At 35.4% G+C, this 72,089-nt stretch overlaps 5 protein-coding genes across 6 annotated transcripts in view; 2 read left to right on the forward strand and 3 right to left on the reverse strand.

Annotated features, from left to right (window-relative positions):
• Positions 1 to 20,213: 20,213 nt before the first annotated feature.
• Positions 20,214 to 33,166, forward strand: LOC146160218 (uncharacterized). The gene is made up of 18 exons (XM_083384902.1): positions 20,214 to 20,314; positions 20,937 to 21,095; positions 21,186 to 21,275; positions 21,738 to 21,887; positions 23,238 to 23,363; positions 25,023 to 25,142; positions 26,280 to 26,396; positions 26,577 to 26,690; positions 26,917 to 27,033; positions 28,340 to 28,453; positions 28,614 to 28,727; positions 29,582 to 29,698; positions 29,967 to 30,080; positions 30,691 to 30,807; positions 31,137 to 31,250; positions 31,729 to 31,884; positions 32,053 to 32,172; positions 32,867 to 33,166. The coding sequence occupies exons 1-18, from the start codon at positions 20,239 to 20,241 to the stop codon at positions 32,881 to 32,883; spliced, it is 2,052 nt and encodes a 683-aa protein (XP_083241028.1). The 5' UTR covers positions 20,214 to 20,238; the 3' UTR covers positions 32,884 to 33,166.
• Positions 33,167 to 36,819: 3,653 nt separating this feature from the next.
• On the reverse strand, positions 36,820 to 41,756 carry LOC146160219 (organic cation transporter-like protein). The gene is made up of 12 exons (XM_083384699.1): positions 41,532 to 41,756; positions 41,014 to 41,076; positions 40,701 to 40,800; positions 40,540 to 40,643; positions 40,238 to 40,392; positions 39,778 to 39,947; positions 39,413 to 39,538; positions 39,224 to 39,315; positions 39,004 to 39,138; positions 38,843 to 38,931; positions 38,679 to 38,781; positions 36,820 to 37,559 (listed from the first exon to the last, which is right to left on the reverse strand). Exons 1-12 carry the CDS (start codon positions 41,678 to 41,680, stop codon positions 37,301 to 37,303), a joined length of 1,545 nt encoding a protein of 514 aa, XP_083240825.1. The 5' UTR covers positions 41,681 to 41,756; the 3' UTR covers positions 36,820 to 37,300.
• Positions 41,757 to 42,157: 401 nt separating this feature from the next.
• On the reverse strand, positions 42,158 to 49,299 carry LOC146160220 (uncharacterized). 2 transcript variants are annotated; one of them, XM_083385369.1, is made up of 10 exons: positions 48,975 to 49,299; positions 48,642 to 48,764; positions 48,123 to 48,243; positions 46,854 to 46,928; positions 46,623 to 46,726; positions 45,778 to 45,883; positions 44,925 to 45,067; positions 44,463 to 44,593; positions 43,863 to 43,981; positions 42,158 to 42,722 (listed from the first exon to the last, which is right to left on the reverse strand). In XM_083385369.1, the coding sequence occupies exons 1-10, from the start codon at positions 49,209 to 49,211 to the stop codon at positions 42,343 to 42,345; spliced, it is 1,539 nt and encodes a 512-aa protein (XP_083241495.1). In that variant the 5' UTR covers positions 49,212 to 49,299; the 3' UTR covers positions 42,158 to 42,342. The 2 variants fall into 2 exon arrangements, with proteins under 2 accessions (XP_083241495.1, XP_083241494.1); XM_083385368.1 differs by having other exon boundaries at positions 44,457 to 44,593.
• A 5,404-nt stretch (positions 49,300 to 54,703) lies between these two features.
• LOC146160221 (uncharacterized) lies at positions 54,704 to 57,248 on the reverse strand. The gene is made up of 2 exons (XM_083385592.1): positions 56,874 to 57,248; positions 54,704 to 55,763 (listed from the first exon to the last, which is right to left on the reverse strand). The coding sequence occupies exons 1-2, from the start codon at positions 57,167 to 57,169 to the stop codon at positions 55,319 to 55,321; spliced, it is 741 nt and encodes a 246-aa protein (XP_083241718.1). The 5' UTR covers positions 57,170 to 57,248; the 3' UTR covers positions 54,704 to 55,318.
• An 11,045-nt stretch (positions 57,249 to 68,293) lies between these two features.
• LOC146160222 (organic cation transporter protein-like) overlaps positions 68,294 to 72,089 on the forward strand; it is a 12,684-nt gene continuing 8,888 nt past the window's right edge. Inside the window, exons 1-5 of the mRNA XM_083384903.1 lie at positions 68,294 to 68,439; positions 69,305 to 69,394; positions 69,863 to 69,992; positions 70,299 to 70,402; positions 71,321 to 71,475. Of these exons, the coding sequence (XP_083241029.1) occupies positions 68,294 to 68,439; positions 69,305 to 69,394; positions 69,863 to 69,992; positions 70,299 to 70,402; positions 71,321 to 71,475 (625 nt within the window). The remainder of the gene's footprint in view (positions 68,440 to 69,304; positions 69,395 to 69,862; positions 69,993 to 70,298; positions 70,403 to 71,320; positions 71,476 to 72,089) is intronic.

Below are 72,089 nucleotides of genomic sequence, written 5' to 3' on the forward strand. Positions count from 1 at the left end.
ATGGTGAACCATTGAACAAATAGGTAAACATATCAAAAAAATCAATTTGACATAAATCCATTGACCTGTTTGTGTCGTCACAATTTCTCCTTAAACAGGTAACATTTTACATTTGACAGACTGGCAGGGTAGAATATTGTAATTAAAACAGTATTTCAATAAAACCTTTTTAAAGGCTGCATGTACCTTGACATCTAACAAAGCAAACACATCTGGCTAGACGCACTTAATGGGCTACCACCTTTAAACTTAAGTCGGAATAAGGTATAATTTATAAGAAGACACTAACTCCCCTAATAATTCCAACACCAACAATTTCTAATCCCACCCTTAATCACCAAACAAGTACAAATAATAAGGTGTCAAAATAGCCGAGCCCAAAAGTGATGCAGATGTCGGACCGGAATTGTCCAGTGCAATCTTTCTTGCAGTATCACGGTTGTTTAGTATTTTCAGAATACAGGTACAACAATGGCTAACTAGCCTAAATGCAATATATTTGTCAAATAAAGGTGAAAAAACGCCCCACCCCCCTTTTTGATACAAGGCTCTTATTAATTCAAATCATAACTCTTACGCAGAGCCCAATGTTTTTCATAAAAAGGTACTTTTTAAATATTATTCGTATATTTGCCGTCAAACAAGTCCTTGTTTCAGGTTTGCATTTTTTTCACTTTAATACGTTGATGCACCAGTTGTTACATATAGCAGGGGTGGCTAATTTATTTTTGATTACAATCGACTGAATTTTTTTTGTCACGATCCACCAGTTCGGTTAATGAAGTACAGGAACAAACGTGGCAATGGACCTTTTTGTGTGACAAATCTTTTACTGTAAACAAATTTATATTTCCACTTATTCAATCACGTGGGCCGTAATTTGAAGTAGAGTTTAATTTGCACTTAAACGAAAAGCATTTTGCGTTATTTACTCACTACTTCGTAATACGAGAAACTGTTCTTAGGCTAAATTCTTATCCAGCGACAAATTTCAATTGTTATATTATAAAACTGAATTAGGCTTGTCCAATTTTAATATTAGAAATTAATTTGTATAAAGTTTTTATAATTATAAAATTTCTACCTATACGATACAATATGACGGTGGAATAAATTCGCACAAACAGTACTTCGTTAAATTAGTAAAACTATTTACTTTACTTAAAAAACTGGGTCGAAAAAACTTTTAATGATGACTTTATATGAATCGGCTGTTTCCTTGAACTGTTTGGTTCAATTTGAAACAATATACATTCGATCGAACAAAAAAAGTCAGTTTTGTAGAATTACGTTTGCCAACTATCATTTAAGAGATCGCAATTCTACGGATGGGAGCCCTTTGTCTAAAAAATCCCTCTGCTGTGTTTTTAACCTTCGTTTGCCTTGCAAGTATAATTACAGAGGCCAAGTAAGCCAATAGTTTAATTCGGAAAATCGTACATCAAGAAGGGCACGAGCATTTGTAGGCGTGTAGTCGCATAATTTACATTGCGACACAATCAGCGCACAACAAGGGTAATTACGAACACGTGACTATAGAGCACGCCGCTCAGGGGCCGCGGGCAACCTCTTGAAGTAGAACCGCGTAATCACTTCATGACACCCTCATAAACAATAAAAAGTTCGAAAGAAGCACAAAATAAATATAGTTGGTATATCTTGTTTATTTCATAATCGGAAATGTGACACTTCCGATGCAATGAACATGTTGCGAAACGGGGAATAGCAAAAAAAGACTTTATCGAATCATTAAAAGTACCTTACCTAAACTACACCGAAAAGCCATTTTAGACTCACTGAATTTGTCGATCAATGATGTAAGCAGGGCAGGCTAGAAAAAAAACTAGCCCGCAGAAAAAAAACTTGACATTGTGTTAGTACAAGCAACTTCACATTAAAGGGGATATATTATTGAATGAAAGATACACACGACACACATATGTGCGTATTAACAAATGCGTTCTAGCCCTTCTGAAGCTGCTTTTTGACCAACGATTATGGCTTACGTATAATGCGTACACAGAAAGCCATTGCAGACTCAACGAACCTGTCGTTCATGATGCAAGCTAGAAACACAAGGAGCCTCCAGTAAGGTTCGAACTCACGACCTCCGGTCATACCGGGACCGTCGCTCTACCAACTGAGCTACACAGGCTCAGATAGGAGCAAGTTATTCGGACTAGATTACAGTTTTTAACAAACTTATGTGTGTGTGTGTGCAACTGTGCATCTTATATTAAACTTACCTAACTTCGTCGAAAAAAAATGGAATAAAGGGACGTTATATTGTGAATAGCTCCAACTCACAAATGTTTTGTTTAATTTAAGGCGGTTATATTAGAGCAAAATACTGAGTACAGAAGTAGCTGTCTGTCCCAAGAACTCAAAAAGAGATAAAAATGTTTGCATTTGCGTAGGTTAGGCGAAACATTGTTTGAGGGGCATATCTGAATCTGCCAAGTAGCAAAAGTATACGCTTGTCCTACATACGCGTCTTCGTAAAAAACTACTGCGGAACCCTAAAAGCTGTGTCGCTAAATCGTAAAAAATAGGAAAGTTTTATAGAAAATAAACCGCGGGCAAATCGGCGATGGGTTAATGATCTGTTTTTTAAATCCCTGATTTGCATTCTACAACTTATGCACACGAAGTAATTTAAATAAAATCCTAAGTTAGGCATAATCTTTTACTGCTGCGGCGGTCATTTTGTTGGTTGCGTCTGAAGTTATTCAATTAACCCAAAAATATGACAAAAACCCACTTTCCAGTAAATCAATGGAGGTAAACTATTTTTTTGTATTACTATTATTATATTAATTTTTTGAGTTTATCAATAAATAAACCTATTTTTAACTTAATTACCACTGATATAAAAATCTTTAACTTACCTTTCCGAATCCACACCACTTGCAAACAGTTCTATAAAATCCATATTATTCAACACCAAACCAGATAACATAAGTTGATCATCGGGTTAGTTAGCAAGTATAGTTACTGCAACGGCAAGTGAGGCAATAAAAAAGGAAATATTATCTCTTTAAACCAAGTGCTCTACAACTTGGTTCTCGCTAACACATAGAATCGGAGTTTGGGCGTAACTTTTCTTGAGTGCTTTAAGCAGTGCTGCTTTCATATGGTGAGCCATCGAAAGATAAACGTCACAAACAACATAAATAATTGTTATTGGCAAGTTGATTTTATTTAGTACCTTATTTCTTTATAACTACCAAAAGAACCCAGTGATTGTTGGATGGGTTTTTCCAAGGAATGAAAATCAATATTTTGCCTGTTAAAGAACGTTGCACCACAGTCGCTCCAAAGACCCCTGTGACTGCATTATTGGGGCAAACATGGATAAAGCATAAATAATAGGCATATCGTCTGTCCTCTTTTAGCAGGATTTGTCCTCTTTTCTCAAGAAAAATAAATGGTCGTCCGAGAACGCTCAAAAATGTCCAAATGTCCTCTTTTTCGCATTTTTAGTTGGTTGCTTATAGTTTTAACAATACTCTAAGCGAGACGTTGTATTTATTTCCTAAAAATACTGTAGCCATAAGGCATTCTGAATTTTTGGTTTGAAACATGTTTTTCAACAAATTGCAGCCCAATTTTAAAAAGCTAGACTTATCGAAGAATTTAGTTTCATTTGTTTCACTATACCTAATTTTACAGGAATAATGGCTTGGGGACGAATTAAGTAGAAATGTAAATGAAAAGTAATTTATTGTTATATGCTCCGCTGCGTTTTGTTCTAAACCTTTTTATAGTTTGTCCATTCATGAAAATTTATTGGGCAACAGAATTTTTATGCAACGAAAATGGGCCACCAAAGAAAAAAGTTTGAGAACCACTGGTCTATAGCATCAGTTCTTAACCTGGGGGACGCGGCCCCCTAGGGGGGCTTCAAGCAATTCTTGGCGGGGCGCTAGCTCTAAATTAATATTTAATTTTTTGCAATGATTTTAATGGTTTCGTTGGGTGGTACACCACTCCTACAGCGCTGTAGGCCTACAAACTCTGTTTTTGCCAACGCTCCGCGCGAATCTTTTTGTTTTCTACTTATGTTAACTTTTTTTAGCACAAAGCCTCTTTGAGTGTGATTGCATGTTTTCATATCATTGAAGGTATAACGGCCCTATTTAATTACAATTTTGCTAACTTATAGATAAACCATAAAATTCATCCACCGTTCGAACTATTTTTTATCCATGTTTTGTATAATTGAATAACAGGCTAGCAACAGGGGGACCCCCCGAACATCTCATATACTCTCTCCCTAAATTTTTAGGCATTATTTTGGTCCTTTTAGACCAGCGGTTCTTAACCGGGTGGGCGCGCCCCTTAGGGGGGGCACAAGCTCCACTTCAAAATTTAAATTTTGCAGTGGTTTTAATGGTTTCGTTTGGGATGGACACCACTACTACAGATGAACAAACTCTGTTTTTTTGCCAACTTTACCATTGGAACTGCAAAAAATTTTCGCTCTTTTTCTACCTTGTCGACTTTTTTTAGGGTAAAGTCTCTTTGAGTGCCATTGGATATTTTATGTCTTAGTAATACACATATTATAGAATCCATATTAATTACACTTTTGCTGACTTAAAGATAAACGATAAAAGTTATCCGTTTTTCGAAGTATATTTTATCCATTTTTATATAATATGATAACAGGCTAGCAACAGAGAGGCTCGTACTTTTTTGCGCAAATCAATAATGTTTTTGCAATATTGCCGTAATGTGTGTCATCACATCTTTTGAAACACGATAACGCAAAGTTCAATTTTTGCGCTTACATTTTTATTTGCGCACGACATCGCTGCCTTAGCCTACAACTGTGGACTAAATGCCCTGCACGAGCAATTTATTGTGTGTCCAATGCTAAAAGCCGCCCGAATTTACAGTTAAGCGCCAATTAAACCCAACTTTTTTCGAGCTTCGCGGGACCGACGTTAAACTTCATTATTTTCAAGATGTCTCAGTGATATTTAATTAAAAATGCCGAATTTGCTTTTCGTGAGGGGACGCAAGAGAGGGGGGACGCAAGGCATAGGAAAATTACCAAGGGGGAGCGGCTGAAAAAAGAACCACTGGTCTATAACATACAGGTGGTTCTCAGCAGATGCTTTCATTTTTCTTTATTATTCTTCAAATTTAGATAACATTAAAGCAAAATAAGCTATACATAAAAATGCTGAAGAGGAAAACTCTGTTTACTGATGAGCTATGCCAGAAGTATCTTGTTTCAGAAAAGGACTTGTTAATTTTGAAGCTGAATGCAATACTTGTGAATATGGCACGTTTTCTTAAATGTAACAATTCTACTTTCGTTTTACTTGCAGGCAAGAAAATGTCCTCTTTTTGGGTGCTGAAAATGTGGTAGCCCTAATATATAATGTCTGAATATTGCTTTTTGAGCAACCACAAAAAGCTATTCACAACCTCTCATAAGCCTATAACCTCTCATAAGCCAGCCTACATTTGGTCAAATGGAGGCAAAATAGTATGCTCAGAATGGTCAACACTTGGTTTAATTACTTTTTGTTGCACCAATGTAACTGAATGAGGCCCATTCCTATGGAGTGTTTCATTAGGCGTCAAGTTAAACTTCATCAGAGTTGATATTGCTGGCGTAAGGATTTGTATATGCATAATCTATTTTCATTAGACTGTTGCTGTGGCACTGGAATTTGTCTAACATCTGGCTGTAATGAAGTCACACTGTAAAGGAGCTTCATTGTATTTGCATAGCTACCATGACGTTGAGAATATGGGTTGGATTTAGGATGTTTTCGGGGAAGCTTATTAAAGGTTGGGGCATAAGGAATATTAAAAGATACATTCTGAATATCCGAGAAAAGATTTGAAATATTTTTTAATATTGACTTTGCAGAGGCAGATGGGCCTGGTTCGTAATCATCTTCTACATCAAGAGAGACCTGCATGCTTTTATGTTGGGATTAAGTGGAGTAGGACTAAACTTCATAGGCAAGACATCATATTTGTCCACCGATGTTCTGGATGGAACCAGCTTGGAAACAACCTCAATATCAAGGGTGGAGAGAGCTGAATATAGGTACCACTCGGGTAAATTCAGCTAAGTTATGTCGCTGCAGTTATTATATATATATTCGAGTGCGCGTTGCATATACATACTAAATATGCACGCGTTACCATACATTGCACTAGCATATGCACGCAAGTCTGTAAAGTATTGAGAGATGTTTTTGTACTTTCACGGCTGCCAGCTTAGCTCGTAAACGTGCTGTTTTGTTGAAGCGATTATTTTTTGATCTCGACTCGCGCTTTTTGCTTGATCTTCGGGCGATGGTTTTCAGGTGCTCAGCCCACAAGCAGTGTTCAGCCGGGAGTTCAACCCCACATCTGAGAACTGCTGGTTAGTGGCGCTAACCACTCCAACGCGCCCCTGCAGTTATTAAACACAGTAAACATATGCTTGCATGGCAAAAATTTGCAACGGTAATCCGGACAGCTACAAGCCTGTACAAGTCTTCACTTTCCACATAAAAGTTACAATCAACATGGGTGATGGCATACTTATCGATGAACAGTGAAGATCGCAGTCGTTCCATGCAATGCTGCACAAATTTCCTTGCTCGGTTATGCAGAAATGCTGGAACATCTTCGCTATACCAACGGTAGTTTTCTGATGAAAACAGGTTTTCTTAATAATAAATTGAAATAGTTTTTGTTATATTTTATTATTTTGCTGGCTTCTATAATATCTATATAACCAGAAAATCACAACATATATATATATATATATATATATATAATTATTTATTAGGCAATTATTTTTTGACAAAAAAATGAGAAATTTTGACCTATAAATTTAAAATTTTGCCCAACAAATATTTTTTTTTGACAAAATTTTGACCTAGCAGGAATACATTGAGTTAAAAAACGCCTTTTCGTATAAAGTACTGCATTAGCGTTTGGGCGTCGTTAGTCACTTGTGTTTAAATGCATATATAGTTGATATTTTTGGCATATCAATCAGACAAAAACTATAAAAATGCCAAATAAAAACAATGAAAAAAATTGTTGAGTAATCAGTTCAGCTAAAATACAAGGTAAAAATAATTTTCAAAAATTAATAAAACATGATGTGAGATTGTCACAAATTAGTATCTAAGCGTGTAACTTTTCCTTATGCGTTAAACTTTGCCATGTTGTTTACGTTTAGCTTACGTGTTACGTCATAATGCCCCAAAAGTGGCGTGATGTTTACCGGTTAAAACCAGTGTTTCTACATTAAACGTGGCTGTGAAAACATGTGTTTTTGAGTGCTTCAGAAATCTAACTGCAGGGTAACACTTCTGGGTATTCAGACTGGAAAAAACGTCGAAGTATTTCTCTAAATAACGCGCACAATATTAGTGTTCGTGACAGAGATTATCTAAATAGTAAATTGGATAATTGTAAATCACCACCGAGAGAACACACAGCAAATACTGCACAAAATAGTTGTCCAAATCTGAGATAAAAAACTATCTAAAGCAAAATAGATGTTCGATGATCCTAACGCGTTTATAAATCGTATATTGCTCTAATGCAAATGTAATACAGTTAAAAAGTTTTTGGATCAGATGTAAAACTAAATTTTGAAAAAAATTTAACTAAACGACAATTTTAAACAGCGTATCACAGATTTGTTAATATTTTGTAATTGTGATGATTTTAGGCGGTTTGTAAACGATTTTGACTTGAAATAATTTAACAAACAAATTGACCAAACGTGTAAATTTTGACAAAATTTTATATTTTTTGACAAGTCAAAAAATAATCGACCTAATAATTATTAATGTATATGTTACGACTTTACTAGTAATTCTAGAAAATTACCTAGGCCTCCTGTAAAGTCGCTGTGAGTTCTTATTTTCGGGCAATAAATAACCTACCAAAGAGAACTTATATTAAAGACCACAACAAGAAAACCCAATGTACAGATGTATTGGTTGCAAGAGTAGAATATTACCCCACCACAAACAATAATGACACTTAGACACACACAATTACTTACAAAAGCGACAGACAGAGCAAAATGAAGCTTAAGGTTTTACTCGCTAATTTCACAAGGCTACACCCAGACGTCTATCCTCGCTGTAGGCGGTGAGCCGCTCGTAATATACGCTAAAACGAAACTCCTTTTCACGGGAACCGACGCGCTCCCGGAAACCCCAGGCCTGCCTTACAGGGCGGCCGTTTCGTGGAAAGATAACATTGGGCGGACCTTTTAGTGAGAAGTTAAACCGCGCCGGAAAACAAGCGATAAATAATCGTGAGATTTGCAGAAATGTTTGGAGACAGGAAAAAACATGTCTAAAGTCCAATTAACGGCGAACACCACAGCGCACAAGAATATTACGTTAATATACAATTATACATGTCTCGAAATGCGAAAACCTAATTCCTAGCCCTACATTTAAGAACAAAGGCGCAAAATTAATAATGAATGTTAGAATTTACAGTCGGCGTAATTAGCAACCGGTGATAATTTTGTAGTGCTAATTAAGCACGTAACAGTATATATTACCTTTTTAAAGTCTCGGGTAGAAAATCTTTGTGTGAAACACCAACTAAACCAGAAAGGGACTAATTGTCAATGCGAAACCGCATGTGGCACTCCCTGAGAACCCTGTTTTGCCGTTCAACACCATTGTTGCTACAGATCAAAACTTGCAGACTGCCGACTCTGTACAACAACACCGATCTTTACAAAAACAACAAACATCGATTTCACCTTTACTGTAGATAGATGTTTTATTGTATGTTTGTAGATTTTAATACAGTATATATGAAGGGTGATGAAAGGCCTCAAGGTCGACATGTCAGCCTATCTTTTAACTCACTTTTTTCTGAAAATCATATGTTGGTAAAATATTTTTGAAACTTGGTATTGTTTTTTAGGGTGTTCAAGGCTTCAGCCAAACCTTCTTCACTTGCTGCTTTTGCGACTTCCCTCATGAGAGCAAGGTCGGGCTTCCGATCTATGGTCAGCAATGCCATTGTCACAATTTCTTGACCAGCGCTCCCATGCCTGTTCGCGATGAAAGTCGCAAATTTAAAAGCGACAATCTATAATTACAATTTAAGAAAAACAATTTTACATTTTTTGAATTGCAAATATTTTTTTAAATAATGTTAGGCTAATCAATCCTTACAGACTCTTAACTTACTTGGAAAAACCTTTTCTATAGCAGTGTTTCTGCATCAGATTTACCGGTCATAAAGAGCGTTGGACTCCAATTCTCAGACCATTTTTTGAGGATGGAAAGAGCCTCTTCAATGTCAGAAAATGAAACTGCCAAACACACTGTTAGCCAACATGGTAGTTAATATTAAAGAAATAAGGTAAAACTAAAAAATCAACTTGCCAATGAACAATTGTTTAGGTTGTTTATGACGTAACAATATCCCCTATTAAACGAATAGGTTTTACTTTTAAGGTACGGAAACAGTACTCTCACTTTTAAGGATTTAGTTCAAAATTGGAACTTTTAGCCCTTTTTAGGGACAAATCTGGGGATTTTGATGATCTAGGGATTTTTGGGGGATTTTTCGCCAATTTTTGGCAAATCGTACTGTATGATTTGTTAACTAGTAAATGTTAACCGAATTGCAATTTTGAAAAAAAAACAGGTTCAGAATATGCTAACCTAGTACTTGTTTCTCTTCATTTCGAAGTTTATTTAAAATTTTAAAGAGTAACTGAAACTGCTTACACTATTTAAAACCTGGCATGAATTTGTTGATTGCTGCGTTATTGTACATTGTGCATTATTGGCTACTAATTTAGTCAATTTTTCTTACTGTGGTCAGTTGAAAGATATAGTTTTAATTAAAATGGCATCAGGTGAAGTACGTCAACACATTGCTGCTTAAATGAGTAGCTGGACATAATGAACAATAGTAGGCTAGATCAGGGTGGTCCAAACTCCAAACCTAATTTTAGTGAGGTACGCAAGGTTTCCACGAATATTCTACGCTTATGAAATGCAGTCGTCTCAATCAGTGCTTCTTAAACTTTTTTAGTTTCGTTCACCCCTAGCATTAAATATCACTGAGACAACTTGAAAATAGAGAAGTTTGTTGTTGGTCGCGCGAAGCGCAAAAAAAATGGATTTAATTGGTTGAATTGGCGCTAAACTGTAAAATCAGGAGGCTTTTCGCAAAACATTTCGTCCCCCTGTTGCTAGCCATCAATTATATAAAATATGAATAAAACTTTTATCGTTTATCTATAAGTTAGAAAAATTATAATTAAATAGGGCCGTTATACCTCCGATGTTATGAAAACATGCAATGGCACTCAAAGAGACTTTGTCAAATTTGCAGTTTTAAGGGTAAAGTTGGCAAAAACAGAGTTTGTACAGCGCTGTAGGAGTGGTGTACAACCAAAACGATAACGATACCATTAGAATCCTAACAAAAAATTTAAATATTAACTTAGAGCTTGCCCCCCCCCCTACGAATTGCTTGGAGCCCCCTAGAAACTTTTTTTAAACCAGCAATTCAGCATCTTTCATGGCTTAAGTATTTTTTGGCCTGAAAGTGAAAGTTCTAAAAGTATTAGCAACTAACTCGAAATGCGAAAAAAGAGGACATTTGGACATTTTTGAGCGTCCTCGGAGGACCATTCAGTTTTCTTAAAAAAAGGGGACAAATCCTCCTAAAACAAGACATATGGTAGGTCTAACTAACTTATACACTCAGACCAACTTAACTATTACAATAAGCAAAAAAACACCAAAAAACAACAGTTCAGTATTCGATTTACTTCAGAAAGTTGTTTACTAGTGACTATAGGATGCTCCTGAACTTTCGTTCACCCTTATTCACCCCTGCAAAAATTTTATTCACCCTGGGGTGAACCATTCACCACTTTAAGAAACACTGATCTAAATTACAAGTTTTGTCAAATGCGCAAATAGCAGCAAGTTTTTGGAGGGGATATTTGTATCTGACGATGCTTCGTGACGTCATTCTAACAATTTCATGCCCGGACCAAACGAAAATCGTTGATCCGCCTCTGGTACGCATGTAGTCTACTTTATGTGGACCGCAAAATATATGCAAGAAATATTGTGGCCCGCGATGCTGTCAACCTTCGACCGCCCTGGGCTACACAATGCAGTTATTTAAAAAAATGGAATTATCTAAAGCTCACTTTTATCATGTAAACAAGGTTAATTTGTTTGTCACTAGCCATCTTTTAGCTAATGTAATAATTAGGACCCGCACAAGTCAATAAAGTTAAAAATTTTTAAGGAGCTCGTTTTTCCACGAATCAAAGAATAAAGTTGTTTTCAGCACCTAGGGGACTGTTTGTAAGAAGTTTATAGGTTAAAGTAAAGTTAAAATTTACAATAAAGTCAAAATTTTCTAATAAAGTCAAAATTTGTCAAATTATTGCTCTTGACAAAGTTTTTTGTGTTTTTTGAAAGTTATTTTCGTAAAAATCGTCATGAAAGCATTGTAAATCAGGAACTGCGACACAATTAAACCATATTCACCCATAAAAGAGGGAAATATGTAACACGGAAATATGTTTGGATCTTAGGAATAGCCTACTGACATTCTGTAATACAATAATGCATAGGGCTAAATCTAACGCCATTTAGCAGGCTAAATCTAACGCCAGAAAAAACGACGCACTTTTTAAATCCATAAAACACTTTGAATTTTCGACAAAATATTACGTTTGGGTCCAAAATCGACAAAATGTTATGTTTGGGTAACTGGCATCAATTCAAGGAAGAACTGTAGCCTCTACAAATAAGCAATTTCGTTAGGTTAAAATAAAGTTAAAATTTGATAAAAATAAAGTTAAAAAAAAAAAAAAAAAATTTGACATAGCTTTAGGGATTTACTGGTTTTCATTTGTGAGAGCCCTGTACGGAAAGTGTACATGGTAAGTTAGATTAGAAAATATTTTAATAAAACCTCTTTACAGAATACCTTGATAGCGAAAAAAGCAAACTGAAATAACGAACCTTCTTTTGACAATTTCATGAATTACAATTTCATATAAAAACAATTATTTCATTTTGTTGCACAAACATGACTGCTTAAGGTGATAAGTGGCGTAACAAGAAAAAATAGGACCTGTATACCCATATTGCTTTGCAAAGCATCTGCAAGCCAAAACCCATTTATAAACGATTTGGATGTATTAAATCCTGGTTATAGTGTCCCACAATTTTGACACCCCCTAAAATTAAAATTCATTCCGAATTTACACGTTTTTCTTGGTTGCTGCTATCTTTTTGTCGGTTTGTGTCACAAGATTCAGTGAATCCAAAATTATTAGGAAAATCCACTTGCCAAATCACCAAAGTAAAACTATTTTTGCGTTGTCTCTGCTTAAGGAAAGTAATGGATAAACAGATTTTTTACTAAAGAACAAAAAACTTAAAAAGCTTTACTATACCTTTCCGATTTATGAAAAACTTAGTATTTATTCAGCACAAAACCAGATAAGTTGATCGAGTTATTCCACCGCAAATGAGGCACTAAAAAACGGAAATATCATCTCTTTAATCCTGACATGTGCTCCACAACTTGGTTCTTGCTGAAATTCAAATAGCATCGAAAGATATACGTAACTTTTTAGCTAAGTGCTGCTTTCATATGGTGAACTATTGAACAAATAGGTAAAACTAGAAAATAAATCAACTTGCAAAGAAACCATTGTTTGAGTTGTTTGTGACGTTACAATACATGTTTGAACGGGTAAGATTTTACTTTTGATATAGCCCACTTGAAATGCATCCATACAGGCGCGGATTTCATATGATGAAACGTTGAACAAGGTAAAAAAAATTATCTTAATTACCTTGGTGTGGTTTAGTTTTAGGCCCGCGACACCAATACATACTCTAATGTAGGTTTATGTATAAAAACATATTAAACCCACATTTATTTTGTTCAGTACATCGCCTTGTATCTTTTACTGCCTCTTTGTTCGTTTCTTGTCATCATCCATATTTGCGAATTTTATAACTATGCATTATGCCAATTTTTATTTGGTTCATAACGATTTTTATTCTTAAAGAAAAATGTATTGTGTAATTATGACTATGACGTAGAATGGTACGTTGGGGAACACACGATAAGACCTAAAAAGCAACAATACCTAAAGCAGAAAAATCTATAAAACGATAGTACTAAGACCAACGACATAATACAGCCAAATACGCAGTAATATCCAGTACAGCATAAGATCAAAATCGTCTGAATAAGACCTAAATCTGTCGGAATAAAGCCTAAATTCATCGGAATAAGTCCTAAATTCATCGGAAAAAAGCCTAAATTCATCGTCATAAGGCATGAATTCGTCGTAAAAAGGCCTAAATTCATCGAATAAGGCCTAAATTAAACGGAATATGGGTTAAATTCATCGAATAAGACCTAAATTCAACGGAATATGGGTTAAATTCATCGGAATGAGGCCTAAATTCATCTAAAAAAGGCCTAATTCCAAATGCAACAAGGCCTAATTCTAAATGCATTAGAATAAGTCCCAAATTCATCGGAAAGGGCCTAAATGGCCAAAATAACGCACGAACCTGTCGGTAGAGGGTATGGGAAGATCAGGGGTCATCTGTCTGTCATCGGCCGTTTGGGAGACTACGTTTGGACGCCCTAGTCTGACCGGCGCCGTCAGGGCGCCGCTGTTTCGGCAACGGATTTTTGGTCCTATTTGGGGTTATTGGTGGGTAATGTATGGGGTTAGAAAATGGGTTAGTGTTGAAATTATCAGGGGAGTTAGTGATGTACTTAAAGGTGGGGTTTGGGTTTAGCTAAAGTGTTATTTGGGCCTTATTCTGGCCTTTTCTGTCTTATTCCGACGGATTTAGGATTTATTCCGATCTAGGTACTAAAAGCATTAGGTATTAGTCCTATTTTGGCCTTATTCCGAATTGCATTTTATTCTTAGGTTGGTGTTGTTGTTATCTCGTTCTTATGGCTGGAGTCCGTACGTTGGCCGCTGTGAAAGTAACTTGCAAAACAATGAGAAATATTTTTTTTTTATTTTCACGTTTCTTCGAATTGTTTGGAAAATGTATTGTTAAGTGGGGAAATGTATTGTTACAGAGAATTAAATTGCATATAAATGTTGTTAAATTGATAAGGGTTGCAAAACGGTTGTTCGGTGATCGAATATGCACGGTTCCCATTTGTATTAGACAAGGCCATTAGACTTGAATCAGCAACTCCGTCAGTTGCAAATTCTGTGGTAGTATTATTGGTGTATTTTATCTTTTATGGTAGATATGGAAGTTTTTTGTGTGCTGAATGCGTAAGTTATCCTCTAAAATACAAGGTTTTTTCAAATTAAACCAAATACAGTCATTTCTTTTGCACCACGCGCGATTTGACAGAATTTTATTTGCGTATTTGTACAAGAGTTCTCTGAAAACACTGCAAATGTTTTTACGATTAATTGTTTTATTACTTATTAACATTATGACATATTATGACATACCTTTAGGACATCTTCGCTTAAATTTTACCGGCCCATTAGCAAATATCCTCGATTTTTTTATGTCACTAGTTTATGCCCCACGAAAATGTAGCAACGTATATAACAATCGCCTTGCTTGAACCATTGGACACAATAAAGTGATTAGGAAACTGCTTGATATTATGGCACTTATTAGGAGAGTTTGGCAAACAGATGTGTTGTGTGGTCATATGCCTTAACACCTGTTTTACGATAAAATGGAATGTTACAAAGATCTTTACTTAAACATAATTTTTTTAACTATATATAAATTGGCTTAAATTACATTTGTAGAAATTTTATACGTGTTAATCCAGGGGTGGGCCATTGTTTTTTACCCCGTGCCTGCATGAGAAACATGAAAAAAGAAAAAAAAGACATGAAATACACGCAATATAACGTCATACTAAGACGCTGTAAAACAAGTAACCTAAAGACCTGTTATTACGTCGGGAGTTTTGAGCAAATGTGCAACTGAAGTCATCGGAAGAAAAGGCGAAAAGGCATCTTGTGAAAAAATCGCGGCTATTTTGTTTAAAATGCAAACTTTAATTTAAAATTAGAGGAGGACGTGACGCTTTGAACACAGACAAAATTTATGTACATTCCTTGAAATGTAGGCATTTATCAAGTTTTTTTACCCAACAGCTCAGAGGTAAACCAAATTAGGTTAACAAAATGTTAATCGGTGTTTCAGAGGTTGTAAAACAGTGTTATACTAATGTACATTCATATTTCTAAAACAGAATACTTTCGATCCAAGCGCGTAAATTCCATTTACAAGTATTAGGCTATAACTTTGACAATTTTTTGTTGGAAAGAGTGCCACAGTGCAGAGGGGGAGTTTTTTCTGTAAAGATCAAAAAAACACGTGAAACTTACAGACTAAAAACGGAGTTTGGCGGGGATAGAGTGAATATATATGATTCAACCAAAAAATGTAGAAAGTCGCCCTGGTTTGCATTTTAAGAAAAATGAGCCACGATCAGATTAAAATGCTTGGCGGACCGTATTAAGCTTTTAAACTTGTTTGAGGTTCAATTAAAAATCTCTTTATTCATTGGTATTTTAAGAAGGTTCAACATTAATGTAGTTTATCTAATTTAAATTTAGATTATTAGAGTTGCTTCGGAAGCAAGCCGACAAAAAAGCAATAGTCAAGAATAATGCCTAAACTTTGATTATATTTAAATTTTGGCTCGTGTCAAAGTTATGGGACACCAGGATTTAAATCACCCAGATTATTAAGATATCGGCTCTAATGGTAAATAAGATGTTTTCATAGTAAGTTTGATATTTTTTTTCATTCGTTGGCAAGGCATTATATCAGGGAGTCGAACCGAAACCGAACCGGAACTTTATGAACCGGTTTTGGGTCAATTTTTTCCGAACCGTAACCGAACCTGAACCGGTTTTTATAAGATTTTAAGGAGCTGAACCGGAACTGAACCGAATATTTTGAAAGTACCTGAACCTTAACCGAATCCGAACCTGTAAACAAAAGCGGTTCGCTCCTGCATGACGTCACAACTTCTATTTTACAGAGTCAAGTTACGCCATGTTCGAAATTGAATGAAAAAATATGAATATTGAATGAAAAAATCGTTTATTTTTTAATTTTTTAGATATTTCAATAATGAGTTGCTGTATTTTCAATAAGTCACGTAACTTAGATTAAATGACTTACAATTCAAAGATTATTCTTTACATTTATCGACCCACATTTTGAGATTTAACGCAAATTATATTGTATCTGAACCGGAGCTGAACCGGAACGTTTAAATTCCTCCGAACCGAAACCGGAACTGAACCGGATTCCGAAAATATCCTTGAACCCGAACCGAACCTGAACCGGAAAAGTCAAACGGTTCGAGTCCCTGCATTATATTAACAACTTTAATAGTATAACTTTTTAGTTTCCAATGGATTTTGTAAATTTAAAACACAAAGAATACAGGTACCTGCTTTGACGGAAAATCTAAACGATTTGGCAAGTCAACCAATTAATGAAACAGTTGCGTTCTATTTCTTCTATACTTTCCTGCAAATATCATGGAAAAAAACATCGAAAAATTCCTAAATTCTAATTCTGCTATTTCCAGCATTAACTATAGATTTACTCACAACCTATAATAATTTACACAGGCTAATTTAAACAATATACTTTAAATTTATGGTAATTTGTGTTTTCGAAATTTACTCCTAATAGTTGTTTCACTTAAGTCTTAAGAAGTTTTTCCTTTGAACTATATTTTGTGATTTTGTCAAACAAATTCGGTCCAATTATATTGCTTCACGTGTAACTTTCAAAGATCTCGATGCGATCAGCATACAACAGTAATAGGTTATTCTTGTCTGCTCGGATTAAAGATGACGAAATATCACGTTTGTTCACGTAGTTCACTATTATCATACGGAACCCGCTCTTTCGAAAAACATTTCGAAACTATGCCTTGGTACTACACGGCCGGAAAATGGTTCTTGCCGTTTCGGTTTTGTTATTCCTGAAAAGTTGTAAACTGAATCCAATTATAGTGAGTACACCTCTTAAAACAAACATTTTCTAATTTAGCACTTTAAAAAACAATATGTTGTTTAAATCAATGGATTTTCTAGGTCAAAATTTCTTATTTTTAAGTTAAAAAATATTCGCCCTAGTAATTATTTTTGCTAAAAGACATTTTAACGAAAACAATATAATATGTAGTCGTAAAAAAGAGCAGAAAGCACACAGAGAATTGTGACGTAATTGTAAGGGAGAAGTTAACTACTGCCCTAAGGTTATGCTAACGTGCATGCATCTTTTAGATTTTGAAGTGGGTTCTGGTATACATAACTTAAACAAAATAAAATAATATTCGCAAAAAGCCCAAAATTTTTTTCGTTTGCATTATTAAAATTGACCCAAAATATTTTTTTATAAAAAGGGATCAAATGCGTTATTGTGGTAGAAATGTTTTGATTTAATAACTGGCCCACAAAAGTTAGTTCATTGGGGCTAACAAATAGAGTATCCAGGAAACTTTTGGCCCGGGGGCCTGCAGTTGGACCACGCTGATGTAGTGCATGGCATAGATAAGTAATAGCACGTTTAATTGCGTATACTTTTTAAATCCGTGCGGACTTGCTTGCATTTGCGTGATCTTAGTCTATTTGTTGTCAAGTTTAGCGAAAACAACAATGGGCTTAGTTGAGTTATGCGCATAATAGTTAAAGTGACTGAAGGCGTAAAATAGTTTATTGAAAGGCCAATGCAGGGGTTGTCGAATTTTCCAGGTCGCGAGTCGCAATTTTAAATCAGTGGTTAAATAAAGAGTCTTACAGAGAGGTGAATTTCTGCCACGTACATGGAGTAGCCTTTTTATTAAAATTTTTGTCTAGTAACTTTCGTTATCAGATCATAAATTCCGCAATATGGCAATCTCATTTGGACTTGTTGTGGCGGGCCAAAATAATATTCTAACGAACTCGTTATTACATTAGGAGTTGTGCGCAAATATGCAATTTAAGTCGAATTTTAATAAAAGAAAAAGTTGCGACTATAGGCTATTTGGTTAAAATGCAAGCTTTAATTTAGACAGAAAGCAGGACGTCACGCATTGAGCACAGATAAAAAATGTACATTGCTTGACATCGGCGTTTATCAAGTTGTGGGCCACCTTGACACTAAAAGGAAATATAAAATACGCAAATCTTTCGCACTAAAAACTTGCAAAGTTTTTGTTTCTTTTGAGGCTTTAAGTTACCGATTTGTTATTTGCGGTACAATGGCCATATTGCAAAGGCGGTATAAATCGGAAGAAACACACAACATGGCATTAAATAAATTAGGTTGACCATATGTGAAACGGTATGTTTCATAGTTTAGAAAACGGTCGGTATTTCGTTGTAGGCTAAATTTGTTAAACGTTCGTTGGAGAGAAGGCCACAGTGCAGAGAACGATTTTTGTTTTTGAAAATGCAAAAAAAATCGCGTGTAACTTACAAGAAAGACAGAAGAGATTAGTGCGAAGCGCGAAAACAATTTTTATCTGTCCCGCGGGCTGTAGCCTATATGTGGCCAGGTCTGCATAATACATAAATAAGAATAACACCAACGTCGGAATAAAACACAGTTCGGACTAAGTCTAAAAAAGCACTAATACATAATAGTCTTAATAACGTCTAAATCAGAATGAGTCCAAAACTATAGTCGGAATAAGACCTAAAATCCAAATTATCAGAAGAAGGTCTATGCAGCATTTTACATAACCCCAACCTCCACCCCTGAGTACATCACTAACTCCCTTAATATTTTAACCCTAATGAAATTTCTAACCCCTACCATTACCCCCAACTAACCCCAAACAGGTTTAGAATATCAGGTGCCAAAACAGCGACGCTTTTACGGCGCCAGTCAAACTAAGACGTACAAACGTCGATACCAAAACGACCGATGCCAGACCGACACCCCCCGATCGTTCTATACCCTCTACAGTTCTAGGCGTTGTTTTTGCAACTTAGGCCTTTTTTGGCGAATTTAGAATGTACTGACAGGTTTAGGTCTTATTCAGACGATTTATGTCTCATTCTGTCATAGATATTACTGTGTATTTAACTTCATTAGGTGTGGTCCTAATACTTCATTAGGTGTGGTCCTAATACTTCATTAGGTGTGGTCCTAATACTTCATTAGGTGTGGTCCTAATAATACCAAAGTTTGTAGATTAATGTGCTTTAGATATTGTTGCGTGTTCCCTTTTATGTGTCCAATGCGCCACCATTGAAAAGTTTAGCCAGTTTTAAACCAAATAAGCGCGTTTAAACGCATTGTACGATTAGACTGGATTTCAGCTGTATATTTTCGCACTAGTTCGCTTAGTAACAGTGTATTTAAGATGAGTTTATGACGTTATGTGTTATGAAGTATCTATAGTATACTATAAGAACATTCCCCAAGTATTGTCATTCAACTTTAGTATACGGTCCGCGTAATTGTTTTTTACTTGTTGCGGGCCTACGTACCGTTTTGAGTTGTGCAGGTCTGCTACATATTTCCTGAAAATACAAATAAACTTTGCAGGCGCTACACCGAAAACAGAAAATTAGCAGGCGTTTACCGAAAACAACTATATTCCTCTAATTTTGATTTAGGCTACTTCTGACTTTAGAACACTTTGCAACATTTTAACCGAAATATCTACAAATAGCATAAAACTTTAATTTTTACTGTCAAGGAAATGTCATAGCTTCGTGAAGTGACGCTTATTGTTATTTTAAATTGCGCCTGGTTTTCTTAAAGTTTACCAGTCATCTGCGCTCAATAGAGAACAATAATAGCGCACTATCGAAACTATTTCGAATCGTTCGCGTCACAATTTCAAACCTTCTTCCGGGTAATAAGCCTTATCAGCATAAACTTTCAAATCCTAAGCAACCGATGTTGTTGTCAATCGATTTGCAACCCTTTACTCGTTTTTTTTCTGTTTATCAAAGATTAGCAGGTAAAACGCCTTTGCTTGTTAGTGTGATTTTAACTGGAATTTAACTTTAAAAGACAAGAATGCACGAAAGGGAGCAAAACTCCGTAACGACATTTGCTATTGCTGTACAGCTGTATAACAGGTTGTCAATTTTAGATATATTTAGTTCCATTATTAGAGCTATTTTATTAAACAAATTCTGCTCAGCCATCCTTGGTTTAAAAATTATTTATTGCAAAGTTATATGACATGGCGCTAACTCATGTTTATGCTTGGTTCTTTTCGGTTGTGCTCGTTGGAGGAGGTTCTGCCCTAACACAACAAGGTTAGATCGATACATTAGTTTTTGGTAAATACCTCTACAATATATATCAGGGTTATAATACTGGGTTTGGGTCAGGGGCGGTGATATTTGCAAATTTTTTTTGTTTCTACTATGTCTTATTTTGTGGCAAATTGCTTAGCCGTAGGCGACGTGCGTCTCATCCCACCGCGTAAAATGAAAGTGTGGGTAACATAAGCTATAAACAAATACATTTTTACGCTGTCTTCATTTATACTTTGTCCTGATGAACCACGGTTGTGCGAAAGCTTGTCGATCGTTAATTTATGACGTAACTTGTGACGTGAAGTTTAATTTTGTAAAAGAATTGCTGCCAGAAAGGCGTCCCGGTAAACTTATTTTTGTATAGGTACTTCGCATCGGTAAAAAACGTTTCATTTTTACCAGCCCATGCCCCATTTCACTTTCTCGTCGAAAGTATCTAAACGAAGATTCCAGTTGACTATTCGTGCACTACATCGTCTTATAACCTCGATTACACTTAAGTAACTTGTTTTAGTCATCACTTTTTGGTGTCATCTTTGAAAAGCTTTATGCGTTTTAATACGAAATTTATAGTACTTTCATCCCTGGTTAAAGGTCAATATACATTTCCTTTATTCAGCCACTTGTGACACCGATTTCTCTGAGTTGACCTACTCGGTTTCTCTCCTGGTTTGTCCGCGGAACTGCTGGAGGCAGCAATCCAAACTGCGTGAAATAGATGATTATTATTTCAGCGGACCTATTTGCTTGGCCGCCATAAGGGCAGAGATCATTGACAGTAAGTGAGAACGCGATTTATGATGAATAAGTGTGTTTCATGAATAGGAATGTCACAAAGGCGTTGCAATTAATTTATTTTTTGTTTAAGACGACGGAGGCGTCGTGCCTGTGTACAGGACAAACGCTCCCAAGATGGGGTTATCGACTTCAGCTGGCAGCGATGTCTACAAATTTAGAAGTAAGGAAGTTTGTGTTTACACAAATAAAAATAATCGAAAATTTTAACGTTGTCTCGCACATTTTTATCTCCGTTTTTCTTTGTGTCATTTTATTTTGCGTCATGTTGGCAATGTGTGTCAGTCCCTGACGAAGGCTTGCCGTATAGTAAGCAGAAACGTTGGTTGAAGAAATATACGCGAGAAGAACCTATTTTAAATACAAATAACCGTTTTGCTTTTAACACCAATAAACCATTAACTCACTGTTTTAAATGCTGTGTCTTGACTTTAAGCTTTGTGACAAAATAGTTTTTTGACGACGTATCTGATTTCAACTTACATTGATTTTTAGGTTTTTCCTATTCTATATGTTTAGTTTTGGCTATTGTTCGAATAAAGTGAGCTTAGTAATTTCACCAGTTAATTTATTTTCCCTTCAAGTCACCAACAAAAATAACTTAAGTTGTTAAATAATCTTGCAGTCACTTGCGCGACGAACGGGAACGCCCAGCAAGCAGTAAACAACGTTTGGTGCCCTTCGAATTGCGGAAGTCAGTTGGTTCGAGGAAGCGCTATTTACCACCAAGAGTCGTCGGTCTGCGCCGCTGCAATGCACGCCGGAATGTTAACGAGTTAGTGTGCATACACAATTGTGCGCGCGTTTAGAAATGTGTGTTTTTGTTTGGGGGGATTTTGGTATTTGCAAAATTGGCGGAAACCTATATTAATAGTGTTTTATTACCTAAAAGTCTAAACAGCCAATATTTTTATACATTAATTTTTGTAAACATGTGTCTATCTATAAAGTTAGTACATAGGTAAACAATACGACCCGCTTGCTTGATCTGGACCATTTTACTGTTAAACCTGGCCCGCCAACCATTCTACACTTTTAATACGAATGTGCCTTTTACATTTATATGTTTTGTTGAATACTTTCAGTTTCAATTAAGATGCTTAATAGCATTTTTCTGGTCCAGTCTATTGATTTTTTCTTATATACGCATTGTTCAACTTACCCAGTAAATCAGCATTGAGCCTGGTGACTGGTGTTGATAGTAACCTAACCCCATTAGCTTGGTTAGAAGCTTAACAAAATACAGATTTCCGGGTTTAAGTTGTGGTAGGCTATATATGTGTAATTGAGTTCCGAAACGGGTAAAACAATTAACCGAAAGTTGATGCCGAGACGAAAGAGTATAGAAAACTAATGAGGCTTGATCATATTCTATATTTCTTTGTGTCAGCAAAATATTGCTGTCTTAGATGAATACAGGATTGACTTTTTAACAAATCCTTCCCAATTCTTTTCATCAAACCGTAGGACAAACCTATAATACGTGCGCTTTCTCATTCATCCCATCCGCTTGCCATATTACAAAAAAAAACCTATTATAGAGCAGTGTCTCAAGCCTTTTTTTACCTCATGGCGCAACTGTAGACCTTCAAAAAAAAAAAAAAAAGTGACGCACCTGGCGAGCGCGGAACTGTTTGCGTAGATTTCGGAACAAGCTTTGTGCCCGCGAAACGAAATTGTGAACAATAATGGAAACACAATGCAAACTCCCAAAAATTAACATGTCTGGTATTTATTTCGTGAATTTGCTTGGATTTTTTTTACTCCTTAAGCTCATAATTGCATATCTTAAAGAACTGTAGAATCAATAAGCTAAGCCGAAATAGAAAGCAAAAAACATATGTGCACCGGTCTGCTAGTGTTGCACGTTCATAAAAATGGCAATATATCAATTAATATATTTTTTTTGAAAAACAGTATATATCTTTAAAGAAAACATTCATAGGGCGTCAAATGTGGAATAAACAATCCTATAGTTGCGCCATTCAGGAAGCGGCATTACAAGCGGCCTTGTAATTAGAATTCAAACGCCTTCTTACTTTTGAAAATGTATGACAAACAAAAAGAAAATAATTTGTAGAAATATGATTTTATTTTTGTTTACACCCTTCATTTGGTTGTATAGGCGCCGGTGGTGCCGTGACCTTCTACCGATTGTACGACGTGAAAATCCACTTCACAGGAGAAACAATGAATGGAGTGACGAGTCTGGACGGCACGAAACCATCAGACAAAGCCTTTACTTTTCGTTGTAGGAATAAGTTTTTCCAGTTTTATTCCCTTGTAGCGTATACTGCCTAACTGGCAAAATTTATTTTAGGTGACATTTAGACACATTTATGAATGAAAACTGTGTATTATTCTTTGCCTTTGTCCAGTTTATTTAAAAAAATTCAGCATAAGATCCCGAAGGAAAGTAATAATAGAAATGTAGTTTACATCTATATTTTCTACATTTACTCTTTGGTTGCTCTTCGTAACACTTATAAGTTATAACATTATTTGCATTAGTTTTTCGTTGGGCATCTGGGGACAATAACATAGGATTGTAAATCTAGGTAAGTGGTTTTCAACCTATTTCATACCCCGACCCATTTCAACAATCCAAGGTAGCTAACAGCCGCCTTTCAAAAAGTCTAAAAGCTGCCAAACAGGAGGGTAATCACAAAATGCTCGCTAACGTTTTACGGAATTAATAAAGTCATTTATTCGCTCCTTTGTTTTGACTTTGGTAAAACGAGAAGTATATATTTTTTGCTCGTTGAAAACAAAGCAAAAAATACTGCTCGTTAGCCCTTGGTAAACTTGATTCTGCATGAAATAAGCTATAAAAATGTTCTTAATCATGTGAAATAGGATGTCTAGCGTATGTTAAGCTACAGTCGCTTTTGAAATTTACTCAGGCTAGCTATAGCAACCGCAGTAAGCTGCCTATGATTGATACCGGGAACTTAATCGTAATCCTATACACTGTTCAAATATTTGTCTATCTCGCAACTTGCTTCCTGACTACTTACTGTCAACAGCATTCACTAATATCATTACATTTAATTTGTTTATGGTAATTAGATAGCATTCTCGTTATATTGATATTTTAAATATTTTTTTGATATTTAATTGTCGTCTTTGCGACCCCTAGAGAAAAAGCAAACGACCCACCCGGGGGTCGCGACCCCCAGGTTGAAAACCACTTATCTAGGTGATAAAAAATCTAAAACTTTTTTTTTTTTGTTAATCCATCACCGAAATGATGCGAGAAACTCTTCCAAACTGTCAAAGGTTTAAAAAACACGAATTGAAAAACGAATGATGTTGTAGGCGCACATAAACGCAAGCTCTCAGCAGCGCGTAGTTTAATCGAGTGACATAAAATTCGTTGCAACACAATGAATGAGGCACAACGAGACGCAAGACGCGTTTTGCGAATGCAATAAAGTAAGCAAACGAGACGCTACAATATTAAATAAACAACACTCTACAAAATTCTAAATGGGTAAACTGTAATGTCTTGTTTTAGTAACATATTAATGTCTTGTGCTTTTAGTTTACATATATGTGGCAACTGCGAAGTTGCAATTTACCGTCAACAGCAATTTTATTGATGACGCCTTCAAGACAACTTTGACTAATCGATTTGGTCCAATTGGCTTTTTGTTATGTTTAGCATATTCTTTAACATGAAACTTTTGAGCGTCTATCGGCATTTTGATTTTGCAGATCACAACAAATTTAAATAACGTTACTTTTCGGGGTGTTTCCGGCACCTTTCTCGTCAACAATCGTCGAAAAACCTTTCGTTGCTATTGGTTAGACTTTTTTCACTTAGTATACTGGCCTCAAAGCCCCAAAGAACGAAAATGTAGGATTAATAGAACAATACAAAATTAAGTTTTAAACACAATATTTTAAGATGTGGACGAGTGTCAATTATCTGGTGATCTTTGTCAAAACAATTCGACCTGCGTTGACTTAAAAGCCGGGTACATTTGCAGCTGCACGCCTGGGTACAATGGGAGGAGATGCAAAACAGGTAAAAACATTTGCAAAAACGCTTCATGTAATAAGTAGGACAAGTTTTTTATAACCTAAAACAATATGACTATTTGACTATATTTTTTAGCAATAAATGTAGGATAGTAATCTATGCAGTTAGCATGCAAGTTTTTACCATTCCATTTTGACCAATATAATTTTTTTACTTTTGTTTTGCTTCAAAAGCATTCCAAAAATTAAAATGTCTAATGCACTAAAACAATAGTGACTTAAGTCTAACTTTATGTACTATACGAATTTGTTCACTGCAAATTTTTTGTTTGGACGAAGCTTAATTTAAAATATGAAAGATGGCTTCACAGATTGTGAAGTAGACTCTGGTATTATAACAAATTTGCACACAGTGTTGGCGACGAATAAAAAGAATAAATCTATTAAGTTCTGATCTGGGAAAGTCTCATTTTTTAAATCTTAGCACTGGCTGACCGTATAGACTGTATGACTCGGGTTTGACTGACTGAATAACTTAGATTGGACGACCCAATTATATTCACTAAACGCTTTATAAGTGAACAAAACGTAAGAATGGCGTGTATATATTTGAATTTAATAACTATGAGCCTTTTTTTCTATTTTTGTCACAATTTTTACAAATTTAGGAGAAATCTTGCTCGGAACCTATCTCAATAAATCTAACTATATAAAACCAATGCTTTATGGGTTGACGAAAACTTTTGTAACGCGTTATTAGCCTTCAGAAAAGAAAGAGTATGTTTCTTACGATGCTTTGCAATATCCAGCATCCTCTTACTGCCTTCCTCATCTACAAATTATCCCATTTTAGGGGCTACAGGAGCTGCTGGACCTATACATCTCTGTAGTACGAGGGTTAAATCTTTTTAAAATAAAATAAAAATAGGGAGTTTTATCACTTTAACTAACATGACTTTTTATTAGCAGTTTTAAACACTTTCCTAATTAACACACTGCTTTTAAAATTTAGACACTTTGAAAGTTTTAAGAAAAACTTAAACTGTAGTATAGCGTTAAAGGAGGGTCCAGCTCTCTTAAATTGCTCGAGGTATTGGTGTTTAATCAACTCCTTTAATTTGTTGTCTTTGTGCGACTAAAAATGCAATAGGCGACCGTGGAACATTACATTTCTTACTTCCAGATATTGATGAATGCCTTACAACAGCGCCATGTCTTAACGGGGGAACTTGCAGTAATAACATTGGGAGCTACTCTTGCTCGTGTGCTGTTGGATATACGGGCAAGGACTGCCAAACAGGTGAAAACTGTTGAATAATTGCAAGCACCAACGGGTAGAAAAGTACGAATGGTCAATATATCATATAGCTTTACATACCAGTAGAAACTTTTGGGTATATGAGTGTTGTCATAGTTGCCATTTCACTGATAGTAACACCTAACATTGAAGACAGTTTTTAACAGAATATATTTCAAACAGATATAAACGATTGTTTTCCCAATCCATGTCTGAACGGTGGAGCTTGCTCTAATATAGTTGGAAGTTATTCATGCGCATGCGCAACAGGGTTTTCTGGTGGCCAATGTGAAGCAGGTAAACACCTTTATCACATCAAACTAAATTTTACTAGTTTAAATTGCCCATAAAGAACTTTTTGACAGATTCACTTGTATGCTTAAAAAGTTTTAAAAATGAAATCCGCATAAGTAAAATATTTTATTTAATTGGTGTAACTAAGAACTTGCCAAATTTGTTGCCGTTATGCGATCACAATGCACAAAGCCATGGAAAACTAAAACTGCTTTTTGTTTGCTGCAAGATATTAATGAATGTCTGACATCAGCGACCTGTCTTAATGGGGGAACTTGCATCAATAATGTTGGAAGCTACTCTTGCTCGTGTGCTGTCGGATATACGGGCAATGACTGCCAAACAGGTGAAAACTGTTCAATAATTGCAAGCAGTAACAGTAAGAATACCACCAGTGGCCACGGTGTTAAAATGCAGTATATATTTGTTTATAACAGGGGCGGGCAACATACGGCTCGCGGGCCGGACCTGGGATGGGATTTTGAAAGGCCCGCAGGCAGTTTCTGGTCTTACATGATAATGTGGCCGCGGAACAGTCTGCCGCAATCCCCCACTACTTGCTTATTCCGTCAAATAATAGTAGTTGCTAGTTATTCTTTAGTTCTTTGTTCTGGGTTAAAATTAGAGGCCACAAGATCGAAAATAGCCATAAGATCGAAATAGGAAAACATCAGTTATAATAATGTCTATCGGAAAAAGTCATAAACCCGTTGTAATAAGACCGAAATGACCAGAAATCATAAAACATTTTGCCTTACCGCAAACCCCACCCCTAAGTACATCACTAACCCTGATAACTTCAACCCTAACCCATTTTCTAACCCCACCCATTGCCCACCAATAACCCCACACAGGGCCAGAAATCAGGTGCCAAATCAGAGGCGCCATAATGGCGCCCTTCAAACTAGGGCGCCCAAACGTCGACACCAAAACGACCGATGCCATACCCAAGGCTCCTCCCATATCCTCTTCCTACAGTTTCTGGCGTTATTGTGACCTTTTAGGCCTTATTGCGAAGAATTTATGACTTATTCCGACAGATTTATATCTTTTATTCAGACGATTAAGTTCTTATTCTGTCTTGGGTGTTGCTGCGTATTTCGCTTTGCTATGTCTTTGGTGTTATACTATGGTGTTGTTGATTTTTCTGCTTTAAGTATTGTTGCTTTGTTCCCAAATTAGATTTACAATCAATCTTTTCCCTTCGATTTTCCTAAAAAACGTAAAGTTGCGAATTTAACAAGGATTTGATGCCCAAGTACTTTTTCACCGAAGTCGGCAAGAAAGCAGTATGTTTGATGTGCAATGAAAGTATTGCCGTGTTTAAAGAGTACAACATTAACCGTCATTATGCGACAAAACATGTAGGTACTAGCAGTCCAATCAATATGTCGATCAGGGATCGGGCCCGACTAGTACTTCATTTTCCCATATTAGGCCGCCGACTGGAGAAGTTGCCCGCCCCTGGTTTACAGCGATCCGTTCGAGGAATAATAGTATTTAGTTTAGTATTTATGACTGGATCACAAACGGTTAAAAGACTTTCACAGCAGGAGTATTGGTCCAAGACTGTTTGAGTATTGTCACTTGCCTTTTCACTGATAGTAACACCTAAAATTAAAGACATTTTTTGCACAATATATTTCAAACAGATATAAACGAATGTTCTACCAAACCATGTCTAAACGGTGGAGCTTGCTCTAATACAGTGGGAAGTTATTCGTGCGCATGCGCAACAGGGTTTTCTGGTGGACAATGTCAAAAAGGTAAACCTTGCCGTCAAGTATACAACATGTTTAAAAATAAATCGAAAATGGTAATAATAAACCTAAACGTCTATTAGCGTAAAACGCAAGTGTTTTTCAGTTTTTTAATTGTACATGCATTACAAACAGAAAAGGATAAAATTATTTAGTTTTATTTCAGATATAAACGAATGTTTAACTTACCCATGTCAAAACGGTGGAACTTGCTCTAATACAGTGGGAAATTATTCGTGCGCATGCGCAACAGGGTTTTCTGGTGGACAATGTCAAAAAGGTAAACCTTGCGTCAAGTATTCAACATGTTTAAAAATAAATCGAAAGTGATGTCAGCTTGAAAAGTTTTAAAAATGGGGTCCGCACTACTAAAGTATTTGTGTGGGAATACACAATAAATCATAAAAGCAGCAATACCTAAAGCAGAAAAATCTATAAACCCAAAGTATTAAGACTAACGACATACAGCCAAATGCGCAGTAATATCCAGTACCGCATAAGATCAAAATAGTCTGAATAAGATAAGTCTGTTGAAATAAGGCCTAAATCCATCGAAATAAGGCCTAAATTCATCAGAATAAGGCCTAAATTCATCGGAAGAATGCCTAAATGGCCAAAATACCGCCCGAACCTATGATTTGAGTATGGGACGATCGGGGCCATCGGTCTTGTATCGGCCGTCTTGGTGACTACGTTTGGATGCCCAAGTCTGACCGGCGCCTTCGGGGCGCCGCTGCTTTGGCACCGGATTTTGGTCCTGTTTGGGGTTATTGGTGGGGTTAGAAAATGGGTTAGTGCTTCCTAATGTTGAAATCATTAGGGGAGTTAGTGATGTACTTAGGGGTGGGATTTGGGGTTAGTCAAAGTGTTGTTTAGACATGATTCTGACCTTTTAGGTCTTATTCCGACGGATGTAGGACTTATTCCGATTTGGACAGTACTAATACCTATTTTGGCCTTATTCCGAATTGTGTTTTATTCGGACGTTGGTGTTGTTCTTATCTCGTTCTTATGACTGGAGTACATTTGAGTTTATTGATGTCTATAAGAACAATTGTCGATTTGTTATCGTTGCGCGATCACAATGTCTACGGCAGCCATGGAAAACTTAAACTGCTTTTTGTTTGCTGCCAGATATTGATGAATGTCTGACAACAGCGCCCTGTCTTAACTCGGGAACTTGCATCAATAATGTCGGAAGCTACTCTTGCTCGTGTGCTGTCGGGTATACGGGCAAGGATTGTCAAACAGGTGAAACATGTTCAATAGTTTACAAGTCGTATCAGTAAGAATACCGTACCACCAGTGGCCACGTTGCTAAAATACAATATATGTTTGTTAAAAGCGATACTTTTAAGAAATAATAGTATTTGGTAGTATTTATGACTGGATAACAAACGGTAAAAATACTTTCACAGCAGGAGTATTGGTCCAAGACTGTTTGAGTATTGCCAGTTGCCATTTCACTGATAGAAACACCTAAAATTAAAGACATTTTTGCACAATATATTTTAAACAGATATAAACGAATGTTCTACCAATCCATGTCTAAACGGTGGAGCTTGCTCTAATACAGTTGGAAGTTATTCATGCGCATGCGCAACAGGGTTTTCTGGTGGACAATGTCAAAAAGGTAAACCTTGCCATCAAGTATACAACATGTTTAACAATAAATCGAAAATCTTAATAATAAACCTAAACGTCTATTAGCGTAAAACGCAAGTGTTTTTCAGTTTTTTAGTTATGCATGCATTACAAACAGAAAAGACTAAAATTATTTAGTTTTGTGTCAGAAATAAACGATTGTTTTCCCAAACCATGTCAAAACGGTTGAACTTGCTCTAATACAGTTGGAAGTTATTCGTGCGCATGCGCAACAGATTTTCTGGGGGACAATGTAAATCAGATACACTTCTTCGTTGTAATAAAAAATATATATTCTCAGTTTAAATTGTCAAAAATGGTTACTTTTGGCAAATTCCACCGCAGTGAAAGAGCAGTAGCACCATAACATTTGTAAACACCTTTATCGCATAAAGCTAAATTTTAGTTTAAGTTGCCAATCAGAAATTTTTTGACAGATTCAATTATGTAAGCTTGGAAAGTATTAAAGTATTATAAATAAGGTCCGCACTACTAAAATATTTGATTTAATTGGTGTCTAAGAACTTGTCAAATTTGTCGACGTTATGGAAAACTAAAACTGCCATGGAAAACTAAAACTGCTTTTTGTTTGCTGCTAGATATTAATGAATGTCTGACAACAGCGACCTGTCTTAAGGGGGGAACTTGCATCAATAATGTTGGAAGCTACTCTTGTTTGTGCGCTGTCGGATATACGGGCAATGACTGCCAAACAGGTGAAAACTGTTCAATAGTTGCAAGCAGTAACAGTAAGAATACTACCAGTGGCTATGGTGTTAAATGCAGTATCTGCTAAATTTATAGCGGAACATCCAAACGGTAAACGTATTTAATGTTGTCTTCACGTATGAATCACAAATGATACAAAAGACACCATCATATATTTTTCATGCCAGGATGTACTTGTTCTATTAGTATTGTCATATAACTGCCATTTCACTGATAGTAATACCTAACATTTAATACACGTTAAATTTGTTATCGTTTAGCGATCACAATGCCCAAGCAGTCATGGTAAGAATGCAGTATCTATTTGTTATTTCAGAAATAAACGAATGTTTAACCAATCCATGTCAAAACGGTGGAACTTGCTCTAATACAGTGGGAAGTTATTCGTGCGCATGCGCAACAGGGTTTTCTGGTGGACAATGTAAAGCAGGTAAACATTGACGCGCCTCTTCTTTGTGATGTTTTTTATTTATCTAAGAACACTGCTTGTACAATGTAGCTACATCCGTTGTGATATGGCAGTGAAGCATCTGTCCATATTATTTGAAGGAAAAATTACAACGTATGTGGGCTTAACCGACAACAGTTGACATCTTCCGTACACCTCTTGAAGTTATTAGTTGTAGTCAACTCATTAATAAGCCGAGTACTCGACTCGAATTATGAAAATCGCAAATTTAATACCAAGCTTTCTGTGGATAATAGTTTAATTTCCAGATGAAGTATTTATGTTATACTTCATGCGCTACGAAAGCAATTTCACCTATACAAAAGCAATATTATTTGAACGCAAAACATCTCGGTTATCATATATGAAATTACTTTAGTTAGAATGCTATGGGTTCTTCTTGTTTAATTAACATAACATTTTAAATTAAATATAGGGCTATTATTCATTTTCTTTACAGTTTCTTGTACTGCGAGGCCCCTGTCACTAAATTGGAAAGTCTACCATATCGTCTGTCCATCAGGATGTGCAAATTTGGGCACAATTTATGGAACAGATGCTTACGCTTTTGGTTCCTTATTTTGCAAAGCGGCCATTCACGCCGGTTTTATAACAGGTAATAATTACACTATTTCTTTCATTTTTTTCTGTCCACAACATTGCAATAGTTAAGCAAAATATTTAAAACCTTCTAACAACCTGTGGAAATATTAAGCGAATCATTCACGTTCATGCCGAATGGTAATTGTTTGAAATATCTTACCAAGTCTAAACAAAACTTAAGATTCTGGAGGATCGGTTACAGTACGTCAAATCTCTGGCTTGGAGATTTACCAAAGCAGCACAAAGAATGGTGTTACAAGCTTATCAACTGGTGCCTCTAGTGCATCGTTCAAATTTTCCGGTAAGGTCTACGAGATATCTGGATAAGTTTAGTTATGGCTCGTAAAAATTTATCAAGAGTTAAAATAATCACCGGAAGCTTCTAAATAGACAACCCGAATCAGACGATTAATGATGCAAAACGCAAGTATGTTAGTAAAAAAACTCACAACCTCAACCATACCGGGACCGTCGCTTTACCATCAGAGCTATACACTACATAGGCGTATATATAGGCCAGTTAGTATGGGTAAAAAACTTCAAATTAATTGAAAATAAGTTTTTTTTATCACGTGAGGAAAAATCCCCAAAACATCTCATCCAGAATAAGATCGTATCTTAGACGTCATAATGACGCCACCATATTTGTGATTGGCAAAAAAGTCATTTGAACAAAAAACGACCGGTGGAAATCAAACCAGTTATTTTTTCGGGTTTCAGCAAAATTTTAAAAATCGTTTTAGTTGATATTTTTGGCATATCCAAAAGGCAAAAAATTAATAAAATGTGAAAGAAAAACAAGACATGTCAGTGCTGTTAACACTTTGACTAAATAAGTTAAAATAACCTTGTACTATTTTTTAAAACAAAGCAGGTACTATGCTGTTTTAAAGTTACTTTTTTTTAGTTTCAATACAGAATTGACAAGTTAATTTAAGTCACATATAAGGCCGCCTAATTTATTTAGCATTCGACGTAAGGTTCTTTTATTCCAGCGGGTCTAACTTCATGATGTGGAATTGTCAGCTCTTGATGGCTTTAAACTCCGGCCTTGTCGATGTTGAATGTTCCTTACTAAATCATGAGACCCGCCAACGTGCAGCTATCACACATTTCAACATCCTTTGTTTCGTGTATCGCCCCATTGAACTTTGACTAGCCTCGACACATTTTTGCCTCTATGTTAACGTTAACCTAGCTATGAGTTAATACTTTTATCTGTGTTTGTTTTCCTTTTCTGAACGTTATTCAAATGATCGTACTTCTTTAAATACAGTTCTGTAACATGCACTGCTTTTAGGCTTACAAACATTTTACACGCCGTTTGTCCAGTGTCGTAGCCAGCCGAAATTTTTTTTTTGGGGGGAGGGCAAAATGTTTGAACTTTTTTGTTTAGCTTTTGTCATTGTTTTAACTGCCGTAACGAACACAAATAACAATGTTAGAAAACCGTTAGCAAACTAGCATATTTATTTTTGTTCGATACGGCAGGTCATACAATGGCAAAAGTTAAAAACTTTTTGCCAAATTGAATAATGAGGCCATAACAAAATTAAGAACAATAATAAGAACACAATGCAAATTCCCATAAGAGACAATCTCCCATATATTTTGTCTATTTTATCAGTACGTAAAAACAAAAAAATTCGCGATCCCCTAATCTTATTTTCCTTTTAATAAGTAGCCTATATATAATTAGGCTATGCTTTGAGTAGCCTAAATCTTCTTACTACAAAGGCACTTCGCGCATGGAAATTCTCTAATTAGAAATTATTTGAGTCACGATACCCTCTAAATCAGTGGTTCTCAACCGCCGGTCCGCCAAATCTATTACAATTTTAATCTCTATTGCAATTGCAAGTGTTGAAGGCATGTCCTGTCCATCAAATTTAGAACTCCGTCAGTTTCTTAATTGGCAGCATTGTGACGTAACATAGAATTAATAGTCTACCTCTTAATCGTACGTCACAATGTTGCAAGTGTTGTGCGTCAACTGTTCAAAAGTAGGCTACAAGCCGTTTTGTCTAAGTCTTTAATTTTGATTTTTGAAGGTCTACCGGTCCGCAAAATTTGTTTTGAAATTTTGCCGGTCCGTAAGCCAAAAAGGTTGAGAAACACTGCTCTAAATTCGAAAATAAAACTTTCGGTCACTTTTTTTGCAAATGCATTTCATCTTTTATGTCACGAATGGCCAACAAGCCAGAGATTAAGAACCACATTTCTTATATTGTTAACTTCGGAGCGTTTTTTTGTTTTCACACATACCTTGTTCGGCAGATGATGCACAAATGGGCGGAGGGGGGGGGAACTTGCCCCCCTGGAATTGAAAAAAAAACGATTATTAGTATTACTCGTAAGCATGGGCGCCCGCACGGGGGGGGGGGGGCAAGTGCCCCTGGAATTTCAAAATGAGATTATTAGTATTATTTATAAGTGTAATATGTATTACTTAAGAAGTTTAAAAATATTATACATTATCCATTGCCCCCAGTGGCGTATCCAGGGGGGCGGGAGTTCTTACCCCCTTTTTGTAAGTCATATTATCGTTTTTTGTTCGTTGTCATCGTAACAAATTGTTCGCAGCGGCGTGCTTTTTAAGTAATTGGGTCACGCGTCTTAATCTAATGCGAAACCAAAATCGAGCGCAAAACGCCGTTTTTCGTCTTTTGTTTGGTCGACCGTAAACGCTGGAAGTTTTTCTCTTTCGTTATTTGTTTAGGTTGACTGATTAGCAAGTGTGTATTCGACAATTGACAACGCTAAGTCAAACCTACTTTCTTTTTTTCTCGCTAAAAAATGTCGAGTTATACGCAGTATGTTCCTCGCCATTCGGTCTCTGCGCTAATATCCGATGTTCGTGTAACATCGACATTTGTTTAACTGAAGCAGATTCTTAAAAGGAGGTATAATGGTGACTGTCGTGCGCGTTTCAAAATCTCCATTTTTAAGTAATGATGGTTAACGCAAAATTATTCTCTTTAAGCATACTCTAAGACCATGTGCTAAGTGTGCAATGGACACAACTTATTTCCCCTCAACCGCAGCTTGTAATTTAGCTGACTTTCACACAGCTCGGCGCAGATGTTGCGCTAATCGTGGCATAATAACACCCGGAAAAAATGATCATCGTTTAGTATTGCAGGTGGTGAAAGACGTGCTTGTAATTAAGCGCTCATTTCGTTCATGGAACTTGAAAACTGCGCTGCTGATAGTCGAATTATGTGTGATTCTACCACAATTAATCACACATATTTCACGGTCTTGGTTTGTTTTTTTGCATGAAGTTAACGATTGCACACCGTGATTTCGCAGCTGGCGCCTGACAGGATTGTCGATGACGCACGTGGTCGCTTTTGCTGGACGTATTTGGCTGTTTCTGATTAGTTTTTTTCTCACGTCTGGATATCACCATTCTATGACGCCATACTGTCACTGTTTTATGACGTCATTATTCAATAACGTCAGACGAAAAATAGGGTAATTCCCTAAGCTGAAAATTCAGGACCCACTTTTTGATTTTCTGGTTACGCCCCTGATTGCCCCCCCCTGGAAAAAATTCTGCGGGCGCCCCTGCTCGTAAGTGCGATTAGTAATAAAGGTATTATACACAATCCATTTGCTCCCATCCAGGGGGCTGGGGGATTCTTACCCCCTTTTTGCAAGTGATATTTCGTTTTTGTCACGGTTTAACAAACTGTTCGAAGCGGCGTGCTTTTTAAGTAGTAGGGTCACGCGTCTTAATCTAATGCGAAACCAAATTCGAGCGCAAAACGCCGTTTTTCATCTTTTGTTTGGTCGACCGTAAACGCAGTTTTGCTCTTTTGTTATTCGTTTAGGTCAGGGAAGTCCAACTCAAACATACCGGCGTGCCAATTTTTATCCTATAACCTCTTTCCGTGCCAAAGTTTAGTAAGTAATTCTTTCTAAAAATAAAAACGTTTTTTTACTAATAATGATAACTGTAGTAGCAGAAGTGGGCATTACTGCATCTACGTGTCTGTCGGTGAGCTGACTTTTGCTTCTTGTTTCTTCACACCAAACTTTACTGTATAAGTATTTTAGGGGGGATTGCGTGCCATTTTTTATTAGGGCGCGTGCCGCTTGTTGGACACCCCTGGTTTAGGTCAACTTATTATCAAGTGGATATTCGACAATTGACAAGGCTAAGTCAAACCACTTTCTTTTTTTCTCGCTAAAAACTTGGCGCAGTTAATGTTCCTCGCTGCTCGCTCTCTGCGCTAATATCCGTTGTTGGTGTAACATCGGCATAAAAGCAGACAACAAAAAAACAGATTCTTAAAAGGAGATATAATGTTGACTGTCGTACGCGTTTTAAAGTTTCCATTTTTATGCATAGATACTATTAGACAGTTAACGCAAAATGTTTCTCACGAGGTTTTTTATGAGGTCTTGCAATCACCATTTTATGACGTCATACGGAAAATAGGGGATTTTTTTCTGTGGGCGCCTTTGGATGCACATTAACAATATGGCGTAGATCTTTAACCGATTTTATTTACTCCTTAAATAAATGTAATTACGCTGTCAAAGTTTCTAAAATCTGTTCACTTGATTCTACAAAAGGAATAGTAGCTAACGATTAGATGCTATAGCCTCCATGCCCATTACCCGCCTTCCGGTTGGTTTTCACCTGTTTGGGTTTAAGGGCGGGTAGCCTAGCTAATGGGCGAGGTTAGAAATTGGGTAAGGCTTAAATATTAGGAGAGCAATGGATAAAGTTAGGGCTGGGGTTACGTAAAATCTTTTATAGACGGGGATAGGTCTTATTCTGATTTAGACGTTATTACGACTAAATAGTCCTATTTTTGGCCTTATTTAGAAATGTGTTTTATTCCAACGTTGAAGTTGTTTTAATTTCGGTATTATGGAGTTCTTTAAATATAGCAAAAACGGTTGGCAGTGTTGCGCACTGTGCAGTTTCGCACCTCGTTGAAACAATAGCATCACTGTTCGAATTACCGTGAAAAGAATTTAGCGTAAAATGCACCGCATTTACAACACAACTTGTTACTAGCACAGTATTCATCAAGTCTGTATTTATATCCACATCGATAAAATCGTTTATGCTTTTACATCATACCTGAAAACAAAATTTTTAGGCTTGTTGCCTAAAGAAACTTTTTTTTTATTTTAAGTGTATTGTTTCGGCCAACAAAGTCCCAATAGCGGATATAACTAAATATCACTTTGTTTAAACTTGACCAGCGAGTAAGATAGAATATCCGAACCACTTATTCGCAACGTTATCTTATAGCACTCATTTGTGTTAAACTTCTTAGTTATGACCTCCTAAATACGTAGCCAGCACTAGGCCACACATACGTTGGAACTTCTCCACTTAAAAACATGATTTAACAAAAACAATAAAAAAAATGTAGCAGCACTAAAGTGAAAAAACAGGCATGTAGCTAGAGCTCAACGGCCTTGTCGTTGTTGTCGAGGGGAGACTTGGAACGAAGATACATAATCTCGGCTTCGGTAATAGTTTGAGGCAAGTTCGATCCGGCCGTTTCGGGAAGTGTTATGGCCAGGACGCCGGCCACTATGGCAACAGCCCCATACACAAAGTCCGGTATGAATGCAACAAATAAGTCCAAACGCATGATGAACGGCGTGCAAATGCTCCCGATACGAGCCGCCATACTTCCCATTGCGATGCTATTGCTCCTGCGTCATAAATGTGCGATAAATACTACCGTACAAAAGAACAGAACAGTTGAACTTGGTCACTAATATTTTGTTTAATAAAATATCATGCACCGTGCCGTTCAGAAGTTTTATAATGATTGCTTTTTGAAATGTGATTAAACTTTTAGGTTTTATAATTACTCACACATTTTTACAAAACCATTGATCAAATGCAGTATTGTAAACAAGTCTTTTGCAAAATCACTGAATTTCCAGTCAAGTCATTTGCGAAATAAGTTAAGTGCTATCAAGTCGTTTTCAACAAATTTAAAAAAGTCCCAGTTCAAGTCATTTGATTTTAAAGCAATGACCTAAATGTAGAATCAACATAAAACAGTAATCGTTAAACTCTATCTCGCGGCACACCAGTGCACCTCGAGAAATGTTTCAGTGCGTGCAAAAATTTTTGTAAATTCAAAAGTTATGCTCTTTTTTATAACACAAGGTGTGTTTAAAAGCATGCGAGCCTAAATAAACACATTTTAGTAAACAAGTGAAAATATTATGGTATTGACCCACTGTCTTGTCAGATAGTACAAGCGATTGTGTATACATATTGTTTTGTAAAAAAGTGTGCCACCAATATCATAAATATTTTATCAACAAAGAACATAATTTAGAGCAAGGCACAGTTATCTCAAATAAATGGCATATTATTTCTTGTCTCCTCTGGACCCAGTGTAAGTATGGTCCATCAACAATCACACATTGATTTCATCCATAACTATACTGGGGATCATTGAACTGTTTTAAACAGCTATTCTATGATTAGCGTTAGTTGAGTGACAAGAAAATAATTAAAAACAAATTTGCGGAAATTTATTCAATTTTGTTAAACTAACACAAAGCCATATTAAATTACACATGACTAATTGTCTTCAGAAAGTTTCACAGAGCTCATAAAAACAAAAATTTGACAATTTTGAACTGGTTTAAAATTTTAACACTCCTTTTGCCAGATAAAAAATATTTCAGTAAGATACCTATTTAGAATAAAATATTTTGTAGGCACACCCATTACGCTACGCAGCATTGGCAGCCAAACGCAATAGCCTCATATATGGGAACTTAAAAAAAATCTGAGAGTATTTAACCTACCGTACAACAGTAGGGTATAATTCAGCAGTGAAGTTGTACAAAATATGAAATGCGCCAGCAGCACCCAACTTGCCCAGCAATGATACATACATACCTTTATCTTCTGCAAAGCAAATATTGATGTAACATTTTCAAATACAAGCATGAACAAATATTTTATTTACCTTGAAATGTTAAGATTAGTATTCCATTTACAATGCAGCACATTCCTGCCCACAAAACAGAAACACACAACAAAATTCGCCGGCCAATCCTTCATTAAAATAGAGATATATTAAATATCTATATGTATGTATTTTAAACTCAAAAGCTTAAGGTAACAAACCTGTCAAAAATCAAAAGAACAAATAACGAAACCATTACTTCAACAGCTGCATTAAGAGCATTGTTGATAAAAATGTTTCCATATAGTTTACCAACATTTAATGACAGGCTGTAGAACAAGATACTGCATGCAAACCTGGACAGCAAACAGAAATTGCACAATGCAGATGTTTGAAAATACAAAATGTTAAATGATGTTATTATTTTTTAACTAATCATACCAAATAATCATCACTTTAACAGTGACATATCTCATTCGACGCGGTTTAAACAAGTCAATAGAAGAATAGTTCCTTGTGTATGCTTTGCTGACCTTAGCATGATAAAGTATGTTATTTTGAGCAAATATTAAGAAGTGCAGAAAATTCATGGTGTTCACAGTAGACCTATTCTTCACAATTTTAACTTACATTTCTAGACTTTTCCCAAAGGGTTTGGTCAGGTTCCAGTTTGGCATGCTCAAAAAATTTCTCAGCAACTTTAATGCCTTGGGAATTACGATTGTTTGAGAAAAGCCACCTTGGAGACTCTGGGACCTAGTTAAATTAAACATCACTGGTAAAATGGTTCTGATAAGTAATAGTTAAACAAATGTATATATATAATTTATATATATAATTTAAGATTTCCAAGACTACAATTACATGGTCTTACCAATAATACACAGTTTAAAACATAGATTATTGAAAGAGAAACAAGCCAACCACAATAAAACCCACAATGAAATTAATACTACTTAACTGTCGTTAAAACATTTAACAACTCAAATACTTACCAACCAATGGAAAAACAAATAAGGAATGAAAAATACAGAAATAACAATGTTAAAATGTCGCCAGTTGTTGCAATAAAAAGCAAACAGTGAATTCAGCCCATGTCCAATAGCAAATGGGATATGCATGAGAAGTCCAGCAGCCGTTCTATGTCTGTAGTTAATTTCCATTACTGAAAAATACAACAGTAAACAAAACATCATAAAAAATCACTCAACACTATTACCTACTTATATCTAAATAAATTGTGTCTATAAATATTTTTAATAGTTATTTTAGTTAATAACTTGGATTTTTATAGTGTGCGTTCAATGAAATTATTCATAAAATATAGAAATTTATCTTAAGTTATTTATTTAGGCCATAAAGTGCATTTTTTTATGATATGAAAACAGAAACAATGCTGTAACAAGATTTTAACTATAAATAAAAAATGCACATATATATACCTCTTAAACTTACCATAAACAAATGAAATCATAAACATAGGATAACAGAACATTCCAACTAAAAACCGAATACTAATAAATAGCCAAATATTATTTGTCAGATTTAAGCACATGCTTGATATAATAGCCATTATCGTGGACAAGAGCAATGCTGGCTTACGGCCAAATCTGCAATAAAAAACAAAGTTGTATCAGAAAACATATAACTGGGAACGACTATTAATTGATAAATTTTGCAATTATCCATACATAACTTTTTACTATGCAATATAGTTATTTGGTAAAAACGTGTTTATTTAGAAAGTAAGTATTTACCGATCTGAAATGTATCCAAATATAATAGAACCAAACCACATTCCAAGCATGTAAGAAGAAATTGCAAAGGATATAAATATTTTTCTGCTGCAAACCAGTTGAAACTAAAGGTATAAAACCATTATTCAATTAATAAAAACAGAAGGTCCTGATAAACCTACCTCCATAAGGACTGTGTTGGTAAATGTTGTTCTGTCATAAACTAAGTCAGCGGTGCAAGGTGTGGAAACGTTTGTACATGAACTGTTAGCAAAGCATGGACTAAAAAATAAAATAAACTAATAAATGGATTATGGATATATCAAGTAATAGACCATGTTTTTTTCAAATAATTTTTTAGTAATGTTATGACTAATTCAAAAAAATTCTTTAAAGAGAATTGCAATTATAGAAACTACTGTATAGATCAGCGTGAAATCATTAATGATCTATGCTTAAATAACTAGTCAAGATAAAAACGAAAAATGTATTTACCTATTGCATTGGTCCATCGTTGTGACCTCTTGTTCAACATTGTTATAGTTGGATATATTGCAACTGTAAGATCAGAAACCATTACAACACACTTTGAAGTTAAGCAATTATAAGTCATTGTTTTATTTAGCAATCCTAACTATATATTTTACGTATAAATTCAACATTTCAAAAACATTTAGTTTGGTAACACTACAACATTTACTACCGCAGGTACCCAGCTTTGTTAAGGTAAAATAAAAGATTTTGTAAGCCTAATAAGTAGCGATAGTTTTCCTACAATTTTAGGAAATGCACTGGGAACTCTTACAGATACATTTTGTGGCCAAAATCTTAGTTCTTCAATTATTGTTCTTGAATGCCTTTATTTGCATTGTTATCTTTCGCGGATTACTACCTAAAATACTTCTTTGTAAACTGAAATCATAATAATACAAGACCCCTTTAATTACCAAGTTTTGTATAAAAAATATAGTAATATTTAAAATGTTTGATAATAAAGAAGAAGTATTGTATACCTGAAATTATTAGGAGGGGTGTAAAACACGGGCGCAAGAGTGTGCATTCCAAATGGAATTGCATTCCAATACATGGCAAATGTAAGAAAAAATTGATATGACCATGCTTTCTTTCCAAGTACTTTTAATATTGAATCGAAATCAATCATTTTTGTCAGTAATACAGCTAATGCAATTTGATAAAACTTAGCAAACAATAGGTTTTTTCATTTAACAAACCTGACAACCTTAAAAAACAATTGCTTGTTAAAAAGACGTGGTTACATTCGGAAAGACACCGTATGCTAGTTGCTTCTTGATCAATCGGCAAAGTCGCTATCAAATACCAACATGCTGTTGGAAAATCATTCCATTTCATCTGTCTGACAACATTTACCCATTTCAAACACGCGTATAACATCCATAGCTGCTTGTTTACAAACCACCGACATCTAAACAACTACAGCAGACTTTTTCTTTCAGCAGACGGTGTTTCTTTTTCTCTACCACTCAGCGGTTCACTTATGACTACTGAACATTTCCTGAAGTTGTGTACTTTGTACTGGAAGGCAAAAAAAGGGCAAGCGAAACCTACCATTTTTGTTCGTCTCAGCAAAACAGTTTTCTTTGAAAATATTTGTGTTTATTTTCGCGTGAACTCAATTTTACAACTGATATACGGTCAAAATCGTACATGTTGATGGCAACACTTGTGTTTGTCGATAATGCGCTCACGTTTTAGAAATGTTGCACCATATAATAGCTACATTCTAAAATATTGAATTCAATTACAGTTTCACAAAACGCAAGATATGCTTAGTGTATATTACATCTACGACGACGCAGTTTGAGTGGAACGAACTGGGGGCAGCACTGGGTGAACTGCGAAACTATGGTTGTCAATAACGTCACCGATGACGTCACGCGGATCCACGGTGGGTCGTAATCGCGGGCTCATACGTGTGTTGCCCAGCAACCGCAAAACAGTTTTGCTGCCAGTGGCTTCTGACCCACGTGGACTGCGGGTAATCCCCACGGGGTATTTTTCCTCGGGCCCAGCCTTGATTTGCCCCCCTTCTCGGATGACGACGCCGGGTGATGCGTCGATGGTATCGATTAGTGTGGGCGGAAGCGGTTCAATTCGAGTGGTTCTCTTTATCTTTCTGTAGGCGGGAAACTTGACCAGCTTGTCTTGGTTGTTATGGGGTGCGTCTAAATAGTGAGAAATGATACACAATTGCACATAAAGTTAGCTCAAGATATGCCCTAGTGTTATAAACCAAAGCATGACGTTTTTCAAAACGCCTAATGCCATTCTGTATGTTTATCAAATATAATATAACCAGTAACCACTATGTATATAATGATGATAAAAGTCTTGAGACAATAGGGATAAAACATATAAGCGAAGGTGGCTTCAGTTATAGGTTTAACACTTTTATTTACCCTTAAATATACCCAAAACAAGCAGGTATATTCAGTGGTGGGATTCAAATTTTTTGTCAGTCGGTTTTATCACAAAAGTTATATTTATCAGTCGGTTCTGTTACAAAAAGTCTTATTTTTAGGCAATCAAAGTAGTTGCAATAAGAGGATGAACGTTCCAGCGAAAGATTTGAACATGCTGATTCTCATCATTACTAACAGCCACAATAAAAAGCGGCAGTCGTCTCTTTACTTGTACTTATGACGCCACAATTCAATTTTCAGACAAACTATTTCCAAATCAAAATTACTATATTTACACAATTACTGAAAGTGCAAATTTGATCAATGCACATTTAAAAAAAAAACACATGAGCTTGGATCTGAACCCCACCGCTGGCTATATTCCCTGCACAGCATCATAAAATTAGGCGTGACAATCATAAATGACCTATAAACCATTTTGTGTTACACCATAGTACAAACATTAAGTCTTGAACGTTAGTTTCAAGACCCAAGTAATGAAGTAATCCTAACTTAGTAGCACATCTGCTTAGATTCATTAATTTAATACAAAAGCTGTAAATTCGGTTTTAAACTGTTTGAGTTCGGGCGTTAAAAAGAAAGTCAACTAACCCCATTTCACAAATTATAAAACAGGGTTGATATACAAATTGGGCGGATATGCATCAGTCCACTTACAGGAGTATCCTAAAACTCATCCACCTATAATACATGCGTGAAAAACATTCCACCCTGGGCTAATTACCTTTGTCATTTACAATTACGGCCTTACCGGTTCCGAACGTTGGATCAGAAAATCGGGACTCCAGTAGTCTTCTTCGATCCCGAGGCCCGAGTGCGGCTTCGACAACGCATTTTATTTTTATAAATACTAAGTCAATCAATTAGGTATTTTTTTCTTACCATGTGGTAAATGGTGGACGCTAAGGGCTGTGTGGCGTCGTTGGTTGGCAGTTGTTGAAGCTGACGTCATACTTCTGCCGATGGTAACCACCGATTTGGGTGGATGGGACTTCATACCTCTATAGGTAAGCGGCAACATGTAACATTAACATTTAGGCTACACAACACATTCACGGAACTGCACTTTTTAAAAAAAAGAAACAATACATTCGGTAATTTAAAATAAGAAATAGGTGCGCTACTAGACCATTTACCGAGTAGAAATTTTGGTTACTCAGAGATTTGTAAGAAACATTGTAGTATATCAGGTTCTTTACCGTGATTGGTCGCGCAACTGTGATTTAAAAAAAATCTAATGTTAAAAATCGGTGGTTCTATTGTATTTTGCTAAATATTGAAGTTTGTCTCGGACAGTTATTACAAAACCAACAAATCTATTCTTTGGTTTGAGGAAAACGATAAAAGTACGTTTTAATAAGACAAAAAATGATTGAAAATCAGAACAAGATTTGAGTGTCATAGAATCAATATTATCCACCCATTTTAGTTCAAAGTGGCATAAATAGCAGTAGTGGGTAAAACATGGTAATTTACTTTGACTTTGTAGTGACAGTCGACCCATCAGCAAGGTTTGCCTTTTTGGCCTGCCGTAGTTTGCCAGTCCGCAAAGCAGCCAGTCTCTGTGCATTTGCCTCCGCTTCAGGATCAATGATGTCATATTGAACTCGCACCTAAATCGCAGCGATCGTGAGTAAGATAAAACAGTAACGCGAATACAAAGTGTAAAACAGACGCAATTAGACATAAGGTCCCTTTAAAATGGTTACTGATTTTTTTTGCCAAGAAATGGTAGCTTTACCTTGCTTGCAATTAAATCTTAATTGACTGCTAATTATGCCGAGTCTTACCGATCGTATGTACTATTATTAGTACGTGTGATATGACTGGAACATGTGTAATATATAAGCATGAATGTATAAAGAGGTCGAAGAACTACATTCTACATACATGTTTTTTTATATTATTTTTAATTTAAGCTTCCTTTAGTTTTGGTGGACGAACCTTGTGTGTGGGAAGATTTTGTGTATTAAGCTTCATGACGCCAACAACGTTTCCTTTTTCGTCGAAGGTAACTTCCCTGTTGCCGGGAGGTCGACCAGCCTGAACTTTCAAGAGGGACTTTTGTGATGGCGACAAATGTGCATCTTCATAAAAACAAAAAAATTGAAAGTTAATTTTAAATTTAATTTTGCTATGAAACATGTAAGGGGGAACACACAAAAAGACCTAAAAAGCAATTATATCTAAGCAGAAAAATCTAGTATCAAGACCAACGACCTAATACAGCCAAATAAGCAGTACAGAATAAGATCACATCGTCTGAATAAGACTTACATCTGCCGGAATACGTCCTAAATTCACCCGAATAAGGCCTAAATGGCCCAAATACACCTAAACCTGTATGTAGATGGATTTTTGGCCCTGTTTGGGTTATTGGTAGGTAATGGGTTGGGTTAGAAAATGGATCCTGACCATGTAGGTCTTATTTCGACGAATTTAGGACTTATTTTGAATTGGACAGCCCTATGACCACTGTTATTAGTCCTATTAGGACTTATTCCGTACTGTGTTTTATTCCGACGGTTATGTTGTTCTTATCTCGGCATTATGACCGATGTAAGGATCTCCCATTTTACTTGGTAATAAATAAAGAAGCCTATTGGTCGAAAATGAACTACCAAAACAGCTTATGACAAAGTGTCATTTACTTACAGCGCTCTAAAAACACTCCAACATACATTTAATGGTATTTTCTCCGCGCGAGTGGCTGTGGATTAACAAAGGTGGTTAATCGACATACTGTTATATAAATTCTTAATAAAGAGCACATTTTTGTCTTCCAATTAGCTCATACCAGACTGCTTAAAGGATTTGTTGGCTTGATTAAGTGGGTCAATTTCTTCTTCAGGAAGGGTTTCGTCGAAATCTGTCTTTAGAGGCAGCAAACGACCCACGTGTTTCTGCGACAAAAGAAAAATAGATTAACCAGTTATGACTTGCCTACATGCTGGATAAAATTGTAGAAAAAACATTTTATAAAACGAATTTGTTAAAATCGCAGGCCAATGTAGAAGGCTTCGTGGGACGCATAAGATCTACATGCAGGGGTGGATCTAGGATTTTTATGCGGGGGGGGGGGGGGAAATAAAAAACGCAAAGCACGATAAATTGCCTTTATTTGGTTTATATTGAACCTAATAAGATTTTCGTTCTAATTTATAAGAAATTGCACTTTAATTTGATAAGTTATCAAAAAATTAGTTTGGGGGAAAGGGCCTAGAGCAGGAGTTCTTAAACTTTTTTTACCGCGTACCACAAACTGTTTTTACTTTGCATGTATCACAGTATGCAAAAAATTTTCAGAGATGAAGTCATAAATTGACGTCTAAATACAAACAATCTACAGAAATCTTCTGGCTTCGGTCCAAAAAATGTGTTTACAAGTAAAAAGACTGGAAACACATTCAGTGATAAAACGTTTTACTTTTAAAAAACTTTTTTTTCTAAATTGATTAAAAACTTGTTAAATATACACTAATTTTTCAACTTGGCCCTCATGGACCCCCTAAAACTAGTTCACGGATCGCAAGGGGTCCATGCACCCCAGTGTAAAAAAACCTGGCCAGGAGCCCCCTACCTGATCTACCCTACCTCCAGCAAGTTGCCTTAATTTTCAACCAAGCATCAATTTCGACCAACCTTATACGAGGGTTTCTTCTTTTTTTTAACAAAGTTGGATTCATGTGAAATCTCTGTTGGCACTTCTGGACTTTTTGAAGCAGGTGACAATGGCGCTTTTCCATCTATTTTCAAGTTAACGTCAACGAACATTTTTAAGTTAAAGTCAATACTATTTTTCAAGGTAACGTCAACAAATAAACTAATCTGTGGCTCAAATTTGCTAGAGAAAGCTTTTAAACAATGTCTTACCAGGTGATTGAGCATTCTCGGTTGTTTTGTCAGTACTATCAGTCCTCTCATCCGACACTGTTGTGGCGGTCGGCTCTACATACAGTAAGGTGAATATAATATTCAAAAAACAACAAAAAATGTATATATATATACAAAGGCGATAAGTTAAGTGAAGTAAAATATACCAGTTCTTTTCCAGAAGGACAACACAGGTCCTATAAATTATTTAAAGACTGCATAAATCCAAATCTATAAATCCAAACGACATGAAAAGCAAAATGACTACTAGAAACATTATTGTTTAAAGATTAAGAGAATCTATATAAATTGGAAGATGACATTTTTGAAAAGAGTGTTGTGTTATAAATGTATGATATTACTATAAAGATAATGGATATAAATATGACCAGTAAAAAAACGCCCCTGGTTCCTAAACAGGGGTCAGTGGAACCACAGGGATATATTGGTATATTGGGGGGTTCACAAGCTTTGCATGCGAAAGGTCAATGGAAAATAGAAAAAAAGATAAATTAACCAAATAAAATTTTACGTATTTAAGTTATATAACCGCATGTTTTTAATGTACATTTGTGTCGTTTCAACTTAAACCTAAAATCGGCTATATTTAAATTAACAATCTAGGCGCGCTAGTCACACAAATATGTTATTTTCAGTCATACAGCTATTTAACAACTCTTGAGATTTGGCAAAATCATCTTGTTAATTGACATTATATTAAGCAACGTGTGAGTCTTGTTTGTTTTTTAACACTTAGCGCCTTGTTGTAAATTAAAACAGTTGTAAATTAAATCAAATAAATGCCATAACACAAACTTTATCCTTACTTTCAGGTAAACACTTAGCACAAGTTTCACCAACAACAGAAACTCTCCTAAGGGTCTTTGCATACTGGCATGCTATGAGATAACTTTCATATTTGTGTGAGGTCGTCTTTGTAATTTTTTATGTGCACCCTAGAAAAAGGCTAGATCCGCCTGAAAAGTTAAACTGGTTTGTTGGTGGGTTCACAGATTTCAGTCAAACCATCAAAAGGGTCAATCACACTAAAAGGTTGGGAACCACTGCTTTAAGCCATATGAAGTGAGGGAATTAAAATAAAAATGTTTATAATATTTTTAATAGCTGTATGTTTAATATTAAATTTAATAGCTGTATGAATAAATCCACATTTAATCTTGTCATATTCTCTTCACTCTCCCTCTCTCTCTGTATATGTAATATATATATATATATATTTAATGAATTGAAAGAGAGTATTAAGTTCACCTTGGAGGAATCCCTGGTCTTCACTAATCATGCTAACTGATGGCAGAGATGATGACTGAGGGCGGATTACAACAGGAACTGAACCCTGAGCCCACGAATCTATTATTCCTGGTTCAGGTTCCTGTAAAAAAAAACAATAAAATATAAAGCTTTTTGTTTAAACAAGGCAACTAAATCATAATGATGAAGTTACAACCGCAATAACATAAAATCAATATTTGTTTGTAACGGTTTACTTATTTTGTCATAATCAAGTACTGTATATTTTATTTTATTTGTGCCCAAATAAATATCTCCGCACTATTTACCATTAAATTTAACTATAGTAATATGTGTGTGACAACTTATTATAGTGGTTTATCTAAATATTTGAGAGATATAATAATGCTCACTATGCAATATTTAAAATTTGTACAGCTCGTCCAAATACCTGACTCATTTTCTTATAAGTTATTATTCCAGTTTCAGGTAAACAATAAAATCTGTTAAATTTAGCTGTAAATTTTTAGGAAATCATACCGAATCCTCTGTCCATCCTGCATCATTAGCCACATCATTCTCACCAACATCGCGGCTTAAAAATTGCCATTCAACTATACGAATAAGATCTTCTTTAGCTTTATAGGCTGTAAATGGCAACACCTAGGAAATAATGTGAACAGCGGTTAACTATTTATACCAGATAAACCAAATATCATTTAAAAAATTAATTTCTAAATTGTCCTTATTTTAGATTTGTTAACCATAAACATAATAAAGACAAAATGAATTACATAAACCTGTTTGGCTGACAAAACTATTTAAAAATTGCAGTTTTAGAAGATGTTGTAGAGTTGTACTCTATCTACAAACCTGTTTCCAAATATAGTTTTTGTGGCATTTATCAAGGGTGCTGTCAACAATGCTTTCTACTAAGGAACCTATAAATCCAGTGTCCTCTTCATCGCACATTAACCGACCCCAGTCGCCATCTGTTAATCTGCCTGGAATCACATCACTTGTGACTAGTGGAACCGGTACTGACTGGGTGCCTGTGGGAGCGCCGCGACTCTTTTCAGCCCTTGATTTAGATGCTGTTTGTCTTGACATTCTTCCAATAGCAGATGTGTGAGATCAGTCACATGTTCCACAACTTTAGAAATGCAGTTTTTGTTGTGTTGTTACAAATCCAATTAGATTGTTTTACTGTAAAGTTGAAAAACATTACTAATATGCATAGACACACATCCTTAGTAACCAAACATACTAAAGCTTTTATTGTCTTCGTTGTGTTATATGATGCTTATGTAGAAATAAAGTTCCCGAAAGACGAAAACGTTACGGAACTGATATCGAAAAAAGGGAACACTAGTAGGAAACATTATTTACCAATTAATTTGTTCGGCACTGTCTAGAATTCTACCACAGTTATTAAATTAACGCACAAAATTTGGGTTAGGGTGCGAGTTTAGCTAACCCGCACCCTAATGAGCGTTGTTGTAGAATCCTCGGCCAGCGACATTTATTCAAAAAGGAAAACACAACCAACCTAGTATAACGCAATTAATCTATAAGTATTGAATATTTGTGCGTCCTATTTCCCGGTTAGGCGATCATCAAATTTACTCCACAAAACTTTTTGTCAAATCGTTTCTATAACAACTAAAAATGTTTAAGGGAGTTACCCATAATGACAACAGAATTTTTTCGTGCAATTAATTGTTTTAAGAATGAAATATAACTTGCGTTAATCAAAGCCTAATTTATCTAGTAATTAAATTATTTTTTTGAAATTTTGAGCTTCCAAAATGTAGTGTTGAATGCATTGCCCTGAAAAGTATGAAATAATTTATAATTTGGATTAAATTGATACGTCATGCTTTACATTATTCTTAGAGTTCCTTGAGGTCCTAACAAAGAGATAATCTCTTTGGGTCCTAATGAGCAAGAGATTTAAGGTTTAAATCTTTTTGATGATGACAATTATATGAAGCTTAAATGTTGTAATTTTCGAAAAAAAAATTCTGACTTTTAAAAAGAATAACGCTAAAAAGTCTCATTGCAGAGTTGATTTTTCCTTATTTGTCCAATCCAGTGGTTTTTAACCTTTTTTCTACCTCGCCCCTTTGTAATTGCACTGTGCACAGTTTGTGGTGACATGGTACCCATCAACCAGAGGCGTAGCTAGGGGGGTGCGGGGGGGGGGGGGGGGGTCAAAATTAGCTAAAAAAGGGTTCGTGTCTCCGTGTTTCTAGCCTGTTATCAAATATAAAATAGTTAAAAAAGGGATAACTTTGATCGTTTATCTATAAGTTATAGCCAAACTATAATTTATATAGGACCGTTTTTCTTCGAAAAACATGCAATGGTACTCACAGAGACTCAATTGTGCTAAATACAACTGTCAACAAAACAGGAAAAAGCAAGAAAATAAACGAGAACTTTTTAGAAGTTTCAATCATAAAGTTGGAAAAAAACAGAGTTTGTACAGGCGTAATAGTGGTGCCCAACCCAATTGCACAACTATACCGTATAACTGTTCCCACTGAGGCATGCGTGTTTAATTGCAAGTCTCATTGAACTAATTTGCCTCGGCAATCAACCTCGCTATTGCTTCAATAAGTTTTGCTGTTGTCTGATTACAATTCGACACAGTTTGTGTTGGCTATTATGGGCAAACCGGATAATCCCGGCAAGCTGATCCTGAGAACTGGACATTTTATTTTTGTAAGCAATCCTTTTTATACACAAAACTTATAAGAGAAATTTTCTGTGCGAGAAAAAGATTATGACGCGAGAAAAAGATTATGACGCAGCAATGACACGGCAAATTGTTACATTATCTAATAGTAATTTCGTCACACGGGTGTTGGCTTATCGCCTTTCTTTCTCAACTTATCTCCTACAAGGAAGTTAGAATCTGTCCATATTAGTACACGAAAAGCGGCTTCTCTAACTGTAAACACAATTTCAATCATTGTTTTGAGATGCGGCTAATGTGCCAATTCTCAAAGCGGCGATTTTAAGGTCGAACATTCTAGTACAATATGCGGAAGGATATGTGTCAATTTTTGTTATTTGTCATCTGTGAACAAGTGGCCGAACTGTTTCGCAAGGCACTGGCAATTTACCGGAAGTTTTCACTAAAAACGCACACATCAGTAGCAATTTGTCAACATTACATTTTCGAGTTTAGACACATAAAGCTTTTTGATAAATAGATATATTATTACAATTTTGATAAATATACAACAGGATGTTTTTGGTAAGGATGCGTTATGACAATTTTGATAATTAGACAAGAAATAATAAAGGGGCGCATGTTTTTGTTATTCGTTAATTACTTAAAACGATTAATTAAACATGTAAAAATGGCCACTGCCACCACACGACTAAACATAGCCCTAGAATCAGTCGTAAAAGTAGCAATGATAGTCCAGCAACTCAAAAACTATTACAAATTAGTAACGAAGCTCGCAAATCGCAAATCCATGAACTATATGTCTTCAGTCACCTACACGTGTAATTTTAATGTAAAGTATAGGACTTCATAAAAAACAGAATGATCACCAAACTAAACCATTAAAATCACTACAAAAGCCAAGACTCATTTCGTGATGGTTTGAGCCAAGCTGCTGTAAAACAGGCAAAAACAAAATACTCAATCTGGGGATTGAGCTGGACAAAAGAATCAGGTGACGACTGACGTAAGAGAATGCCTCGATAACTGGCAAGAGATGCAGGACTTTCATCAGAAGAAGAAATTGTGCGCGTTATGAAGAATTGATCGGCTTCAATATGAGATGTCAACACGTTTTTTCACGACTGCAAGACCTGAACAATAAATTTAGATATTTGCTGGACGTTAAAGACTCTTCTATCTGACACAGATGAGAATGCAACGCGTCGAAATTGTGCAGATTTTGCGAATTTCTACGACACGAACATCAATGACAACGATCTTTTTATTGAAATTGGTGATTGCCGAATGCTGCTCAGTAACCGAACTCCTTTAGAGTTTGTTAGTTTTATTGTGTTTTATGACGATGACGTATTTCCAAATATGCGATGTTCACTATAAATTCTGTTAACAATAGCAGTTTCAATTGCAAGTTGTGAGCGGTCGTTTAGCAAATTGAAACTTATTTTGTCGTATCTGCGTGCAACGCCGTGCATCAAAATCAAAGATTTTGTTATTCTTAGAGTTGAAAGAGAAACATTGGAAACAACATATTTCGATGACGTGATTGACCAGTTTGCGACAGTGAAATCAAGAAAAATAACCTATAGTTGTTAATAATTCATGTTTGACAGTCACTGAGTGAGTCATACGTGTAGTTTGTATAATCAAAACGCTCTTGAACTGTTAATTCATTAAAAAAATGTGATTAAACATGGAGGAGGGGGCGCCGAATTTATAGTTTGCCCCCGGGCGCAAAATACCCTCGCTACGCCTCTGCCATCAACCCCTGTGCATCAACTACTAGGCTATATCATCCTGTTCTAACTAAAAATAGCTCATATCGGTCAGTAGCAAATATTGTCCCAAAACCGAAAAAAATATATAAAACATAGTAGCCTAAAAGTTCGCAAATCGCAAAATTATGTACCGTTTTTCTTCAGTTACTCAAGGGGGCTTACAGGAAGCATTTTTATTTGCATTTACGGTACCCAAAATGTTCGGATATTTTTTCGTGCGATCGCTTTGTTGACATATCCTTGGTTGTATTTAACCCGATTGCAGTTGTACATTTCCGAGTTGAACCGGCAACAGAAAGTTTATTGTTTAATAGCGTCACACTTTGTGAAGTCAGGTCAACACAATTTTTTGAACCAAAGTTTTAGAGACTTGACAAATAAAATAACATGTTTGGTTTGCAGGTACCTCGAAATATGGAAAAAGAAAGACGTTCAACACAAGTCAAGTCAGAGTTAGAGCAAGTCAACTTCAAGTCAAGTCTTTGTCAAAAAAATAAAACTTTGAAAACCGGCAAACTTCTTCGATTAATATGAGCAACTCAAATAAAAAATAACATAAAGGCAACATATTACAAGCAATTTCTTTTATGTGCAAAGATTGGGATAAATAACTCAATTTTATAAATAATTACTTATTTAAAACAATTTGTTTTAACTCAAGTCATTTGTCCAAATGACTTAAGTCAAGTCAAGTCATTTTTCCCAAAAGACTTAAGTCAAGTCATTTAAAAACAGTGACTTCAGTCAAGTCATTGCAAACTGGATATTGCAGGGGTAGGCAAACTGCCGCTCGCCGGCATGTTTTTTCTGGCTCTTCTAATCGAATCGTAAAATTCCCAAAAAAATGTTTACCAATTTTAACGAGAGTACCGTACCGTTTATGAACATTTTTTTCTTCTTTATTTAGGCCAGCATTTCGTTTATGATTTCATTGCTAAGGTTGCAGAGATTAGCAAATCAAACAAAGGACTGATATTGATAAATATTGTGCGTATTTTTTTGTTATCACCGTTATTATTATTGTGGTAATTTCGTTTTGTTATATCACAATCCTGTTATTATTGCTAAATTTGCATTATTTACCGTTTTTGTATTGAAATAATTAAGGCTCTCTGAGTCTCTGTTACTTAAATACTCCATTAAGTACATTTGCCCACCCCTGGGCTATTGTATAGTAGACTATAAGTTTCAAAACACGTATATATAGGTAGAGGGAGCGGTTATAGGTATGAAAGGGAAAACAGGTGATATCCCCGGAAAGGAATCACTCTGCCTAATCAGGATTGTCAGGCAAGCAAAGGCAGGTTAGAAAAGCAACTAGCCTGTATTGAGATTCGAACTCACGACCTCCGACCAAATAGAGACCGTCGCTCTGCCGACTGACAAATGAACATAGCACCGTTACTTGCTGCGCTTCGCTCGTACATGAAAAAGTTACAGGGAAAAATCAATTTAAGAAAAGGTTGATTCATCACAAGAAGAAAGAGCTCGAAGGTCATGTTGATGTCGGTGATGTGTATGGAACTTTGTGTTAAAAATATTATGAAATCGTTACTCTACCCTGCACGACTGCACTTTTATTTCTAATTTCTGGGCTCATCCTCAAAGTGTGTAAATGATGCACTGAAAAAACTTTTTTTTGGACTTAGGATAAATCGAAAGCAATAAGGTTTGGAGTACATGTATATAGTGTGAGGGTCTTATGACTAGAGTCCCTCTCAAAAATGAAAGTTTTGGCAATTTCAACGATATAATGGCGTTTTTCCGCTTTACTAGAATTATTGACACCCTTGTAATTTAGCTTTGTATTGAAAGTAATACCTCTCCAACCTTATTAAGTCTTCAGATACAACTAAAACACAGTTTGGAATAAGACCAAAACAGGGCTAATAGCCTACCTAATAGCCATGGTACCATACCTCACAGTACAATTTAATTTTTCGGTGACCAGCGTTATTAACTAATTTGCATTTTCCAAAAACGTAAACATTTTCTAGCTTTGGCTAGGAGGCAGAGGCATAGCCACAGTATTTTTTGCCCAGGGACAAACTATAAAATTGGCGCCCTCCTCCACGTTTAATCACATTTTCTATTACATTAACATAATATACCTTACTTTATATGGAAAAACAATTCAAATTTTAATTGGACACTGTGTTTAAAGAAGCGGCCCTATTTTGGCATTTGTAAGTCTCATTTTGGCGACCGGAGACATATGTACCCCACCGCCCCCATAGCTATGCCTCTGTGAGGTTGAATCAAACACAGATATTGAAAAAAATTACTAGTAACGCAAAGACACCAGATAACTCAATAAATATTCCCCATAAGTTTGTTGACACTCCACTTTTTACTTACAATCAATGCAACATACATTTGTACGTTGATCATGGCTCCATATACAACAGAATGTTTTAAACCATTTCCACAAGATTCATTAAACCTTTTCAAAAATAATGTATTAACTTTTATAGGTGTTTACTTAGTACTGACTGGATGGGTTCTACTGTCAACATTTAAGATAAACTTGAACATATTAAATCAATTCAAACACAGACATCTTTATTTAACATGTGTAGGTACCATGTTTAACTTTTCTGAGCTTCTACATTTTAAAGAGTTTTGTGCTCAATTAACTTTTAAGACTGTAAAAATTAGGTTAGGAATATAAAAAAATAGCAACACAAACCTTTTGTTGCCACATACTAAAAAGTAAATAATGATCCCTATATAAATATTTATACTTCAGAAGCATGTTTGGGTTTTGGTGGTAGTAAAGCTTCATTCATTTGTCTCTCTTGAATGCGTTTGTCTTTCTTATTTTTAAAATATACTGCAGTGTCAAACAATGGAAAACCTGTATTGGTGTGTGGCAAGATACGCATTTGCCAAAGTGTTCCTAATCTTCTTTTGAATCTTATTGAAATGTTGAGTATACTTGGATTTGATACAGAGCCAACAATGGGTATATTATTCCATTCATCTCTAATGCGCTTAACTCTCTCAACACCATCTTTGTTTTCAAGTTCCAAAACAAGATTTCCGTTTGAGCTTCTACTAAGAAATTTGTTCTTAAAATTTAGCTTGTGTGCATGGTTGAACACAATAAAGTTCTTGTAATGACTAGCACAGAAAACTTCAGTTTCTACATCTTCAATAAATATTGACTGCAAGGAAAAGCATCTGCAATAAATCAATGACAATGTTTTTTAATATAAAGAAGATAAAAATGTCAATATATATACCTAAATAAATCACTAAAATGACTTGCAAACCAAATTTTATTTCTCTAAATCAGAGATTCCCAACCTTTTATATACCGTGGCCCCCTTTGAAAACTTTAAGAAATCAATGGCCCCCTATTTTTTTTCAGCCATTGAAAAAATTAAAAAACATCATTTTAATTAAAAAACTGTTTTTTTTTTAAGTAACAGGCAGTTAGAATGATAAAATGATATAAAAATAACACACAATAAACATGATAGTCCATTAATTAGTTATTAATAGGGCGATTATTTTTTGACTTGTGAAAAAAATTCAAAATTTTTTCAAAATTTACACATCACTTCAATATTAGTTCAAGTCAAAATCGATTAAAAATGCACATATATCGTTTACAAAACTAAAAAAAACTATAGCCAGCCTTTTGAAATTGTCTTTCTGTTAAAATTTTATCAAAAGAAGCTAGTTTTGAAGTATGAAACCTAAACACACATATCTGTGTTACAACTGAAATCTAGCCCTTCTGAAGCTGCTTTTTGACCAACTATTACGGCTTACATATCATTAGTATACCGAAAGCCAAATTGCAGACTCTTCACCGAATCTGTCGATCAATGATGCAAGCAGGGCAGACTAGAAAACTAGCCTGCAGTGAGGTTCGAACTCACAACCTCTGGAATAGTTTTGAAGTATATTTAACAATGTTTAAACTTAAGCTTAGGGAATGAATTGCTTAAGTTTTGCCCAAAATGTGGTCAAACTATGTTTCTCAAAGCTCAATCAGGTTGCCGTCGCTTCAACTTGTTAATTCAATTTTAATTTATTTCTTTTGTTATAGTGGAGTAGACTTGGAGATAATAAACTAAAAAAAATATTATTTTTCAATTTTTTATGGCCTCCTTTAAAAAGCCTCATGCCCCCGTAGGGGGCCATGGCCCACAGGTTGGGAAACGCTGCTCTAAATACATACACAAACGATATTTATTGAATAAGTGTGAATAAAGTCAACTAAAGTTTATAGTTTAACACATGCACCAGTTAAAAATTTAAAAAGTTTTAAACCAGTTTTACCTGAAAACCTCTTCTTTTCCACAACACAAAGTATAGGGATCTTCATATGTTACATCTTCTGTAAAGCAGCTTTCGACTACCTTTTCATCAAGTGGCTTAAGTTCAAACACATTTCTCATCAATTGTGCAATGTTTTGGCGCTTTTGTATAACAGAGTCACCAACATTTTCCTCCGAAGCAGGATACAGTCTTTTCTCACCATTTAAAAGATTGTATTTCTGGTATGTTGATTCAATAAAATGGACACCAGCAAAACCAACTGCTAAAACTGCTGCACCGTATTTATATAATGCCATTATCTACAAATCATATCACTTAATGCACATATTTACAACTTGCAAGAGTTTCAAATGCTTTAAGCAAACATAAAAATAAATTCCTATAGAATATTAATTGGAATAAATCAAAGTAAAAGTTTTTGTGATTACTGCAAAATTTTAGGGGCCCTTTCTCTTTGGTACATAGAAAGTCTACAAACACCGCATACCGCAACGCACATTATTTGGGTTATGGTGCGGGTTAGCGTTTGGGTTTCGGTGGGTTAAGAATTATTATTATTGATAAATACAGTAATACTTTGCCAACCCACTAACAAACGCTAACCGACACTTAAGCCAAATAATGTGTGTTGCGGTATGCGGTTTTTATGGATAGTTTATTTGGCGCTCTTTCACTATTGTACGTAAAAATTAATAAAAAAAAAAATTCTTTAAATGCCGCATACCATAACACATATTGTTTGGGTTAGGGTGCGGGTTAGCGTTTGGGTGAGGGTGGGTCAAGTTATTATTAATAATAATACTTGACCCACCCTCAACCAAGCGCTAACCCTAACCCAAACAATATGCGTTGTGGTATGCGGTATTATTATTATTTTTTTTTTGCATAACTTTTCACGTACAATAGTGAAAGAGCGCCGTTTATTTTTGCGTTAGTTTCTACGTACCAAATAGAAAGAGCGAAAATTTTTAGTTTATATTTTATATTGTTTGTTTGTTCTTGGCATTTTTTGTTAGACAAACTGTATACGACAACGCGCGACCCTAAGGTTTGCAACCGCTTAGCTAGAACTAAATCTCATGAATACCTTGAGAGATTTCTGCGTCCACAAAAAAGTACTGTACCTTGACTGTTTAAAGTAGTTTCGGTTATTCCCCACTAGATAGAATCGACACTCAGCCTATCAAAATATTATGTCGTAGATTCATGTGCTCGACACGTTTTTATTGTTTTGTAAATTTATCACTGGAAAGGTGCATGGGATAACCTTTTTTTCATCCGCGGCACTTCTGTCGGGTTTTACAAGTTTGGCGGCACACCCGTTGACTAAAATATTGTCTAAAAAAGTCCTATTCGCAACGATATTGTACCATACAAGATTTTATTTAGTGCGATATTTGTGCTTGTTTTGAATAGCACAGCAGGGGTATATTTGGCTCGCTATTATTAAAAACAGCAACTCGTAGATCGCTGTCCACATCTTTTAAGCACGATCTTTCATTGTTTTTAATTATCACTAAAGAAAAAGCTTTAGTCACATAAATACGTTGTGCAAAATTGGATGAGAATGCTAAGTGCGGCCTCAGAAATTTGCTTATATTCTTTCAGTGGAACTTCGCTATATTAGTGGAACTTCGCTATATTCCCGTCTAGTGGAACTTGGCTATAGGCCTATTAAAAAAACATTGTTCTCGAATTTGTAGCGACAACCCTTCGGGTTAAGCTTTAGCGCTTGGTGTGAACGGATTTCTGATCTAATCGTACTGTTTGAATCGAAAAGTAAAAAAATTAGTAGTCGTACTTCTTCTGTAATATTGTTAAGTGTTGTAGGCTACGGCCAAATGTAATGCAAAATCTTTTTTATTACCGGCATTCTAAGATTTCGACGCAGTCTTGAAAACATTTCTATTGATCCTTGCCTTAACTCATTTTGCCAGAGGTGAAGTGAAAATGTCTTGGATAATTTTAGCTTTCTAATTAAAGTATTAAGAATACCACTGAACATGTCATCAATACGTATTTCAATGGTATCGACAGACATTTCTTGCCATAACAGTTTGAGCATATTAGCCATTTTTCAAAGACGTTTGTAGCTAAAACAAATTCATTCCGCATTGACGATTATGGCGGAATACATGTTTTGCTGTAAATTACTTAATCATATTTGCTATCACGATCCATGCTGTTTACGCTTTTTTATCTCAAGTCGAATTATAAATGTCTATACAGAAACCCGCGACAAAAGAAAAACATGTTTGGAAGAGTTCTGAACACAGCAGTCGAGTGTTCGACAAATATTCGGGATCATGAAACCGAAATGCATTTTTGGAGCGTTATTTTTAACACAATCGCAACTTTTACGTGATTTCTGTGCAGATACGGCTCTGAGGTCAATGGCTCACATTAATTGGCAAATCATCTCGATAGGTGCCAATGAGCAAGTAGTCAACGAATCTAATTGATGTGTGCTAAAGGCATCACGTACCCTATATTTCGAAATTAGACCCAAATGATGGGTATTTTTTCGCGCGACCGCTGTTATGCCATATCCCTGACCGCATTTGAACCCGATTGCAGTTGCACATACAAGTTTCTTGAGAATACTTGTTTCATGACGTCACCCCATGCAACGCCATATTTAAAATTTTCACCACTTGTCCCCATACAAAAACATTAAATTACCGCAGGCCCCTGCCAACTCAGCTTTAAAATATTCCTGTGCACTGCCAAAAGACAAATTGCTCAGTAGAAAATTTTCTTACAAGGAACACAAGTAACTAAAATAGATCTAACATGTCCAGTCGACGTGCCCTGAAGCACAGAAATGAGACATCACGAAGTTCAACGTGATTACGCCAAAGGTTTTGCACAAATTAAGTGATTACGATGGTGAAATGTAAAGCAGCCTATAGTCATTGACCCCACAGCTGAATTGACACAGTTAAGACACATACAAGAATAGCGTAACTCGCGTTTTATAATGGGATTATCTACTTTTGCCAGCACAAAATAAAGCAGTGATCAAATTGGCTTTTGTGACCGCTAGAAAATTTTGAAGCGCCTACTGTTTTATTTCAGGCTAATTGCTAATTTAATGACGTAGTGCTATGCTTCCCAACAGTGTGCCGCGAGAGCATGTCCGCGGTGCAAATTAAAATACTTTTTACTTGCGCTTTTTTCCCAAGGCACTGTCCGAAGTTCAGTAGGCTACATTATAATCCTGAAAACGTTCCGTTTAGCAAAACATTTAACTACATACCGGTATGCAATAATTCTGGAAATTTCCTTATGTTTAAAACGTTATTAAAACCTATGTTAAATGCAATCGCAAAAAGTTACAATTTTAAAATAATTTTGAAAAAAATGTAACTATACCAAGTCTGCTCGTCTAAACAATACAACAAAGGTTTTCAACCTTTGTACAGAGACTGAACCCTGGAAATGTTATCCATAAGCGCGAAATCCATGTAAAATTGGTCATTTGGGTTATTATTATCCGCCTATAGGTTTGCAATGAATTTTTTTTTACATTGGTTGTTTTTTTGCACAAATTTATCTTGGTTGTTGTTCCAGAAAACTATTCGAACATTAAAGTACGAAATACAATGTTCAAGTAAGACTTAGCGTATTTTCTTCCATATTTTCATTTTCTTAATGCCACCCATTTTCTCTGAGCAGGCATCTGGAAAAGAGACAAGTCCCAGGACTTTAAGCGGATAGTTGGACTTTAAAAGCCTAAAAGAGTACGACAAGGAAATTGAATACGTCACAATTTCGCAACTTTTCAGCACCATGCACAGTCTGTCCTCCATCGGCCACATTGGATAATAACCTTTATCGTCGTTTCGAGTTCAACCTTGTTGGTGTGCGGCAAGTGACAATGGATTTTAAGCACCAATTATATACTGTAGGAGTCTTAAATAGAGGAATGCCGTAAGGACAATTTGATAGAAGTTTAGGTTTTACAAAACACCCCTAAAAACACTAATTTTAGAGGCGGATCCAGGCTTTTTATTTGTAGGCTCATGACAACAAGTTCGGGAAAGACGTGACAAAGTTACCCAAAAACGTGACGTCACAAGTAGCGTAATTCAGTTTGATCAAAACGTTAAGTATTTTTATATTATAAAGACGAAAACACACACGTGCAGCGTGAAAAATGCCATTGTATAGTTTTAGTCGGTCAAAAGTTCGTTTTAAAAGTGCTATGACAAGTACGGTACGCCTTCGGTGTCAAAACAGAGGGGGCGTGTCGAGAAACAATCATAAAACCAATGCTTTATGCATCCTGTTAGCAAAAACAACTTTATATTGAAGTGGATCTAGAGAACCACATTCAGTCATTGAAAGATAAATACACATACGTGTATTCTATAATACCCAGCCCTGCTTCATCATAGATTGACTGATTCGGTTAGTCTGCCGAAGGCGTCCGGTGTACTATGATTAAGCCATTATCGTTGGTCAAAAAGCGACCTTATAAGGGCTAGATCACAGCTGTTTTAAACGTATGTGCAAGTATCTTTCACTGACTGAAAGAAAATTAATGATGTTTCCAACATTACGACATTCTTGTTTGTTTAAAACAGCATTAAAAATACTATATGCTGTATAGGCCTATATGTTTATCCTATTATCTGGTAATATAAGAACATTAAGTTTTACACAGTCGAACTTCTTTTCTCGGTTTAGAATAAATCTATTTCTAAATTGTCATGTTAAAAAAAACAGTATTGTAAAATTACTGTTAATAATAAGTCACTGCTTCCCAGCTAACAATTTGACGTCGCAGCGACGTAGATTTTTGGTTTAAGTTTGGTCGATAAGACGTTGCAACCAACGTTATTTCTACGTAAAAACGTCGACACTTTACGACCTAGATGCGACGTTGTGCAACTACGTTGTTTATACGTTCATCATAAACGTTATTTTTACGTAGAAGTGTCTACTCCAGACGACGTAGATTCGACGTTGCAAATTACGATGTTCAGCGACGTTATTTATACGTTTATCATGAACGTTATTTTCACGTAAAAGTGTCGACACCAAACGATGTAGATGCGACGTTGTGCAACTACGTTATTTAGACGTTTATCATGAACGTTATTTTCACGTAAAAGCGTCGACACTTTACGACCTAGATGCGACGTTGTGCAACTACGTTATTTATACGTTTATCATGAACGTTGTTTTTACGTAGAAGTGTCTATTCCAGACGACGTAGATTAGACGTTGCAAATTACGATGTTCAGCGACGTTATTTATAAGTTTATCACAGACGTTATTTCTACGTAAAAATGTGTGATCCGGACAAAGTTCATGCGACGTTGGAAACTATGTTGTAAAACTAGGTTATTAAAAGCGTTCACATTGTTATTTTTGCGTAATAGTTTGGACTCCATGCCCTACAAATTACGTTTGCAATGGAGTTACAAATTACGTTCGCAACTACGGTATAATGCGCAAAAAAGAAACATAATAACGATGTTTTGCACTTTTAAAACACTTATACTTGTTGTAACATATCTGACTGTAATTATTTACACTTGCAAATTCTTACTAAATCTTCTTAACAATTACCATCCAGGAAAATATAGAAATAATATAGTATTGAAGTAAAACAAACACGGCAGTATAAAAATGTTGACAATAAAGAACTGTAAAAAAGACAAGAAAACTGAGAAAATTGGTCTGTGGACCTGCAAAACACAAAAATTTTATAGTGTTACTTAAATTGCTCTATTACACTAACACAGTCTAAAAGACAAAATTGAAAAAGTTTTGCATTTCACAGACTATGTGTAAAACAATGCACATTAAAACAGGAAAGTAACGTTAACAACAACAACGTATTGAAAAAATAAGAACAATACAAATCCAGCGGTGTAAAACGAAAATCCATCAGTTTAATCCGAATCTGAATGCATGTGTGATACATCGAGAGAGCTGTTGGCAAATAATATAAAAATTAGGGAATAGGGAAGTGACTGCTAGGGCTATTGGGTCAAACAGGGGAATATATACCTTATAAAAATGGCTCATGTGTTTGTCAAGCTAAGGAAAACCCCATCCAACTTTCATCTGTTTAAGCTGCATTAACTGGGAAATGTGATTAATGACTACAAACATAACTTTTAACTTTATTTACCTTATGAAACCAAATCGAAATGAGCAAAGCCAAAAAAACTAATTGCAATGATGCACATGCTTCTACATGGTACAATAAATGCCCAATTGGTTGCCTTAAACAAAACATTTAAAACAACCTGATAGTTATTTCATGTTTTTGATTTTTTTATTATGTCAGCAAAGTGTTTTGTGATTAATTGTTCTCACTATTAGTAATATTATGATCCAGACGTTTGGAATCCTAACACAACTCAACCATAGTTTCAAAATTTAGATGTGCCATTTACTAATTTAGCCAAGCACAGAAATTTTATATCACTGTTAATGTATTTTCTTGTGCAACCTGAATTTGTTTGGTAAAATTTAGGATCAAGAATTTTTATCTCATTTTTTTGCCAATAATAACATTTAATAATGAATATTAGTATTTTTTACATTTTTTTAACTTTGTTTTTATATTAAAAAAATATAGACCATTCTTAGTACTAGTCTATGGTATAATTTTTTCCCAATAATTCTGTCATATTATGTTTATTTTGCCTTTACTTATTGTGTGATAGCGTTTTGTGCTGTGTAGCTTCTGGTCCACAGAATGCAGACTGGTCAGAAATATATAAAATTAAAATTCTGGTGACATTGTATAACTATCACTGGTAGGTTTTGAAAAAAATTGCTGCCCAAATAAAGAAATTTAAACGCAGCCAGGATACATTTTAAAGTCTTTGTTGTTAGCATCTAGGGCAATTGCAAGCATAAAACAAAACAGCAAGAGTCAAATAAATATAATAATTAACAACATTTTGAAAATATTAATCACTAATTTACCTGTAAATATTGATGAGCAGCCAAGTTCATGAGGAATATCTTTAACATGTACCCTTTTACAAATCCCACCTTGAACTTTTAATCAAGCCTTTAGTCGAGATCTTCAGTAATGAATTTTCAAGTGTTCATTTGGGGTTTTATGCACACCCAAGGTATTTACGCTGGCATGATACAAAGATCAAGATTTGCATTAAAATTGTCCAAAAAGTTTGGGTGTTCACTCGCTGCAGAATGCAATTGGGCGCTGGTCTAGAATCCTACCACATTGATTAAATCAACGCACAATATTTGGGTTAGGGTGCGAGTTAGCGTTTGGGTGAGGGTGGGTCAAGTATTATTATATCTATTATTTAATACTTGACCCACCCTAATCCAAAATGCTAACCCGCACCCTAACCCAAATATTGTGCACTGTGGTAGGATTCTAGACCAGTGCCTGCAATTGCCCACAGAGGTAATAGAGCTTGTTTTTCTATGTTAGATGAAAATTAGTGGAGGCTTTAAAGTCATTTATTCAGTAAATTATTTTTTTTCCTACTTAAAATAAAAGTTATAAATAAAACTACAAATACAGCTTAGACTATTTAACCTGAAAATATATTTGATAACAAAGCCTAATCTTTTTATGTAACCCTAATCTTCATGGTTTAAGGAAAACAACCTAAATATCTAACAAGCAGTCCTTAACGCTGAGCTGCCAAAACTTATTTTGAATTCCAATGTCCCGATAGCAAATGTTCAAACTGGACTGTGATGTCATCCGCATATTGGCCAATCACGAGTTTACGCGCCGTTCGAAAACCGCGAAAAAAAGGCAGCAGGGAGCGACATTCTTGTCTATCCAGGAAACTGCGTCTATAGCGGTCGCTGCGCTAGGTACTTTTTTATGCGATTTGTTTCATGTAAAGACAATGTTACCCTTACTAAAATGCTATCTTAAATTAAGTCACATCTCTATTTTATGTAAGCATAACTAAGTATACTTCTTTACATTTTCTAAAAAAGTTAATCAAAACACATTACAGAAAAAAACAAATAATTTGTACTTAGGCTACATAATCCCGAGGCATTCCTTAAAAGAGAGCATTTCTATTTAACGAAAATTAAAACTTGGAAAGTTAGTTTTGACGTCGGCAAACAACGTTTTTTATACGACACGTATGACATTTTGATTCGATTGTACTTCAGCTCAGTCGAAAAAACTGTGTATGACACGGAAATTCGTCTAAATCAGTTACCTTCAACGTAAGTAGGCTAATTGATGTTGTTTCTACCTCACGTTTAACGTTTTAATAGGGTTCCTTTGACGTTTGTATCAACGCTAAACAATATTAATGAAATGTTTTAATTTATGTATAAAATAGTCTAAAACAATTTGACCTCGATGTCAGGTATATACCTTGTTGTATACGTCACGTTTAACGTTTTAATCCGGTTGCATTGTGGTTTGCCGTAACCTTCGAAATAACTACGATCATTCAAGATGTTGCAAATTTGGTCGCGTTTTAGTTTTTCGTAATGTCAAGAAATAAAGTTATTGGAACTTTTGAAAATAGCATTTAAAATGGTTTCAAATAAGTTATCTTCAGCGACAGTTATCATTGCTTTTTGCATATACGCCACGTATGATGTTTTGAATTGGTTATATTGAAGATTGTAATAACGTTGAAAAATAACGTTATATTAACGTTAAAAATGACGTATAAAATAGTCTAATTCTAAACACAAGTAAGCTTCGATGTCAGTATTTACCGTAGTTTTTACGTCACGTGAAGTTCTAATTAGATTGCATTGTTGTTAGTTACAAACCAAAAAATAACGTTGTTAAAACGCTTAAAATCACGTCCAAAAAGCTGTCAAAGAAGTTAGCTTTGACCTTAGAATTCAACGTCATTTATACTTCACGCGTTACGTTGTCAGTTAGTTGGATCTTAGTTTGTCGCAACGTCAAGAAATAACGTTATTAAAACGTTTAAAATTACATCCAAAACGGTCTTAAATAAGTTAGCTTTGACGTCAGAAATCACCGTTGATTGTACGTCACGTATGATTTCCTAAATTGGGTCCATTGTGGTTTCTTACGACAACGTATGAAATGAAATCAAGTTTACTTTGACGTGAGTAATTAACGTTGCATGTACGTCACCTATGACGTTCTAAATTGGTTACATTAAGGTTTGTAATAAGGTTGAGAAATGACGTTATTAAAACGTTAGAAATGATGTATAAAATAGTCATAAAAGAATTATCCTTGTTACAAAAGGTAACGTTGTTGTTACGTCACGTTTTACGTTTTAATTATATAACATTGTAGTTAGTCAAAACGGTAAAATGACGTTATTATAACGCTTAAAATGGCGTCCTGGTCTCCTAGAAATTAGCTTTGATGTCAGAATTTAATGTTGTTTGCACGTCACGTATCACGCTGTAAATTAGTTACATCAATGGTGGTCACAAAGTTTAAAAATAATGTTAGCAAACCGTTCGCTCTGACGTACAAAATAGCCCAAAACAAGTTATTAGCCTCGAAGTAATTAATTAACCTTGTTTGTACGTCACTTTGACGTTATAATCAGGTTACTTTGTGGTGCGCCACAATTTTTTTAAAGAATACCATTGAATTGAAAAAACGTTTAAACGACGTCAAAAGTGGCTGAAAAGACGTTAGTTTTGACGTCAGTAAACAACGTTTTTTGTACGTGATTTATGACGTTTTAAAATAAATTGCATTTGGTTTGTTTCAACGTTACGAAAGAACGTTAATCAAACGTTTGAAGTTACGTTAAAATTTGTCTATAACAAGTTAATTGTGACGTCAGAAATGAACGTGAATTCTACGTCACGTATGACGTTCTAAGCTGGTTGCGCTATAGTTTTACGGAACGTTAAATATACAGCGTTAATTAAACGTGTAAAAGACGTCTAAACCGGTCTAAAAATGTTAGATTTTACGTCAGTAATAAACGTTATTTGCATGTCACCTATGACGTTGTAAATTTGTTTCATTGTGGTTCGTCGCAACGTTAAAAAATAACGTTCAACAAACGTTCGAAGTGACGTCCAAAATGATGTAAAACATGTTAAGATCGACGTCTGTAATCAACGTTGTTTGTACGTTACAAATGACGTTGAAATTTGGTCGCATTGCGGTTTTTCTTAACGTTAATTTTGACGTTAGTGCAACGTTTTACATTACGTTTTGATAACACGGCCTCGACGTATTTTCTTAACGTTCGTTTGGACACATTCCCACAACGTTTACTTAGTTTAAAAAAAATATCCGAACGTCGAAAAAACGTTGTGTGTTAGCTGGGTTCAAATGATTTGATTGGACTTAAGTCGTTTTGGCATAATTACTTGACTAGACGCAAATCGGTTAGACAAATGACTTGACTTGACTTGAAGTCTTTAGTAAAAATGACTTGGGTAGAAATGAAGTGTTTTCATTACGCATTTTTTTACAAAATTGGGTTATTTATCTTATTTTTTACACTTAAAACAATTTGCTTGCTATATATGTTACGTTTTAGTTGTTCTTAGTTTAGGTATTGCTCATGTTTAGACAAGTTTACCAATTTAACGTTTATTTTTCATGACTAAAACTTGAATATTAATTGACTTGCTCTAATTATGACTTGTTCTTTATTCAGAAATCCTTACTCGGACTTAAAATGACTTGTTTACAACCCTGACAAAATTTTGGTAGGTAGGCCTATTCAAGCACGACGATAATAAATTATGCAATTGTGCGACTTAAACGTGTAAATAGAGGAGGCCTGCGTGCAAAGTCAATAATTCGAGAAAATTAACATTTATTTGTTTAATTAGTTTGCAAAATACATATTAACATACCATGACACATTGTTCATATGAAAACCGTTGACATTTTACATATAAAAACGGTTAATTCCAATTTCAATCTATTTTTGCTTGATCCCCCCAAAAATAGTATTTGCTGTTATTCAACCCCATTAGCTTAAAAAGCAAATAAAATTCCATAATCACAAGTTCCATCTAATTCTTATCAAACCTTTCACGCTAATTTAACGTTTGTTTGCAGTACACGTGTTTTAAGTTAATATATAACGGTGGTAGCAGTTTTTTGCATTCTTGACAAAGCAATCGAAGCACACAAAGACCGTGAGGTCTGTTTGAGAACAAACAGCGTGATTACTGCATCGCGCGGTTGTGCACTTAACGAGTCGTTAATTCTCGCAGCAAGCTGGTGTACGGCCTATTTTTATACAAGATCGTTACTAGTTCGAATAAAAGAAAATAACTTTTAGCTCATTTAAGTGAACTGCAAGAGAATGTTATAAAACATTGGATTGCTTTACTATTTTGTTTTTGGTTTTAATAGACAAGCGCAAACCACAGAATTATAGCGAAAATAATAAAGTAGAAAACGAATTATTCATAACGATTTTACAACAGGGTGTCTTGGCTCGGAATTTTACTGCAGCAGTATGATTGAATTTGATATTATCTTGGACCGCATTGGTCACTTAGGACGTTATCAACTGCTTCTGTGTTTGCTTGTGTACTGGCAAGGAATACCAGCTGGACTACATAGCATTGCGTCTGTGTTTTATGCTGCTCCTGTAGATTTCCGGTAAAATAAGGACAAACGTTTGGTGTACAGATTTTTTGCTGTCCGTTAAAATAAATATAACCTTACAGCGTCATTCCGTGTAGTAAGTTAATTCTAGTTCCAATTTAAGTACAGTTGACGTCGTTATTGTTAATAACCTTTCGAATTTCTTCCATTTTTTACTAGGTCAAGTACAAATAGGAAGTGTTATTTAATTTTTTTTAGTGGTTTTTTAGATTTTTTTTTGGCGAACCCTGAGTTGCCGAGACAAACAAATTAAATAAAGACTCAATTTATTGTCTGAGAAACACTGTTTTTTAACCCATTCTAACGAAATATTGTCTTCTTCGTTATAAAGAAAATAATAGCGCAAAGGTCACACAGTGACGTATTACAGATTTTCAGCAACCCAAAAGCTTTTTTCAAATAATAAACAAAATGTAACCAAATTTTTATAAAAAAAACAAATGTTTTACTAAATATTCGTAATAATGCACTGTTGTTAAATTCATTGTTAAATACAATCCTCAGCATGGGGTTCGTCATATTTGTATGACACCACGAAAGATGTAAAAAAGATGCTTATTAACTTTATTGGTTCTTTGGTTCCAAACCCTAATTTTTAAAACTAAAATTGAATCGTGCCAAAACACTTAAAGGATAATACTATTTGTAGAGAACATGTATCAGCAAGTTTTGCATTATCATTAACAAGTAAATTATTGTTTGACCCACTTGTGTTTTGTTTACATAAATTAGTACACGTAATAAAAAAGTTGGCGTTTAAATAAAAATAAAAAAACATAACAAATTGGCGTTTTGCGTAATAAAAATAATGGCGCTTGTGTTTCACAAAGTCAAGAATTTTGTGATTTTTTGCCTGCAGGTGCAGCGTTCCCCCAATCGACAATCAGAGTTTGTACAATCTTACTGAGAATGAAATCAAGAATTATACCGGACCAGATTCTTGCAGCAGGTGGACCTTAGTAATAGTAAATATATGATTTATAGAACTATACATTCCTTGTAATAAAATGCACGTCCTTTGTAAAATAACGGATAATTCGATTTGAATAGAATGAACTTTATCTGCGAACCAAACATACTGTCTAATCATAAAGAAAAATTTGTGCTAGGGCTAGTTGGTAGTCACATTTATGACAATGGGATACTGTTGACATATTTCAAAAAAAGTAATTATTAAACGACATATATATTAATGCTGGCACACGTGTTTTACCATATCACGCAAGCCTATTGTTTTGTTTTTTCAATGCACGAAGACAGGTTTAATTTGCATAGATAAATCAGGCTACAATTTTTTTTATTGATTGCGCGTAGACTGTTATTGTTTTTGCAATATTGTTTGGAATCACATGTGAGCTATGGTGGGTAAAAGCTGGCGTCTCTATCTGTACGGTTTATGATATTGTTTTAATTGTAGGTATGGATACAATCTCTCATCGTGCGAACCACCATCCACCTCATGCGTCAACACCTCCGCAAGCCAAATACCATGTGATCAGGGTTACGAGTACGATCTAAGCGTATTCAAAAGCACCGTAGATACTGAGGTATGCCAGACCTCGATCGAAGCTGAAAACAGTAATTTTTTTCACTCTAAACGCGATAATTTGCTTTTTTGGAGCTAAGTTAAAACGTTTTTATACCAAATTGTTGTTTTGAATATGAGACCACTTCTTGATTGTGGTGTGTGTCATTGGTACACGTTTAGCATAAAAAGGCGTATTTAGTCTTTAAAAAATCTTGAAGTTGATTTTATAATGTAAACAAACTTTACGCGTTATCTAGACTTGTGCAAAGGACTTTCTATTATGGGTTTTATGACATTTTAAGTTGTGGAACATCATTTGTTTCAGTGGGATCTGGTTTGTGACCGTAAGATTTTAGGTACGATAGCAACATCACTCTTCATGGCAGGAATGTGGACTGGAGCGGTGGTGTTCGGCTATCTAGCTGACTTGTAAGTAAACAAGCACATGCGGATCTGCTGAGACACAATCGGAGCTTGTTTAAAAACTTCAGATTTCCGTGCGTATATGTATTGGTTTAGATCAGAAAGTGGTTTTCAACCTGTGGCAAGCTGAGGCTTGTCAGGTGGCACACGGCTCGCTGTTTGCCGAGTTCACGAAAAAATGAAAATAAGTGTATTAATATTGCGAAGTTATATTTTCTCTTCCCATTAAATAAATCGACCTATAGTCAAAAATCTGCGGTTAGTGCTGGGAACGAGATTTTATCATTTCTTTATGATCTAACAAATTTCAGCAAGCATTTTTTTCTTAACAGCAGCGGTAGTAAAAAGTTAATAGATCCGCGGTTTCTAAACTTTTTGTTGTCGCGACCCCTTTTCCAGTTTTCGAAAACCTACGCGCTCCCTCATTTTAAGGTAGGCCTATAACCCGTAAACCAGATTATAATCATTAAAAAGATGACAAAATGTTCCCACTTCACGACAGATTGTTTTAAAATTGGGCAAAAAATCAGATTTGCAACATAATAATGTACACGAATCCTTTCATTAAACTTTTTTAGAGAAATGTTAATAGAAGTTCGCTATGGGTAGTAATCTATACACTTATACCTGCGACTGTAAGTGTATAAAAAGGGATTAAAAGGTGGATTAAAAGCAAGATAAAAAACATTACAGTTTTATTTGAAATCAACGCACAAATGTTTTAACAAAATTCTAGTTTCGCACTCTTGTCTTTCGCCATAACTTAAATTTTGCAGTCGATATAGTCTGGCAATTGCACTGATGTTCAGCGGCCTTGTCCATATTCCACTGCCGATATATGGAGTAATAGATAGATAATAGCCTAATAGCCTGTGATTTTAAAAACCGTGTGTCATAATATTTAATGTTTTCAAACCCTTACAGGATTGGTCGCAGATATACAATTCTCATCGCTTCTATTGGTACTCTCATATCTGGTGTTGCAACTGCTTTCGCTCCGTGGTTCGAGCTGTTTGTTGTCTTGCGGTTTTTCTCAGCAGTATTTTCGCACGCTGGCTTTCTCATCATGTTTGTTTATGGTAAGTCTTTCTGTTGAAATTTTGTCTCACCAAATTTAAGGTTTTTTTAAGCATGGCTTTTGCGACCGCTCAGAAATGTTAAGAGACCACCATGACCCGTTTACGCAGACTATCTCCTGACGCTCTGCTCTAGGCAAATAAGTATAAACTGTATTAGAAGAGATCGTTAGAGAAATTTAAGAGACCTCTTGGATCCCCTAAAGTTTTAAACACCTAAAAAAAACACCACTAGACGTTTTACGAGCCTTTTACTAGGTATTTGTTTGGAAAGTGCATAAAACCAGCAAACCACCAAACGTTTTTTTTATAAAGCGCCGGATGACTGTTATAGGAACTGTCGGTCGCGGACCGAATATTAAATTTTGTGCTCAATTTTGTTAATTTTTTGTAAAACTTCTAAAATTGTCGTTTTTTAGCTTTTCATGATTTCGACAAGATTTCCGACATACTAAAAGTAATTGTTTTTTCGCTTCATTGGGGCATTAAACTGCGGGCCGAGAAGAATTAATCTCGTGGGCCGTGTTTTGGTGACCTCTGCGTTAAACAATATCAAAATGAAAAACTATTGTATACTAAATACAGCATTTTAAACACTGTACGACACTGTATGACAC

Source organism: Ascidiella aspersa, chromosome 3 (genome assembly GCF_963924565.1).
Source record: "Ascidiella aspersa chromosome 3, kaAscAspe10.2, whole genome shotgun sequence".
NCBI classification, from domain to species: domain Eukaryota; kingdom Metazoa; phylum Chordata; class Ascidiacea; order Phlebobranchia; family Ascidiidae; genus Ascidiella; species Ascidiella aspersa.

Bases quoted from the DNA above. Each gene is read 5' to 3' on its own strand.
- LOC146160218 (XM_083384902.1), top strand. From the start codon at position 20,239: ATGGCGCTAACTCATGTTTATGCTTGGTTCTTTTCGGTTGTGCTCGTT. The intron at 26,397-26,576 runs GTGAAAACTGTT...TATTTCAAACAG, and splicing joins GGGCAAGGACTGCCAAACAG to ATATAAACGATTGTTTTCCC. The intron at 30,808-31,136 runs GTGAAAACTGTT...TTGTTATTTCAG, and splicing joins GGGCAATGACTGCCAAACAG to AAATAAACGAATGTTTAACC.
- LOC146160219 (XM_083384699.1), bottom strand. From the start codon at position 41,680: ATGATTGATTTCGATTCAATATTAAAAGTACTTGGAAAGAAAGCATGG. The intron at 40,644-40,700 runs GTAGGTTTATCA...TTATACCTTTAG, and splicing joins CCAACACAGTCCTTATGGAG to TTTCAACTGGTTTGCAGCAG. The intron at 39,139-39,223 runs GTATGATTAGTT...TTTGCTGTCCAG, and splicing joins GTTAAAGTGATGATTATTTG to GTTTGCATGCAGTATCTTGT.
- LOC146160220 (XM_083385368.1), bottom strand. From the start codon at position 49,211: ATGTCAAGACAAACAGCATCTAAATCAAGGGCTGAAAAGAGTCGCGGC. The intron at 46,929-48,122 runs GTGAACTTAATA...TACTGTATGTAG, and splicing joins AGACCAGGGATTCCTCCAAG to AGCCGACCGCCACAACAGTG. The intron at 42,723-43,862 runs GTAAGAAAAAAA...CTCACTATTTAG, and splicing joins CGTCCACCATTTACCACATG to ACGCACCCCATAACAACCAA.
- LOC146160221 (XM_083385592.1), bottom strand. From the start codon at position 57,169: ATGGCATTATATAAATACGGTGCAGCAGTTTTAGCAGTTGGTTTTGCT. The intron at 55,764-56,873 runs GTAAAACTGGTT...GATTTATTGCAG, and splicing joins GGAAAAGAAGAGGTTTTCAG to ATGCTTTTCCTTGCAGTCAA.